Here is a 63,899-nt window from a genome sequence, read left to right on the forward strand (position 1 = left end):
AACAGAAGCTGTGAACTCCTGCCCCTCCAGTCTTCTGGCAGATTTACCAGCAGCTTTGCCAGAAGTGCAATTTTTCAGAAAAATCTTAAAAATAAAAATTTTGCTTAGTTTTAGCTTTAGAACAAGAAGTTACAAGTGCTAGAGGGCAATCACCCTACAGTCCTTGTCTGCCCACAAATTACCACTCAGTATTACCAGATTTCTGCTACCTTGGTCCAGAACTCAACCTTACATCATTTATACCAAACTGCTTAGTGGTTTCAAAGGTTTCCACGTGAAAACTCCATGCCTCTGGTACCTACCACCCATCTGTCTGCTACAAGCTTTTACTACAAAGCAACCAATTATAGTTTAGACCCACCTACCCCCATAGCAATACTCTAGAAAGGTGCTTTAGTCCCTACTCTGCCTTGCAAGCTCTTCATTAAAAAAAAAAACCAAAAAGGAGAAGCAATCTGATCATTTGATTACTAAACATTTTCAACAGCTATAAATTGGTTGGTCTGCTCCAGCCTCCTGCTCCAAGTAGCAACAAATAGAGAAAAGCATTTGGAGGAGAGCAATAATCAGGTTCTGAATATATAGCAGATAGTACCATTACTGCCAAATCACCGTCCCTTATGCAATACAGCATGCCTGGGATCTAACTGTGGAGCTACCGTGAAAAACTGCACCTCTGCATACCTGGTCTGTGGTGGTTCTTCCTCAACACTACAAATGGTCTGCTGCTTTTCTGGAGGACTGAGAGTCTTCCGTCATAAAAACAACTGCTTTGTCAGAGCTCAAGTATGGAAACAGGTTTTCTTGCACAGAAAAGAATACATGGATCAAGTGTAAATTTTAAATACCTTAGCTTCCTGTTTAAAATGGAGCTATACTGTGAATTTGTCCTTGAGGAAAACATTAATAAGATGAGGAACCATCAAAACACTAAGGCTGCTCACCATCTTCAGGAGGCAATATGGCAGTCAGGAAAGCCATTTGTATTCATAAGTGTTTCTGAAAAGCTTCTGGGCAAGATGTTTGCAATGAGGTCCCTCAGCTTCCTAAACAAGATTGGGGTTCCACAAAGAGAGGACTTTTTAACAACAAAAATTTCAAGTTGCCACTCTGATCCTCCAGTTCACAAGCCTACCTAGATCAAGATGCATTACATTGCTATTTTATTGCTCTGGTAGTTGAAAAAAGACTTTGAAATGGGAATAGAGTGATCTGGTCTTAATGTGACTAGGATTTTCTTTAAGTGTTGATCTGGCCCTCTGCCTCTAAGGCCTGTTGGTCCAACAGAAATATATTAATTAATGCAATACAGAGCATGAAACAGAGCAAATTTGTAGTCTTGGTTTGCTGAAATTTGGTGTTACATGTGGGGAAATAAATCTGAAATTTAATCAGCTTTTCAGGTACCTAACTGGCTGGTCTCTTTCTTTCTTTGGGCACATGGTTTACATGGGAGCAGTGGAATCATTTTAATGATTTTTAATGTTTATGAATTTTTTCTGCTCCATCATTTTGGCACTCACTGATTAACAACTGTGAATAAGACCCTGCCATCATTTTTGCAAATGGGGAAACAAAAAGAAATGCTGTAAAACAAATGTTAATATAATAACTTCTTCTAGAATCCAACAGAAATCTGTTAAACAGTGGATCTATTTACTATTTTAGACAAAACTCAGAAGACCTGAAAATGTCTTCATATAGGATAAAATTAAATATCTTCATACATAATGACAGTAACTGACCTCTAGGATGATGTCATATTAAGGCAGGCACGATGATAAATGTGATGCAAGTAAAAAAGGTGCCTTTCATGTTGAAAATATTTCTTGCTCCTTTTGGAGGTTCTGTACTGTAGGAAAAAAAAAATCAAACAAAAACAAATCAACAACATTAGAAATTGTGATTATTATAAACTGTCATCATTATTCAAACATTGTTAATGTTAACTGTTAATATTAATTAAACATTGTTATAAAACGTGAGCTTACTTAAAGTAATTTTCATATTTGGCTCAACTAGGAGATAAACATTGCTTTATAATAGTGTGTAACACCTCATATTTAGTGACCTGTAATTTCTATTCACATGATTCGTTTGATAAAGCCTTGAATTAGACTTGAAAATACAACAACAAAAAATCCAATGTAAAAAAACCCCTATGGTTAAATTACAGTTTTCTACCATACTGGAATCGATGTAGAGAGATTTAATATGCATCACTTTTATGTAATGTTCAGCTTGTAATTTGCAATTAATACATCAGCTGTCATTAATGACTTTAAGTAGCAATTTTTAATTGCAGGCAAGTGTGAATTTTTATATGTGTATGCTGGCAAATTCATAGAGTTCCTCGTTTTGCTTTTCTGTATATATCCAACAGCTTTCTTGCCTCCTGAAGGAAGAAAATCTGTCAAAAAATCAACAAAGCATTTTATTTCTGACAAAGTTATTTGATCTCTAAAATTCTTGAGTGACTTGAGGACCAGCTGTAAGCTAAGACTCTGGAGTTGGGCTGCAGAAGACTTCAAGAATCATTCTTAATGCAGGATTCACTTTTTATATATAAATTACTGGTGCGGGTGACTCATTTACACCACCTTCAGCATCCTGCCTTTCACTTAAGAGTGAGACTAATGCAACTGGTAGGAGTGCACAGAAGCAAGAGCAGGGCCATATGCTTGGTGGGCTGCTCAGCTCTGCACTGAAAGCAGCTGATTACAGTACTGTGTGGGCTAGCTTTTCTGTCCCGTATGTAACACTCACTGGGCAAGAAGTTATAGTGAATAAAACTCTTGAAATAGCAAATTAAATCAGACACAATAGTGCAGCCCGATGTCATCTTTGGAAACAATCTGCGAAACCAATAACCTGGTATATGTAAAATACTGTTTAAGAAGAACAGATGTGACATCCTATGGCCCTGACCCTCCACTATGCCTGCAGCTATGAAGAATCTTTAGAACTTCCGTGATTTGTTTATGCAGAACTTCTTGAACAGCCTGGTAAAAATATATCCCTGCTATGAAATAGAGGGATATAAAAGGAAAGTGCATCTTAACTTTCACTTGGAACTTCTGGCCTCAGGACTTTTAAAGTTGTTTTTGGTAAACAGCATGCCATAACTGCTTGTAGCACCTATGGATTTAAATTCATACAGCACTAATTCCGTGAGTAATTGTGAGACTGCTTATGTGCACTGTGTCTTTGTATGACTGGGATTTAAAAGAGCAAATGTTTCTCTATCTGCTTTCTGCAATATTTGTCCCTTCACCTTTGAATTGACACTGGTTCAAGTCCAGGTTGGACAGGGCTTGGAGCAACCTGGTCTGGTGGAAGGTGTCCCTGCCCATGGCAGAGGGGTTGGAACCAGATGATCTTTAAGGTCCCTTCCAACCCAAACTGTTCTATGATTCTATGAATCCAAATCATTATTTTTTTAAGGGTCATCAAAATTCTCCCACACTTAATGAAATTATTTTGGTTTCTGCATTAACAGAGCATATCTCCTGTTATTACTGAAAAAAGCACCGAGGTGGGAAGGATCAGGGCTCCTGGGAAGTATAGGGTTAAGGTAACCCAGGCTGGTTGCCTTGAATAGGAAATCGCTTGCCCCAACAGTCAATTTGCCTAATTGATTAGAAGCCTGATTGCACCCCTGAAGGGCTCGATGCCTCGAGGGCATGGAACTTCCAGCGCAGCTCCACAGACGGGAGCCTCCGGTGCTGCTGGAGCCTGGCCTGAGGAACCTTTTCCCACTGCCGGGTTCCGAGGGGCGGTCCCGGCCGCCTCGGCTTCCCCCTATCCCATCCCGCAGGCTGGAGAGGCCGGACCCCTGTGTGCGGCCCGGCGGGGGACGCTGAACCCGTTTACTGATTCAGCCTTTCGTGCTCTAGGGAGTGAGAACCACAAGTGCCCGAAGGATGGGAGTCCCGCGGTCTGGGAAGCTTCCCCAGGGCCAGAAGCAGCCGGAGCGGCTTTGCCTGATAGTCTCAGCAAAGTCGCCTGGTGAAGCCCAGTGGCAGGAAGCAGTTTATAGTACAGTAACTCAGCCCCTTGTCTGGGCTTTTTCAGCTTGGCTTCAGTACTATTACCATGATAAAGACCAGCCTCCCCCCCCCTTTTTTTTTTCCTACTTCCCTTTTGCCCCTTTAAGCCCCTACTTGATCTTGACTTACCTGAATTTCATTCCGATACCTTGACACTTTGGCTGTTCTCCCAGACAGATGTAATTACAAGAGTTCAAATAAACCTTTTTTATTGTTGTTGAGGCAGGGGATGAGGGAGTGAGGAGAAAGCAGAGAGATGCTGTGAAGTTTTGCTGGGAGAACTCACCTTCTCCCAAGGCTCTTCAAGTCTTCTCTGCAATTCAGAGGGCCCAGAAAACAGCAGCTGCAGGACATGATCCAACATTCAGGTTTAGCATAAAACAGAAATAGCAGAGTGAGAGATTTCAGACTGCCAACTGTGTTTCAGTGTGCAATACTCCACCTTCTTCCAAGGAGACCTCGGCATTCTTACCTTGAGAAAGAATTTGACAACTGATCAAATTTTTAAAAAAGGAACAAAATCCATGTAAAAGCTCATTGAAAACATTACACAGTGAAACATGATGGTGGCTTGCAGTCTGCTTCAGCACTCATTCGGTGCTGATGAGAAGAAAAATACCTTTTATTTCATCCCTCCCCATCTCCACCAGTTGCTGGAATTCCCAGGCAGTCTCCAAACCAAAACCAACCTCCTCTCCTTACCTTGTGGGACTTAGGGACCCCCATGTTGCTAGGGCTGCAAGGTACCAAAAGAATAATAAACGTATTTCTGGGACCTCTTGTGAAAAGTAATCTCTCTGATCCAGACATTGCAGAACTCGGTTCTACTTTCTTGAGAGCAGAAAGTGAGTTACAACTTCAGTTATGGTTCACCTGGGAGTGGCTTACAGAGATTCTCCTGTATGTCAGCGTAATAAAGGCAGTCAGCTGGTGAGGGCAACACAACCATAACCTGATCTATAATGCAGTATAAAAAGGAGAACTCTGGCAGGGTTTAGGCTTTTACTCTGATGACATTCACAAACCACCTGGAACAAAGACATGTGGGAAAAGTGAGGCTAGCCTCAAGTGAAGAATTATTTTTGTTATCTCCAATTCGATACTTAGTTCTGTCACTAGACATGCTACTGCATTATTAGGAAATGGGTCTGTATTTCTACCAAGAAGACTGATCTTGTTGCTTTTTATTCTATTACTTTCCAACTCCTTTTTTTCTAGACCGTAAGTCCTTGTACATCCACACACTTCACTGTTGCAGCTCCTGATTTAGTATTCTGAGAACCACTATTAGACCTACTACACAAATCTTTAATCCTTTTGACAAGATATATTTATGTTCCTCCTGTATTAATCTTAGACTCCATAATGCATCATGCATTACGACATGCAATGACCTGGATGACAGAGTGGCGGACACACCTATTAAATCTGTGACAACACCAAGTGGGAAGAAGGTACCAGGGAGCTGGGCTTAGAATACAAAGTGATCTTGGCAAATCAGAAGCATGGTCTGAAGAAGCAGCAGGCTGTCCAGCACAGACAATGCAAGACAGTGCACACAGGCAAGAATAATCCACTGCATGAAGATAGGCTGTAAAACATCTGGTTAGAGAGTGAGCTCTGCAGAGCTGAAAGCTGAGGGGCTACCAAAGATTGCAAGCTTAGCAAACCCAAACACTGCAAGAGGAACTACAAGCACAAGTCCAACCTGGAAATCACAAAACATTAATAATTCAATTCTATGCTGCATTACAGCTTCAAGGGGAGTACTACATGCAGTTGTCTATGAGGCACTTCAAGAGGGACACAGAACAACTGAAGAGAACAATGAAGATGAACAGAGGTCTAGAAAATGTAATTACTTAAAATGGTGTTAGCTTAAAAAGAAAAGATTGAAGTCACTATTGTCCGGAATAGTGGAAAAGAAATTTTTTTTTTCCTATTTTTGTAGTTACCTCATAGGGAAAAACACAAATTGGGATGGGCTTAAGTTGCAGGAAGAAGGTTAAGGTTCCAGACTGAGAAATATATTTTAATGGTAAGAACAAGGGGGCTCTGGACCAAGTTTGGCAGGGAGAGCAGGTCCCTGAGAAGCCGTTAGACAAACAGCTCTCAGTGATGAGTGGGTATTATCTGAGGCTGTGTTGGGCAGGGGAGTGGATTAGATTGTATGTTTTCTTTAGAAGAACCTTCCAGTTGTGCAGTTCCAATAACCTAGTAATCCTAAAAAAATTGTAGTTAATATAATTTTCTGAGATCCTCATTCCTTCAAAAAACGTGCTGGTTTTGAAAAAGGTTTCATAAAATAAAACAAAAAACTTACGAGCTAAGCTATCAGTTCTACCATCCTCTACAAAAACCTGGTAAGTATTCATAATATTTTATTATAGTATGATACTGGGAAACAATTATTTTCTTATGCTTAACGATGTACGAAGTGCAACAACCCATAAGTACTAGACAGACCTTTTTAAATAGTCTATAGATATTACTTCTGAAACTTCATTACTTATGAAGTCTATATAGAGTACCTGATCTCAAAAAATAAAATCAACACTCCTACATTGGGGAATGGATCACCTAGAGAGAACCATCTGGCTGCGAGCTCTCTTGTACGCTTTTCTTTTAATTCTTATGTCTGAAAACAGAAAAAGCAAAGACCAAGAAATGACAGGCAGATTCATTAGAGTATATACTAGAGTATTAAAAATAGATTCTGTAAAAATAAATAAAACAATAGCTTAAACTAATTTAAATAAATGTTTCTTTATCTTTGATGTATTAAATTGCATATTTCAACTACAGTTTGGAAACAGGAGTTAAAATATTTTTTTAATTTTCTGTTTAAAAACATTGTGCAAAAAACATCACAAGAAAAGAATGGTTCCAAAATATTTTTTAAAGTGTACAAACCAGCTGTGTATAACACAATACACAGTTTGGTGCACTCTTTTGCCCTTTTTCGAACCATTTAAAACACACTAGCACGCTGCACCAGATTCAACTCCTGTATAAAGAAAAAGCATTTCTACCTGGATTCAGTGGATTTATTCTAATATCCAATGTTACTCACTCCTTCTCCCTTTCTTTCAAACAGAAACCAGACTCAGACTTATTGCAGTTACAAATCACAATGAAATTTTACACCATTGATATTATTCCCTTGGACTTTACTGCGAGATCACTCTGCACTTTACAGCAATAGAGAATTTTGTTGATTTTCTTCCCCTCCCCACAGTCTGAAGGATTTTTTGCATCTCCAATAAATTCCCAAATGAATTTTCCCAGGCATGAGCAATACCCACTGGATGTATTTAGGATTTGACTGTATTATACCTTAATCACCTCCTAGAAATTCTCAGTCTGGTAGATAGCTCAATTCGGTTCTGAAGTATCAGTGTTACATGTATTCTTAAAATTATAAGTTAGGGTATATTTTGCATGTGCTTTCGTAGAAGATTTGTATCACTTCAAAATATGTTTGTTTTCTTTTTTTCTTTCCAATTGCATTCTTCGATTTGGAGAATGCCTTTGCCAAATTTGCAGCAGGAGAAATTGAAAATGTTTTGAGTGTTTAGGTCTCTTAACCATGAAATACCATGAAATATCACTATAATTGCATAGGCAAGAAGATACAAACAATTTGAACCCCCCTTACAAGAAATAACTTGTATTAATATCAACAATTACACACCCCTCTGTGGGCATAGATAGGTTTTCTTACCCTTTAAGGATGTTTAAGTGTAAGTCTTCTCAGCCACAAAAGTACATTTGAGGAAAAACACTCCCATGTATAAGGATCTGACCATAACACACTATTAACATCAACGTACTTACTCATGATTTACAGTCTTGTAAACTAAATTCGTGTAGTTTGGATGACAACTACAGCTTTTATTTTCTCCCTGAACACACTTTAACATGCGTAGAGAGTATAAGGAACATACTAGTCTAAAATGAACTTTAGGCCTCTTGAGGGCACAGGAAAGTTTGGTTCCTGCAGCAACTGCAATTCCTCTACAGGATCCCTCCAATTTGGCTTTCAGCTACAGGAAAGCAAACCAAACACAACCTCCTGGTGCTCGCGTGGATATTGACCAGAAGTTAACACTAGATACATGTATAAAAAAATTCTACCTGTGTACCCTGGAGGTGTGTCCTGGTTGCTATGGGAATGGTAATCATGAATTTCCTGGCCAAAGTGTGATTAAAATCCTCACTTTCAACACTGCATTAATGTTGTTTTTCACACTTGCAAGATACAGATTTTAGCTGTAGTTTAGGCATTCCCGAATGCAATAAGCTCTTTTCCCTGACTTTGTGCTAGGATGTTAAACTTAACAAAAAAAAACCCCCAACAAACCCAAACCAAAAATCCCCAACAAAACTGAACAGTAAAAAATAGTAACAGCTACATACACATAAACCCTTACAGTATAATCGCTAGCATTTCCAACAAACCCCCACCAGTTTCCATTCAAACTGGTGGCTCAATGTACCTGAGACAGCTAATTAAAAAAGGAAGTGGTCAAAGTCATGCCTTTTTTTTTTCTTTTTTTGTAAACTTCAAAGGTGATCCCTCTCCTTCCTCCTCTTTACATTTTACTGTCTGGCTTTCTGCCCATCCTGCAGCTGTTAGCTGAGCCTGTGTTTCATGGCGTCAAACCTGCCTCCTCACGGTCCATAAAGTTACAGCAGGGATCGTGATACGCAGGTGTGGAAAAGCCAGAAGTGCAAGATGGGCCCGTTAATGATTTTTCTGGCACCCCATGCTGAGCTGCTGAAAAAAGAGAGAGCAGCTCGCAGAAGGCAAGGGACTCTTTGTTTGCAAAGGTATTTGAGATGGTATTACTTCTCCCACAACAAAGGTGTTGGGTTTTCACTTTAAGGGCTGTTTACAGAAATGATCCACCTTTTATACAGCTTTTAAAAAATGCTTTGAGGCTTTAATTGGACACAGGATTTGCGTCACACCAGTATGAAAACTCTTACTTTTCATTTAAGCCCCCATTAAATCATTCCATGATCTTACTCAGTGATAAGCAGCCAGCTCCCATTATGTGGACTTAACAGACGAAAACAAAAATTGAATCACTAGGCCTTCATTTATGTCATATATTCTAATCTGGGAACTTCTGCACCAATTTACATTTGGGCAATGAAGGCAGAGGAGACCAACTGCTAAAAAACACCCAAACCAAAACTAAACTAAAAACCAGATCAGGAAAAAAAGACAACAAATTGCTGTTCTTCTTGAAATAACTGGACAATGTAATAACTATTATCTAAAGCATTTAGCTTATAAAAATCAGAGGTCTGCTTCACTTTAAACATTGCTGCTCAAGCTGTGATCTGAACTGTGCCCAAAGAACAACTTTAAACAACTCTAGGTCAATACTTTTAGAAATGGGTGCCTGATGGTAACAGCCTACAGGAACCATTTCCCAGATGCAAGTGTGACACATGATATTCTCTGCCACTCAGAAGCAATGGGTCTTAAATCATCCAAACACCAATGCATAGCCCAGATTTCACAAAATACTTAGTACCCAACTTCAACCAGTGTCCCTATCTCCCAGTAGGAGAGAGCCTGAACAGTTGCATTTGGGCTTTAAACTCTGTCCCCGAGCCTCTAGTTAGGTGTGGAACACTAGCACATCTGCAACCTCTAGGTCTAGATCGCCTAGCAGCCCAATCTTTAGGCATCTGTATTTTAACCCTGGCCCTTCGCATCAGTATTTTAAAGCTAGGCAGTATTTTGATGCTAACAAAGAGCAGACAAGGACTAAGAGCAGCAGTGAATGAGGAACATATTATGAGGGGATGGGAGGTTTAAGAGGAGCTACTGAGGCAGAAGAGTGCTGCTGCGCTGTCATCTCAGCTGTTCATCCATATATCATTTACTTACATGTTTAGCAAAGTAGGGATTTGTCTATGCATATTCTGTAAGAGAGCTACAATTTCTATTGCTACAACTCCTAAAGATACAAAGCTGCTGGGCATTCCCCAAAGCTCTAAGGTTCAAGTTTGGTTCTGGAACTGCATATTCATCTAGACTTGCATATTCATCTAGACATCTATCCATATCATATGATGAATATGCTCCCTCTGGCAAGCAGCGATAGATGAATTTCAGGCTCCTGACCTGCTCACATATTTTTTCCTAATATTCTCTTTCCCCAGACAACCATTTCTGATGCAGTAATTCCTAGAAACTGAAGCCAGCAACCACAAGCCTGAAGAAAAGCAGTGCCAACTGTAAATTAGCTGGAAACAAGGGCATCATGCTTCTGCTACCACTTCAGCATTGTCTTACTAAGTGACATCTGAAGCTTTAAGATAGGAGCATATCTCTTTAAGAAAAGCCTGTGGGAACCAGAATGGACCTCATCATCTGCAACAGTGAAGAATGCAGAGTGGTTTTCTCCATGCCTGCAGTTACAACTTGCTCAGAACTGGCATGGCATGGCTTTGGTGACAAATGGTGCCTTTTCTAAGGACATTAGGGAACGATGTGCATGTGTTTCATGATGTTCCTAGGTCCAGGTCTGACAACAGATTTTCAAGGGATCTTGATACACGTAAGACACTGTTTCTCCTCTTTTCCAGTAACTGCTGTGATAACTGTGACAGTATCTTCAGCATGGAAATATAACACAAACTGCTCAACCCAGGACTCCAAAAGATGGCCTGTATCCAAAAAAAAGCAACCAAAGCTCAAAAACCTAATTCAAGAACAGAACTCTCACAGTATCCACATACAGCAGGGAAATAAAGAGATATAGAGAAGGTAACAACTCTCTCTGTTTTTTCTAGAAATGTATTTCCCAGCTGTCAGAAGGAAGAGTAAGGTGAGTTCATGAATAATTGCTTTTGCTTGTTCCTTTGGCAACCAGACTAATCTTTAGCTATACATCCTGCAGCAGTCTGTAATAACTTCCCCATCTTGTGTCAGCAGATATATTTTAACAGCAAAGTACAAGGAACAAAATCTTCTTTTAAGCTCAACAAATCTCAATAGCCTTTGTGCTTCACCCACAAGCCACCTAAATTACATGAACTGGCCTTTCTCATTATGTTTATGATGCCCCAAAATGTCTTACCAACTGTATGAAAACTACCGTGCCACCAGCTTTTTGAGGAGGAAGCTCTGACCTTACAGCTCTGGAGAGCGATGAGCCAGTCCTCCATGCTCTCACAAGGAAATAAGCTTATTAGAAAGCATGTTAGAAACTGAAAAGCTGAAGGAGAATGGGCATAGTGGGTGAATGTTGCAGAACACTATGGTAAATTGTCTGCTCTGATAGGGAACTCTTCAATAGCCACTTGCATGCTATACAGTCTTTTTGCACCACCACTCCTTTCTCTTGTGGTGATGGCAGCACAACCTTCATATCACAATGAAAGGCTGCACCAAAACAAGCAAGCAAACAATTTTAAGGGTTGTGAGGTACTGAAATACAAAAACAATAGAGACAATAGATTTATCTCAGAGTGATTTTTAGATTCTGCCTTCCTCTAGACTTCCGTAGGATTCGTTACTCTGAGATTCCCAACCTCTTTTTTATGGATGCTGTGCGCAACAGTGGAGTGCCACATACAGCATCATGATTTTGCTGCATTACAAGTCCCCCTTGAAAGGCCTCAAATCACAGTTTAGTAAAGCCAGCTATAAACCTCACAGAGTAAAGCATCTCTCCTCCAGGCATGCTCACCTGTTCTTCATGAGCAATTAAGGACTGTGTCTGGGTTCAGCTGCTGAGCATCCAACTGGGACTGTGCTTTGGGATTTTCTCTCCCAGCCTCAGCTCTGCCCTCCCCAGCACAGCTGGGGCAGTGATAAGTGCAGCTCCCAGCCACGTGCTACACTGAGATGACTTGTATGCCACAAATGACACGTACCACAGCAGGGCTTTACCCTGCTTTACTAAATCCTATAGCGTACTTACAACACATAATGGTTCTCAACGTTGCACACTGGCAAAATAGTTTTTGTAGACCACTGTTGTCATCTCTGCTCTGTATCAGTGGAGTTGTGGGATGTATTTTGGTTTAAATAAGTACCTTTGTGATATCAAACTCCAATTTCTACCAGCTCATTTGTCCAACATTTAGTGTTATGTGCTCCTTAGTTTGAGATCAAAGCCAAGACTGAATGAGGTGCACATGCAGTGCAATTTTCAGTCTCCTGCTTGAACCTGGATGGAGCACCAGGCTAGCAGGGCTAACCTGCTTCTTACAACCCTGCTAGCTTACTCAGAGAATAAGAAGTTTCTAGTGCACCTTGATTTTCCCAGACTTGTTTGCCAGATTTTTCAATTAAAAATATTTGGGGTTTGCAATTTTCCTTGAATTCTGATTGGCCAGCTTACAGCAATGGAAAAAAGTACGAGCTATAGCCAAGTCTATAGAGCTTTTATTTTTAAACTGAAGTACTGTTTTCAAACTGTAACAATTTCAAAACTATCAAAATGCTGAAAGCGTGTGAAATTTAAATCCAGTTGTGAAAACCAGCAGAGTTCAAACATATAAATATTTCCTACTTCTTCATTTCTCCCATTTTCAGTCAATTCTAATCAAAGAAATGCTAAAGAACATTTAAACTGGATAAACCCATGGTAATATAACAAGGGCTAAACCTTGCCTGATCTGGCAAACAAGGGAAAGGTGGGAGGAATTCTGAGGGAACAGCCGGAGTGAGAAGTGAAACTGCAAGACCGTGAGATGGTGATCAAAGGGAACAAGGACTCCCAGGCACAGTGAGAAAAAACATTACTGTCCTGGAGAGATGAATGAAGAAAATCTGTAAAAAAACAGGGTCCTCTTTGTGGGGCATTTCCCCCAGTGCTGTTCAGAAGAGTTGATTTTTAGCTGTTACATTAGTTCAATTCAGATAATTTCATTAGCTTCCTTAAATTTGCCTCATCTCAAATAATGCCCCAAGCTCTGGATTGCATTTCCGCATACACCAGATGTAAATACAAGACCAAATATGACTCCATTTTAGGGACTATCCACCCAACTGGATGTCCAAAGGTTAACAAGCTGACGTTTGAAAAATGTTTCATCTAAGAACCTTGAAAGGCAAACAGTACAGCACCATGTTAGTAAGAAGCAAATCAACCAGCTGAGATTTTCTTTTTATTGCTGTTGTCAACAACAGTCCCTAAAACCAGCTTTCAGACCAGAGGATCATTGTGTTTAAAAGCAATAATTAGTGCTGTTAATTTTTCTCTTAGTTAAAAAAAATCCCAATACAAACCAAACCCACTTTTCTCTATTGCAACAGTAAAGGGGGGGGGGGGAGGTGTTGAGGCATTTTCTACTGTAAGTTGGGAGCAAAAAGATTCTTCAGGTATGGTATAGATAGATATCAAAGTGACAGGAGGGAAGCCATGTAAATTAAAAACAAACAAACAACACACACACACACAAAAAATCCAAACACAACAAACCTCCAACCCCCCAAAAACCCCAAACCAAACCAGCAGAACAGTCTGCTCCTTAATTCTGAAGTCCTGATACTGCCCATTTTTTGCAGCTGCTACACTTCATTGCTGCCCCACAGCACTCATTCATGTAATTTTTTTCTGTTACTGAACAGAGTAGATACACAATTTCTGAGCACATACAATACTTCGAGTGATAGAACAAGATCATTGTGGGGAAGGAGGGAAGCATTAGTAAAGAATTAGAAGGCATTCTGGAAGACTTCTTCACTTCCAGCTAAAGCTGAAATTTAAAAGTGTCTTAAGATCCTATTTTCTTTTCTGCTCCTGAATAAATTAGCCACTTGTTTCTATGAGTAGCATCTATGGTTTGTGTATAGGAGTTTCTATGTAGCAATAATTGTTTTTAATGTTCATGAAGGAGCTGTATCTCTCAAGCTTCTCCAGAGACAGGCAGACAGGAAAAAAATCAGTCAAGGGAAAAAAAAAACTCGTATAGGGCTTCAAGGTCCACTCCAATCAGGGCAGTGGTGTGGTCTATTAGGATGACCGTCATCTGGGCACTTTGGATGAGCTCAGAGAACTTGTGCAATGCTTAGGCAGCAACACACAGGAGCCAATGGAAAAGAAAATAGATGAGGATAGTTGGAAAGCAAGACAATATAAGGTACTGCAATGTAGAAGAAAAGCTTTAAAAGGAGCTTTAAAGATAAGAAAAGATGGGGATCCAGTGAGAGATCCTTCCATGGGAGCAGCACAAACATTGGCAGAGAAATTACTTTAGCTCTTATGCTCTGAAGAATGGAAGTATCTGTCCTGGAGGAGACGGAGGGCTAAACAACATTCTATTATCAAGGTGTAGGCCTGAACAATGTCCTGTGCAACAAAGATATGACATTCGGACAAAGTTCTCCCAGTATCTACCAACTGCAGGGAAAAAAGCAATTTAAAAATGCACTGTTTCACTCTCAGCAGTGAAGGAGGACAGCCATGCTTGTTTAAACCCAGTATATAACATAACATTTAGGACTAGTAATGTAATAATATATTTTTTATTGAGAGCATCAGAATGGGGAATTTCACTGGAAAGGCTGGAGGAGGGGGAACAGTATAGTCACTGCTTGAAATTCCTCCCTATGTGCAAAACACAGGCAACACCTTCACAACTCAAGTGGTATATTAGCCTTGTGTTGTGCAAGGTTGGGCTATTCCTCTGCACGTTACAGACATATGAATAAAGTGCAACGAAAGCCAAAAAAAAAAAAAAAAAAAGCCTTGAATGATGCTTTAAGATTATTTTTTATTATTTAAAAACAATCACATCAGAGATGTACTGAAATCAGAATTAAAAAAAAGGGTGGTTATAACATAACTGCCTCTTCAACAGGAGGGGATTGACAAGTTACAAATATTTTCCTTTTTAGTTCAGATAACTTTTTACAGCTACAAAATCATCTCTCAAGTGCTTTGAAGCCAAGCATAACCAAACCACCCACTGACTTATGAGTAACTGTAGAAATGGCTACCAAGTGCAACTCCGCTAAGGCCACTGGAAAAAAATGCTGACTTGCATGGCCTTTATTACACTCAGCTTAATAATTATAGAGCTAAATTTAGCTGAAGAGACCCAGCCAGGGATGTGATTTTCACACTTACCTTAGGAAATATTTGCTCGGTTTCTCTTTGGGGCTTTGTGTGTTAATGACGAGGAGGCAGATGTTGGCAGTATGCCGATCCCTGCACTCTGGCTGGGCACTGTGGGCAGAAGAAAGAAAACAAAGTCAGAAGGATGCATTTTCTATTCAACTCGTGATGGTGTATTTGCCCCTTGATGTGCCATCCTAACGTGCATCTTCACCTGGGAAAACGTAACATAACAAGCAGGACTGGTTTAGAGATTATATTTTCCTTATTCTAGCCAATCTCAATTTCTTTGAAAGAAACTGAAAAAGACATCTGAACAGGACCACATTCTGGTTTTTTCCACACTTCACTCTTTTTATCCTACATCTGTTCTTTCTATTCGACTGTATTCTGCTCTCATTTACCTTCAGTGGAAGCAGAGTAAATGCTCTAGTGTCAGTGAAATGGGTCCAGTTTTACATAGTTGAAGTAGCCCTTCCATGATGTCTCTCAGCCAAAATGAGTGCAAGTTACTGGCCAAAGGAGATGCTGATCCCTCCTTCTAACACTTGCACAGCTATGTAATAAACTGTATCAGGTAACCAGCTCAAAACTAACCTGAAGAAAAATTAGGGATCGGAGTGAGGAGTTGATTTTCGTCCAGGCTGGCACCAAGATCTGCCTCCCAACACAGGTGGCCTGAATTCCAGTAGGAACACAAGCAGGGAAAAGCTGGGGGTGACACCTTTGCTCTACACAGCACACTCATATCAACCCAAAATTACAGTGAAACTACAGTCCTGATCTAGTTCACAATTAAGGGAGGCAAAGCAATAGAAACAATAAAGAAACACTCAAAATTTAAAAAAAAAAAAAAAAAAGAGTATTTTTTCTTTTTGTTTGAGCTCTCTGAACTGGCTCACTTTGGTGTCAGACAAACACCAGCAGAGACCAAGGACAGGAAGGGGAGGGGAGCAGGACTTGGCAGCAATAGCTGTTGTGTCAGCTTAGCAGTAGCACCAACCCATCACTTAGAGCATCTGTGGTAAGCTGATTGTTAATAACAGCAAAACCTCAAAGCTGTTGAAATGACTTTTTTTTTTCTTTCCTTACCAGCTAGGAAATTACAGTGGTTCTTTCCGAGATCTTTCATAAAAGGTGGGTATACATGAAGATACAAGATCTGGCTCAGAGAGCAAGAATTGAAACATTAGGGCTTGAAAACAGAGATTCAAAGCCTTGGTTAGGCCACCTTACCCCTCTTTCAATAGAAAAAGGGGTGATAGAGAGGACCCCATTAATCCCTGCACAAAGGCTGTTCTGGTGAAACCTCAAACACAGTGATTGTAGTCCAAGTGGTTATTACCTTCCATGAGACCTACAGTAGTGCAATTGCACTGCTTCACTCTTTGTTCCCATAGCTTCCTCCATCTGCTTCAAATCACTGTTGATCAAATGCCTGCTATCTGCAGCTCGTGGGAGCAGTGTACGAGAAGCCCTGCATAGGTGTTCCAGAAATGTCTGGATCTGGCCCTACTGGAAGCAGTGGAAGGTATTTGCACATTTTCACTCCCAGGCATGAGCTAGAGGTGAAAAGGTTCATGACTGAGGCAGCAAAGAAAACCTCAGCCTTGAGGTAGGTTTGATTTGTATCAGCTGATGGCAAGTTTCATCAAAAGTTTGTGTCAATGACTCCAACAATTTACAGACTCTTAGATGAAAAAGCTTATTCCAATGTCTTACTGAATAAAACCATGACGAATGCAGTCAACAGCTGCAACAATGGTGTGGATGCAATGCACTTTCATTTTGTAATGGATCTGATTTAAAATTTCCTGTGAAATTCTGCACTTCACAGCAGGCAGATTCAGAATAGCTAGACAGGCCAAGTTCAACTAGAGAAGATCCTGAGCAACATGATCTAGATCTGAAGTTGAAGCAGAAGGTGGATGAGAAACCTTCAGAAGTCCCTTGCAACCACTATCTTTTCAATGCTTCTAAGCACACACAGCAGTAGATTTGCTCCAGTCACTTTAACAGAGGTACCCTGCTTCACTTGAGTACTTTACCAAGAGCACTTGCAAATAGTAACAGCTGAGGTCATTACCAAAACCAAATGCCTCTCTGGACTACCTGCTTTGGCCAAACATCCAGTCACTCTCCTATCAGTGTGAGAGTTGGGTGAAATATAAGGGACCCTTGAACAGGAGACAGGGTCAATAATCAGATAGGCCCTCTTAGCCTGAAGATATAATGAATAAAGGCAGGATTAGATGAAGAGCTGTCAGGGAGAAAACACCCTTTGAAGTTTGGTTATTGTTCTTCAAACTACAAGATTATTAGTCTTAGCCTGGAGAAGAGTTTTTGTGCCTCTGAGACCATCTCCTCTTTCCAGCTGGTCTAATTAAAGAAACATAGAGGCAATCTTGTCTGTGTCCTGACCATACAGTACAACACAGGACGCGACTTAGAGGGAAAGTAATTGCAAACATCCCAGTTACAGCAGGCAGATTAAGCAGGAGGCCAGCTGAGCAAAGAGAGAAAGCAGCAGACCAGCCTCCTGGACCCAATGCCAGAGGTTAGCTATATATTGTACTTTGCAAACAACAAAAGTCCTTGTAGTTCTCTTCCTGCAGAAACCTTGCCCAGCCTGCAAACAAGAGTTAAAGCAAGGACAAGGAGTTATTTCCAGCAACCTCCACAAGCGTGTGCATCCCATAGTTCTTTGTTGGATGCACACAGCCTTAACTTCAAGACTTTCATTGCTTTGACTGGGTGTGTTCGTTTTGACAAAACAGAAGTTAAGGAAGGGTCAGTCTAAGAGTGAAGACCTTCATTATAACTCCACTCATCTTTGTTAATGTATTAAACATAGGAGCTCTGCTTTAATTTCAGTCCTGCGAAAAAGTACAAAGCAAAATCTTGCCACAGTGCATAACTATCATGCTCTTAAAAAAAAAAATGCTAAGGGCTTGTAAGACAAGTAACAATTGCATTTCCTGCATGCAGGAAACAAGGGAAAAAAGATGTCTGAAGAGGGAAAGGATCAGGCATTCTATCTAGCCTCCTGACGAAGAGGAGTAAGAGTGAGAATTGATTTTTATGCTGCTTGCTGCATGGTCCTGCAAGTCAATGCAGATCCCTACTTCTTGCTTCAGATCTGTTTCGGGAGAGATTTTGCACCCAGCAGGCAAAGTGTGCCAGCACTGGAGTGAGCAGTGTTATCGGGTGTTAGCTGCAGCACTCTGATACATCCTTGAGAACTAGCACATCATTAGGGATACTTTCACAATGGAATGTGTGGGTCTTAGGTCCATATGTCAGACAAAACTGAGGATGCTTTTAAGGAGGAATTAAAAAACCAAAACAAAACCTAACAACAAATAACTTTTAGTAACTGCTCCTTTAAGTGCTCCTTTTGCATTTGATTTCAGCATTATTACTGAGATACTCAAAACCCATTTTGATAAAGTGACTCTATATGCTCTTCTGTTAAAAAAAAAAGAAAAAGAAAAAAAACCTAAAACCAACCAACCAAAAACCCCACCACAAGATGTAGCTATTTGTTTGAAAAGTGGTCTGGAAAATAAATTAACAGGTTACATTTTGCAATGTAATACCGAGTATTACAGATACAAAGTCTGATTCTCTCATCTCTGCACCTTGGGCAGTCATTGCCACCTCCCGGAATTAGCAGCTGTTTACACCTACTTGCACTGATATAAGTGACAACACGAGCAAGGTGATAGAAAACAGGTCTGCAATGTATAGCCTCAGCCAAACACACCTGAAACCCTTTAACAGAACAAATATATCACTCTATGTCTAAGTGTATATTACAATAATAGTAATAAGCTATGTGGAACTACATACAACATAAACAACACATTTTATACACTAGACTTATAAGAGATTTGATAATGACTGATATATCCACAAACAATAAAACACCCCTATTAACATATTGCATTCTAAGTACATTTTAAAATATCTCAGGATTTGTTCTTTTGCACAGCTGAAGCAGGACCTGCTCCCTCAGCAGCTACCTTGATGAAGAAAACAGTGAGTTCACACCGATCAAGGAGCTGGCTTGAGGCATCACAGTTCCTGAAGAGTGCTTCCAATTCGCATAGGCAAGTACCTGTTCCAGTGACAGAGCTTCAAGAGCACACCACTACAACTACAAGACTAAATACCAAACTCCCTGACTACACTGGCATGTGACCTCAGCCATTACTGCTTCTAAACTACATGGCCAAATAACCCCAGATCTTCTAAGAAAGAAGTGACACTGTGGTTTGCTTTTTCACTGTGAGGTTGCTGAAAAGCATGAAGACCTATGGTGTTCTCCATCCTTCCTTACCTGTGCTGCTAAAAATGAACTGACACAGGTCTCCCATTCTCCACAGCGGTCACTCCTCCTGGGGTGGCAAGAAACCACTAATATCATATCCGAGACTCCTCCACTCCTGGAAACATTTGTGGTTAACAGCTCTAGAGTTTTTTCCTTATTATCAAGTTTTACTCCATAGGTAATGAAATACTTAATTTGAAATAAATTCCTAAGGACCTCTCTTACAGAGTAGCTATTCAGATTATCTCCCTGTATTAGTCCTGTGTAAAGAAGCTTATTTCTTCACATTGCCAAGTGTGTGAAAGCAAGCCCACTGTCTGAAGAGTCACCTGTCTATTCACAATACACTAGCAACTTTGCACCAATTGCCGCATGGATTGATTTCCATCCATAATCTACCTGCTTCATAACCAGCAAGCTAATACTGTGGGGCTCCCTTTGAGTATCTTTACTAAGAGAACATTATGCTTTTAGTGAAGAATAAAAGTTAATTTCAAACCAAGGCCAAATCCATGCCCTGCCTCTGATAGAGAGTAGAGGGAAGGGGTGGGGAAGTCTTTGCTGAAACGCCGTTTCACTTTAGGATGAACCACCTGAAATGTTCTAAATAAACAATTATTTCTCATTCCCAATCCACGAACTCCGTTTTTATAGATCTATCCTATACACGATTCTCTTTCCCAGAAATCATGCATTATGCTTGCATGCATCTGCCGCTCCACATCTTCTTAGTTAGTATCAGCTTCATTTGCTGCTAAGTTTAACAGCAACTTTAGAGCGAAGTGAGTATCGGTACATACAACTTCAGATAACAGAATTTCATGTTAATCTCAGCTGCTGTGCCTAGAGTTAAAACAGGAGCAGCTGGTGTTTAGAAGGCTCTGTTTTGGGAGTTATGGGTATAAGTGGAAGGTGGACTGGAAAGAGGAATTTCGTTACACACAGCTGATGGCAATTTCTTGCCTATCAGCAGCTGCTTCTGTGACATTTCTATACCAAAAAGTGAAAGAGGACTTGGGTAGGGATGGCAAGGCTGGTCCTCAGAAAATGCAGTTCCTCAAAAGCTATTCCACATCAAGAGGGGCAGCCTCTCCTCCTGCCCTTGCACCAAGGGGCCAGACCCCACCATCCACAGAGTGCTTCCTTGTCCTATGGCACGTGCATTTCAGTGGTGCCTGAGAGAAAGAAAAAACAAGGGCTTCTGCAGGACAACAGGCACTGGACATACGTAAAGTGGTATTGCTCTGGGAAAGGAAGGCTTCCTGAAGCATGAATTGGAGAAGTTCAGGGACTTGTTTTGCTGTGATTAAAAACAGGTGTGGGAGGGAAGGAGGGGGGGAGCCACAGTCTTTACTTAACATTCAAGTACACTATAGTAGCCACCAGGCAGACACACAACCCCAGGTCCCAGGCCTCCCTTGATATTTAAATTTCTGCCTCATCCCTCTGAAACCTAATATTGCTACCACAATCAGCACCTCTTCCTTGGACCCATCCTGATTTCTGAACACTGCATGCATCTCACTCAGTCTTGTCCCCTCCTCAGCTCTGTAACAGCCTGTGCTGTATTTCCCCCTCCTGGCTTCCACCCTTCGTTGTCACCCTTTTTCTCTTTCAAAACTCACCTTGGCTTTGGCCGCTGGGTTTTGAAGTTATGTCTCTACTGTAAGGTAGAAATATACAATTTATTTTTAACAGGCAAGCTCAAACACCCTTAAGTCTGATTTAGGCTGCAAGGAGCAAGCCCTGGGCACTTCTGATGCTCCTCAGTTCTAACAAAGCTCTTTCTGTGTTACACTGCAACCCAGCACATATATGGATTTCTCACAACCCTCTAATGGCTCCTCATTCTCCTCTGTCTCTTGTCCCCTGTCTGTGAGACCTCTTCAAAGCTCTATTGTGGGCCTCATCTTCTGTATCTTATCCTCAGGGAGCCTCCTCTCTTCACACTGATATAACTATTACCTCTAGGTAAATGGCTCACAAATCTACATCTGAATACCAAACTGATCTCCATCAGTTTAGCCCTACATATTTAATAACACTTTTGATCTGCTGCCCTGGAAGGATGACTATCTGTATAATACTAAACTTTGCAGTTATTACTGAACAGCTTGTATTTTTCCTTTTATGTTATTTCCTTTTCTCCATGCTGGTAGCAGCAACATCCTTCCTATTTCTAAAACTTTAATTCTTGATATGTCTACTTATCAATGCTAGAATATTTTCTGCTTTTCAGGTCCTCCTCCACAATAAAACAAATCCAGACAACACGATTGCCCACGTTGCTCATCTTGATCTACTATATTTCCTTTTTCAATTCTTCACTGCTCCTGTCTTTCTGGACCTGCGATAAACTGAATGATGTATATGCATCACACTCTCAGGACCCGGTACACTTAGCTATAGTAAGGTAACCAGTCCACAGCAACCTTAGTTACATTAAAAATAAAGTGCAGCAGCAATAGCAAAAATAGTTGTTCCCTAGCCTCTGTGACTTCCCTTCCTGTTGAATTTCCAATTCCTGCACATTATCCCCAAATTCTATGCCAAGAGCTGGGTAAAAACTCTCTCTTGCTGGGTCCTCGCAGTGCCCTTGCTGAACATGCACTCACAGTGACATTTAAAAAAGGCAGCTTGAACTGGCATTGAAATCTCTCCTTCACACTTGTGCCTGACTCAGACTCCTGTTCCAAATACTAGTTTTCACAAACCTTTTCAGAGCCTTGAGATGAAACTGGCCAGCATGTTCAAAAGTAAGGGCAGAATTACAAACCAAACCCATTTCCTTAGACTAAGAGTCAGAGTGAAGAAATAAAATTTTTAAGTGTCCAAAAATCATGTAGATGAGGCCGTCAGTGATATGGTTTAGTGCTGACCTTGGCAGTCCTGGTGTAATCGTTGGACTTGACGATCTTAAAGGTTGTTTCCAACCTAGTTGATTCTATGATCATTTACTTACATGTCTACACAATTTACTTCATTTAGTTCCTCCTGTTTATTGCCAGTTAAAATAATTCCAGTGAGAGGTAAATTACCTCCAGTGAGCAATAATTATTACCTTTAAACTGTCATCTTTATATTTCAGCTCTAACTATCCTTCAAGAGGCACGAAATGAAGGGAGGAATGAAAGAAATGCTACTGATCCAGGATACTCGGCCACTTCAGAAAGCCAAGGCAGACCTACCTGTTCTCAGCGTTTTCACTACTTTCTTCACACACCGGACTGCAAACCATTTCTTAGGGTCTGCTGATGCTTTGCTGACACCAGTAAATCAAGCATGCCAAGGGAAGCTTTCTAACACAGAAGCTAAGTGGCATGGAGCATCTGGTGCTTATGCCTATGCCAGGAAACTCTCTTAGCCTTCAAGCCAACGTGGGTGCATGCGAGCTGCTGATTGGCAGCCCTTCCTGGACCACTCTCCACGGCAGAGTTGTCTGGCACATTCCAGTCTCCATGAATGTATAGCTTAATGTAGGTGTGTTTACCTAAATGAAGATTACGGACTGCAGTTCTATGCCTGAGATGGATTTCGTTAAAACTCCAGCTTTCAACAGTTCAATACATGTAATTCTGCTCAGACATAAAACACTATACCAAGAATAAGGAACATCTGAAAATGGGATCTGTTTTCTTGTTTTTTCAGCTAAATACCATTCACTTCCAGAATTTAATATGCATAGTGGCATCATCCAAGAAAAAGAACAAAACCAAAACAACATCTCCTTGTGTACATTTTAATTCTTTAATAGCTACAATCTGGGGAAAATGTGCAAGACTTACAGTTTATTTGTAAAATGTTTTGCCTACTGATTCTGGAGGTTTTTCATACTGATAGGTAGTTGGTTTAGATGATCCCTGCAGGTCCCTTTCAGATGAACTATTCTATTCTATTTTGTCTTCCATTTTAACACTCAAGTATTAAAATATTAAAACTAACTTTTGAAAAGAAATGACATCATGCATGAAAAACTCTGGATCTGGTCTTCCTCTATTCTAAGGTTGGTCCCTGCTGCAAGCCAATAAGAATTCTCGTTTCTCATGGTAACAAGAAGTTGACCTCGCTCTAATCTAAAGTCAGAGCTGGGGAACAAGAACTGCGGAGGAAAATTATTTTAATTTTTTTTTAACTTCATGAGGCTGAGGATATATCACCTGCAGTGATACACATATACAAGTGCACAGTTGAATTAAATGAAAACTGAAAGAAGACTTGCCTGTGTTTGTATGGCGGGAGCAGGGGATTTAAGGAAAGTGCAATAGCACTAACATTTACAAAGGTTTGCACTGTGAACATAAGCACCTATGCATGCAAGCAAATCTTAATACAGGGGTTGAATATACATCTCTAACCCTGGTGGGCAGGAATACAAACCAGGAAACGCTCCAGGTGATGTCTATGTAAAACCCACATCAATTGCCTGTATCAGTTACAAAACGAAGATACGTTTAAGTTAGTGCCAGTTTGTGAGAAGACACGGCCTTTGATTGTAAGCCATTTGCATTTCATGGGGAAAACCAAAAACTTTCTGGGTCCAATTCCCCACAGACTGGCACCCAGGTGGCTACCTCCATGCATTGCACAGGTATACTGCTATCAGCATAGAATTGCTCAGTATTACAATTACTTGCAACTCCTTGTGTGACTAGAAATATATTCCTGAACCACAAAATACTACGGGGAAAGAAAGCAAGCACCCAGAAGCCAACAGGCATATGTGCCATTTTCCCCTCTTGCTTTCTTTCCCCACCCCACCCTTGTGAACACTGTTAGGCTGCCCCAAGCTGAGCACGCCAAAACAGGCCCGCTTACTTCAGCCACCCCTCTAAATTCATGGCCTGAACCTTTTATTTTCCATAGTGTTTAATTGTTCTAAAAACTTCTTGTCTGCACTTCATTTTCTGTTCTTACCATCCTGCCAATAGTGTGAAAAGTCTGGGGGTTTTCAAGTAATTTTCAAGTGTCCTTTTCCCCTTTCCATGCATAAAAGGCTGCCCCTTCATTTCTCTGCTTTATTTTTCTCCCACCTATTTGTGAGCAATCACTTCTGCTTCAGTCAAGCATATAGAAACAAGCACTGAGCCAAGGCATATTTGCCTTGGGTCAGGCAAACAGGGCCCGTGTGGCCCACCCTTATCCTGGGGCAGGATGAAAGGCCAACCAGGCCCCCTCACGGTTTGGTGACATCTGAGCTAATCCTCCCTTCGTTCAGGAACAATTACAGAAAGTCACTCGCAAGTGTCTACAAATAAACCTCTTTCCAAAAGCTAAGAGAGGTTGCTTTTTCACCTCCAGCACTCACCACCCATTTTCTGCTGTCACTTACACTGGTGGGACCCCAGGGTGCTTTCAACAGAGGGAAATCATTTAGGACTTTCTCTGGGTGCGCGACTTGGCTTCCTTGCAGCTAATCCAGACTAGACAGTAGTTCATGTGTTTTTGGGGGACTCTTTTTCCTTAACCAAAGAATGAGACAAATTATGATTGTGTGTTTTCACTTTTTCTCTGTTTATAGGTGTAAAAATCACTCTTCTTTCATGCTGCCTTTTGCCAGACCTGCACACGGCATAACTGTTAATCTAAATCTTCCTAAAGGCCGCAGCTGGTGGCTAAATCCTATGGAAAAGTAATTTTAAGAATAGACAAAACTGCAGTTTATAGATAGAACATCTACTCAGGCAGTAAAGATGGAAATGACCGTGGCCTCAAAGCTACTTTTGATGACAATGGACTAAATCTGGTTTAGTCATATATTGCTGTCCAAGTAAGTCTTCCTGTCAGCCTACACTAAAGCATGGAGCAGGCCCTAGTCCCACTCTTCTGCATAATTGTCCACTCATCAGAGCTGTTCACTGCAAGCTACTCCTGGGTTCAGCTTGGAGACTATAGCTGTCACACGTAAAAAGAGAAAGCAAAGTGACATTTGCTCACCCAAGCCCTTTTCCAGCCTACAGCCAAAAGATACCATTTGGTATCATCCAGCATACAGTGGGTCAAAGGGAAGAAGTCCGTATTTGAGATGAAGCAAAGCTCTCACAAGCCCTGTGCTCCAATGATAAAACCTACCCAGAGCTCAAGTGACTCTTCATTTATTTATTAAAGTTTGTTTAGATAAAATTTGTGTATTATTATCAAGGTCATTTTCTGGCCCTCATGGGACAAAGCCTGCCAATAACCAACTATTTTCCCATCTTGTAGTGAGTTACAGTGCTATCCAGCAGAAGCAGAGATGATACTAGGGGAGACGACAGGTGTTCGGAAGACATAAATGGGTCACTGCACTTTCCTTCATCTGTGGACACCCACTTTTCAACAACTGAGGCAATACTTTGCTCTGAAGTGTCCTGTTAGCACTGTGGTGGTGGCCATGCAGGCAGCCAGGGTGGCAGTGGGATGGCTGGGGGATCCTCCACACCATGCAATGCTGGAGAGGAGAACCTGTCGTAGGATACTACAGCCAGGATGGGGTGTAAGCAGCATCTTCAATTTAATAAAGAAGACCTGCACAACTTCAGGTCTATTGAGGTTTCTTTTGCTTGTGGATCTCACGCAGCACATTTTTCTCTAGTCTAACTGAGAGGAGAGAAGCTGGGTCTTCAGCTGGACAAGAGGATGAAGCCCTCTTTTGATCAAAAGTATTCATCATACCAAATGAGCCAGCTCTTCCACTCACATTAGAGGCATTAGCCTTTTAGCTTAAATCCCTTAACCATCACCTGCATCCTTGCCACGGGAAGAATGTACTGCCTTGGCAATGACAGCAGCTGCAAAAGACCCAGCTGAAGTTGTGCAAGCAAATAGCTGGGCATTGGCAGGCCCATTCCTCATCACTGGGATAAGGACATCGGACCAGTGTCAGGGCACTGCAGCTCTGCCACCACTCTGAGACGGGACCATAACTTTGTAGCTTCTCTCTTAAGCAGCCAACATTGTATGGTTGAGTGGTAGGGAGGAGAAGAGTCCTCTATACAAACACTATTACAATTGCTGATGTTGTAACTATCACATAGATAACAGCAATAAATACACTAGAAGTCTGGAGATAGGGAAAAGTTGTTCTGATGATCAGTTACTACAGTGTTTTGTTTCAGCTATTCTGAGAAAAAAAGCTGTATCGCATCAGAACATCAAATGGAGTATCAGTTAAGATGATCTGCTTTATGTTAAGGGAAACCTGAAAAATATATTAGAATTAAACCAAAAATTGGTTAAAGTTCCCTCTTAAAGCATGCCCTAGCTTTCTCCCCCATATTTTTTTTCCTCTTTCAATTTGAAATAAAATTTACTTCAGTTTCATGTTTCACCACTGGAATCAGAAAAAAAGGGAGGGGAAATATAAAAGGAGAAATAAGATCAAAATCTCATTTTCTCCTACTGCAAAATCGCCTGAGCAGACCAGATATATCACTCCTCACTTTTCTCATTTACACAACTACTTCTTTAACTTGTACTAACATTGCCAGAATTCACCAATAGTGACTCCTTCCAAGTTGTTCAAAGGTTAGAAGTCATGTAATACACTTTTTGTATTTACAAATAAAACTTTAAGCCATATTGTCTAATATACAGGATAAATTCCTAATTTTCTGTTCTATAATTCCCACACCAAAAGCATGCAACTTCTCTGGTCTTTCAAAGTATTTAATTGTCTAAGTTATTATTTGGTAAACAGGCTCTACATTTGTAAAACATGTCAAATAGGAAGTTCTAGTATGGAACTGTGTACCTAATTTAGACAGCAAACATAGCAATTTATATAGCAAATTATATGCCCCTAACAGGTAAATTGAGGCACAAAATGACCACAGGTACATCTATGTGCAATTAAAAAAAAAAAAAAAAAAAAAAAAATTAAGATTAGAATATTAGAATATTTAATTTGGCGGGAAGAGATTGAAGCTTACCACATTTTTCATTCCTGTAGAAAGAGGATGTTATTTCTGTTCCTTGCAATATAAATGAGCTCAGTGTGCCCAACATGTGAAATACCTCCTGGACAGAACTGACTTTATTAAATTAAAAGATAGATGGATGGAACCATTGAGTTCATAATCATACGACTGCTTTTGACTTCTCTCCAGAGCATGCAGTACTTAGGAAAAGAATGCAAACTGCAAATTAAAACCTCAGTTATCTTCAGCAACCTGACAGTCTGGCCCAAGAAATATTGCTAAGTCTGGCAGATTGGGAGAGCAATGTGTGCATTGCACAGAGGTGTGAGGAACGTGGCCCACCCCAGCTCATCTCACAGGGCACAGCTGGTGAACTGTACACAAAGAGGGGAAGCAAGTGGGTTTGAGGGGAGGAGGTGAGAAGCAGCCTGAAGTAAAAATGGGAGGTATTTTTGCTTTCCTTCATATCCTGCTGCCGTTTCAGCCAAGAAGTTTTCATTGCCAGCTTATTTGAAAAAGAAGGGTTTTACCAAAAGACTTTTCAGACAGCTGAATCAATCTCTCCAATGAATGAAAATGAACTGAGAGTGTTATTGAGCCTCTTCAAGCATTCTTCATCACTATACTTTAAGCATGCCCTTTTTGCGTTTTCAGTCTACAGCACCTTCACATAGGACACCTGGCAATAAGATGGAAGGGAAGGTGTTCCACCAAGAAGATAGGAACAAAACCCAATAAAGCTTCTTTGAAGCATTTTCACCCTCATTATCTCAATGTCACTCCTCTTCCACTTGCATACCCTCAGACTCCCTCGCTGCCTCCATGCCACTCAGTTTTTGTGAGGAGCATGGAAACCTTGCATACCTTCACCAAGGCTCTATTCTATAGTTCTCTCTTATTTCTCCCTAACAGCAGCAGCAGGTCCCTGAATCTGACACCTAACTTTCCTAGTCCAAAAACACTCTCCTCTAACTTGCCCCAGTCCTTTACCACCATACGGCGCAGTGCAATTCCTGTGGTATGCAAGTGGACATGAGTTCACTCTCAAATTTACAGTAAAACAAGGGGATCATCCCAAGCCCTCCAAGAACAGACAAGGGTGTTAGTTCTCATTCTTCACAACTGGGAAGTTACAAAGAACTGAGAAGACCATGAGCATGTTCTTAAAGCTAGGCCCACATTTTAAACCTTTCTAGACAGCCCTATGACTTTAGAATACTGCGGGGAAGGCAGGGAGCAATTCCATCACCATGGGACACAACTGCTCCAGCAAAACCACAGTGAAGACACAGCTTAACAGGCAAAAACGCTGCTCTACTGGAAGAACTTACTTTTTCCAAGAAACATCTGTCAGCAAAAGAATTATTTTGCCTGTATAAGCATTTGAAGCACAAAGGCAGGTCCTTGACAAGGACTGAGGCAGTAGGTCTTCCACCAGAGCAGACCAGCTCACAGTAGCTGCCTCCACTATTCTCCCGTACCAAGCATAGCTTAGACAGAGGGAGAAATTATTTTGGATGACATAATTCCAGTTTGAGTAGCACTGTTTGAAAGCACAAGTGTTTTTGTTTAACTATAATATAAATTGCTTACTTTCTTCAACTGCCCACGTCTTTGGCTTAGAGAAATCACGGCTGGCTGCTCCGTACTGGTTCTTACAAAGGCACCGGAAGGCAAACACTTGGAAGCAATCACTGTAAAGTCAAAGCAAAACTATAATCAAAATTTTAATGCTGGCTTGTGAAAAGAATAAAAATATTTCAATTCTAAACAGCTTTCCAACACTTGGATACTCAGTTTCTAGACTCGGATTTGCCTCTATTATTTTTTTAAATTTCTTAATATCATAGTACTCATAGATTTGTGTAAGACAAGATATTTTATGCTATAAGCAGAGTGTAAGTGCAGAGTAACCTATTCTCGAGATCTACTGATGGAGATTGAAACACCTCTATAGAAATCAAGGGATCAGTTTTAATCAACTAATACTCTTATCCCTTAATTCATAGATCTGACAGCCTTGATTCAACAGGCAAGTTTAGATTACTGGAACAGCTGTAGTGAACCAACAACATATTTGCAGGATTGTGATGAAAATTAGGGTACAAAACAACACAAGTGTGTAAAATAAATAGGGAAAGGTTAACAGAGAAGCAAGGTAATAAAGACTGAGAACACAACCTGCATATTTCAATTACTTTTAAGAGGATCAAAATGAGCAAGTAATAAATTATCCCAACCAAAAGTCAAGGTATTTCTCCTCCTAATCCAAAGTTTAGTGTACTTGAGTAATCAGTTTAATGCTGTAGTACCGTCAATCATGAAAACCACTTATTCAAAACACATAGGTCAAACTAATCAGACTTTCTACATACTCTGACATAGAGGCTTCTTTTTTATTAGAATAATTAAAAGATTACTTGGGATTTTCATGTTTTATATTTCTATTTGAATGTACTTCAGTTTCCCTTTTCCAAGAGCCTGGGATTTTTTTGTTTTTTTTAAGAAGCAATAAAAAATGTGATAAACAGAATTACTTTAAAGGGATAATGCCATATTGCTGAGCTTGATTCTCAGGTGACACAAATGAGCACAGCTGCATTGACTTTAGTGAGTTACACACTCCTACAGCACTTAAAGGTCTGTTGCTGCCACTTTTTGCAAACAGTTTTGGTTTGGAGCTTTCCTCCCAACTAAACTGCTTAAATATTCAGATATGATCAAGTGTGTAAGCAATCCTACTTCTTTATTGTATATCCTCAGGTTTTTCTCTGAGCTGTGAACTATGATAGCCCTGTGGAATCAGCACCCAAAAGTCTTGACAATCCTGTTGCTTCTTTAAGGCATCACACTTGATTAGTTTATTCTGTAGTTTTCTCCTCTGAAAGAGAATTTAGAAATACTAGATTATTTAATACTCAATAACAAAACCAAAATAAATGAAAATATAGCCAATACCTAGCTAAATGTCAGAAGATGCATTAGAGGCATATGAAGAAATGAGAACCCTAAAATATACTACGCTTCCCCTTGAAGATGGGGCAAATCTGTTTACTCTGCCCTCCACTGTTTTTTGATCACCATCTTCCTACTCAGGGGAAGGCATCTTAGATGCCTCTTTTTTCTTACAGATCACGATCTTTCAAGAATTACAGAAAAGGGGTCCCATGTTAGTTAGATATGCTTTTCCTGAGATCAGCCTGAAAAGTGGAAATCTGCCTGGCTGCTGGTGAAGAACAATTTTAGACCCACCTTCTTTCCCTCTCTCTAGTACCTAGGTAAGCACAGATAAATATTTAGAACTCAGTTCTAAATTTAAATCCCAATCTTCTATACTAGGTGAAGTTACCTTCAGCTCTTAGTAGCTTCTAAACTCATTGCCTGATAAAGAGAACTCCAGATGGTATTATCCAGAGTGGTAACACAAAACAGCATGAGAGAATACTCCGGACAGTGCATCTGCAAGGTGTATGAGTCGAATGCATATGGAAGTGATATGTACATGAAACAGAGCTGAAATGACAGTCAATGGTAATTGAGGAATTAGATTTATGTCCCCAGACAAAACGCTCCATACTTCATTAAAACCTTCTCCCACATTATCTGGTTTGCCTCAGGGCATCTCAAGCACCGGCTGAAACCTAACTCATTACTGCTATAGAAGTGACACACAAACATAGCCTAATCACTAACAAACTTACTGAGTTCTTTGCAATTATATTACATTTCTGTATATCAAGCTGTATATTCCTGCGAATAGAGGGCAATTATCTGAAAGTTCTTCTTCAAAGGTATGCAGTGTAAGAATTAGTTGCCAAATTGAGATACGGCTATTTTTTGTCAGAAGTCTAAGTTGCTCTCTAGGATTACTAAAACTAAATCTCCCTTGGCACCACTCAAAAACTCCAACCCTACAACGCAGTGTAGGAGAAGCAGATGATTAAGATTATGGGATTAGGATGCCTTCACTAGTTCTAAATCTTTCTTGATCAGTAATGTGTGTACACATTTATTCACTACAAACTATTCGGTGGCCTAGTTCAAAATAGCGGTTTCACTCCTTTTTCACAGCAGGGAGGTGTTCACTAACACCTAACAGGCTGTCTTGTTGGAGAAACCAAGGACAGAGCAAGCAAAGGGTCTGAAACATTGACCTGGATGGTTTATTTTAGTCCTTTTGGATTAGAACAGAAAAATACACCACTAAATCAGATGGTGGTTGAGTCACAGATGGGAACTTTTTTGTAGGGAAGTTCTGAGCATGAAAGGTTTCATTCTTCGTCATCTTTCACAGACAACTCACAGGTATTCTACAAAAATTTAGATTTATGGAAGAAATTGACATTTTAGGAAAACAGATGCTTAAAAATAGACTGGCATTGCCTGAGGTATTTTTTAAATGTCAAACCATGCAAAGCCTTGCAGTAGACAAAGCCCCAGACATATATATTGCATGATTTTTCTCATTTATATAATCAATATATATTGTAATAAATCAGATAATTCAAAGACAAATTCAAAAACAATACCCAAAGCAAATGAAACTATTGCAGCATACCAGATAATTACAGGACTGCGGAATAGACTTGAAGTACTTAGCGTTGTGAGACAATTTGCAGTGCCAGCACTTGATGTCCAGGGATGTCCACTTAAAAGCAAAATAAAGTTTTGGTCAGTATTTTTTTTCCCTTCCAGTAGCTGGGAAACAAAGCACAGAACAAATGACAAGTAAACATTCAGCCACAGGAAGCCATTAACAACAGTGGGCACCAATTAGGACCCAGCAGGTATCCTTTACACCGCCTGGTGCTCTAGCTCCTCCTCAAATACTTTGGCATAACACTCACAAACTCAGGCTTAGGAAACAACAGGCTGTTTCATTTACTCAGCAATTTGTAGCCACATATTCCTGCTGATAGGCCCATAAACCTGTTTGTAGTTGTCTTCTGTTTCCCTTCAAGTTTGTGTCATTAGAAACTACAATTACTGTCTGTCCAAAGAGAATACTTTTCAGGAAAGAAAATAAAATTGGGATACTGTGATCCCTTTCCTCTTTGTCTCGCTCTCCTTTTCAACTTCTGTTTTGGAGGAGAATGCACAACACAATGGCTGAGGTCAGAAAAACAGGCTCACGGAGAAAATACTTGTGAATTCTCAGATTTTGCAACAAGGGCATTACTTTCACAAAGCACAACCTTTTTGGAGAACAAAGTGAAAAGTGAAAAATGAAGCTAAGGCCTTAAATAATTAATAAAGAATGACACAAAAAATATATTCTGCTTCAGCCAAAAATAGTGCACTAAACATATGCAATTTTGAAATCCTTACGTCAAGATATTTTGTATCTGCTATCCAAAGAACCTCAATAAATAACCCAAGCCTTTTAAAGTCACACACAGATAGTGCCTCACATCTTCCCTTAGGAAGCATAGAGTTCTGTTGAAATGGGACACAACATGAGATTCTTACTTTTGCATCTTGAGATAGTAATTATTAAAATAGTAAAATTAAAATAGTAAATAGTAAAATTAAATATCAAAAATAGTAAAATTAAAAAAAACAGGTTGGAATCTCCCAAACCAAGGTTTTGGCAGTTTGCCACTGTTTCACCAAAATGAGAAAGTACATTCACAGCATTATACCACTGCAAAAACCAAAGGAAAGTCAGAATCCAGCATAAAGAAGTGAGAATTCTTTCTAGTGTGTGTCATGATACAACACAATGTGGGTGGAACAATCCACTTGGCTCCACTAAATTAACCTTGTTTTATCAGCTGCCCAAAGCTGAGGTGCTCTCATGTGCCATTTCTGCTTCTGTCATCACTGCTAGATGAAAGTTAACCAAAACATCATCAGCTGCAGATTGGTCATTTCTTGATACTTTTGGCATTACAAGAAAATAAGGAAGGCAGACCATGACCGTGCTTATTCAGAGCACTCCATGTCTCTCTTTAATTTTCCTTCATCTTTAATAATTTCTTTTTTTTTTTTTTTTCCATTCTTCCCATTACAAAAACCTCAAAGCAAACATTAGCAGATTAGTGAGTTAGTTTCCAAAAGCACTTTATGTTAATCCCTGCTGGCATTTGGCAAAGGTGTGCCCAGGTACCCATCCCCTAGCTCCCCATGCTGCCTCCACCAACAGTTCTTACCGAAGCTCCCAACTTCTGCTCCCACGGCAGCCTGCCAGAACTATTCACATGCAGCCTTTGCATGCAACAACACTCACAACCTGCACTGAAAATCATCCATGACACAGGGATCAACTACAACAGAGTTCCCAGGATGTCTATTTGATAGAGTTTCAAAGAATAACCACCTATATACCTTAAGCCTCCTGACACGCATCTTGGTACTGCCTTACAGGTGTACCTGTACATCTGCACAGATGTGTCCTTCTGGCTCCCAGATATTGGCAGCCTAGAATTCAGAAAGATAATTCAGAAAAAAACCCACAGTCCCTATGTGTACCCACTACTCACCTGGCTGGTGCTTACAACATGGGAAGTAGCTAGCAATCTATACACAAATCACCAACTAATAAGAAAGGTGTTATTATTTGTACAGCTATGTGCATATAAATAAGCAATCCCTTCAGCCCTAAGTAAACATCTTTGAAAACGATGACTTATACATGAGATCAAAAGAGGTAGTCTCCCTGGTCTATAGATGGCTATAGCCATCTACAAATCAGGTGGCTCATTGAAGCCAGTCATGTAGGCTCCTTCTGTAGTCAAGCAAGAGAGATAAGTGCCTCCAGATTGCCATTATCCCATTCTAGGATAGGTGAGTAAAACAGGTGAGATGAATCACCCTGGCATTGCTATAGGCCATGGGGGAAGGGGACATTTTACATCACTAGTTTAGGAGACATAATTAACTTTTAGCAGCTAATGCTAAGAGAAATCCCATGCTACAAGATTAGGGAGGATCATGTAAACTCACACACTTGTGAAAAATTCACGTTTTGTTTGGGCTCACAAAGAAATTACAACTTTAAATTCCCCAAGGAAAAAAAAAAAAAAAAAAAAAAATCTTAGAGTCTCCACCATCCAAGCTGTAGACCACTGAATCTGTAATAGTCAGAGGGTTTGGGAGGTTTTGTGTTTTCCTAAAGAAATAAGGTTCTTAGTATTCTGCTTTCCCAAGCAAATGAGTTTCACATTCTGAATGTTCAGAAATTATTTGTTGCAAACCTATTAGCTGATTTCATTTAAATGTGACAGATATATAAAAATCTTAAATATTTTGTGGGAGCATGTTACCAAGTAAAGGACAGATCTGTCAGTGCTGGCTGAAGGGGAAAGGTGGGAACTCAGCATCACCCCAGAGATGAAGCCGTAAAAGCCATCCTGGGGCACAAACCCAGAGGAGGATCTTCTCTATCTGACTGCTCCCGTTCATCCAACACCTCAGTGTCAATTAGAGACAATAGTTTTTCACATCTGTTGTTCTTCAGCAGTGCAAGGTTTCTATTTAGATTTAGCATAATATTCATGCAAAGAGTAAGAACAGCTTTTGTTATTAGTAACTGTCAATGGCACCTCTTGCACTACTAAACCAGATAGCAGTTTCATTTTTTCCATGCTAGCTAAGTATATACTAGCATTTACTTATAAGTGTAGGTAAGTCCATACAAACGAAAACCTTAGAATGAAAAAATGCTCAGACCAACCGGACACAACTTACAAGTTGCTTTAAACCACCAATATTTACTTCAAATAGGGAACAATATTTAATAATTTGATGAGATTGACACCTGGCATACTTGCAAGTCTAGCCACCAAAGGAATTGAAAAATTCAGGCTTGTGCTGGTAACATACATAATCTTCAGCCACGAAGTGCCCATTTTCTCCCTGCACGGGAAACACAATATGCTACTGCACAAGCCCTGAATGAACTAAACTCAAACAACAGGTTGAGAAAGAAGCAGGCAGTGCATTTACTGTTTTTCTCCGTTAATTTCCTGCTGTCTTCCCCTTTAAGATCTTCCTTTCTCATATCAGTTATTCACAAAATGGGGAGAAAGCATAAAAATGTGATTAAGTGAGCACCTGGTTGAAAGTGGGTATTAAATTCTAGAAGCCAGAGCCTGGTCTTACAATGTGAGTAAAATGTGGATATGAGATTTGCCTTTCACTGCATTGTTGTGGCTGGTTGAAAAGATTCACAGATACTTACCAGCACTATATGGATATTTAGGTATTAGTAAGTCACAGCTGAACTACCGGCCTGCGTGCAGTATTTCACATTTTGTGTTCTTTTAAATATAGCTATAACCCTATCATGCTAATAATATTATTGAAATCTAAAATGGTTGAAGAGAGCTTTAGTTCCCTTGTTAGTTTACAACCATTTCACCTGCCTTATCCCGGAGTCTGGTGCTGCATTCCAGCACTACAAGTACTGGGAAGGATAGAGAGATGTGAAAGAACTGTAAAACAAAAGCACCAGGAGACACCACTGAGATCAACAGGTCACACACTACAGTTTTACAGCCCCAGTTTCCAATGACACTAGCTCACAGACTGTCAAAGCCTGGGCATTTGCAGGCAACAAGCTCTGCAAAACAGCATCTATACTGTATACGCCTACTTGCTTCCTCTACATATCACATATATACATTCCTATGCAAAGCAGCTATGAGATTTAGGTTCAGAAAGGTGGTGAACTTCAAGCATTAAAGCACATATTTAAAAGCCTTGATTCACTGCAGACATACTCTGGGGGGGCAAGCAGGTGTTTCTTGTAATGCCTACTACATCCAACAGAGAAATAGATATTGGCAGGTCCTCTTCTAGAGCAGAACCTTGCACTCAGTTTCCCGGGCAGTCAGTTTTTCCCTTTCCTCCTCAATATTCTCCAAATTAGTTTCTTCTGAAGAAAGCACCTGAGGAAGACCTCAAAAATTACTATCCTTTGCTTCTACAGACTTTCATTTTTTAACACTGCAGGACTGACACAGCCAGGCCTATAATTTATAGGTTATTTTATTTGCTCAAAATAAATAGCTGTCAAGATTAAAATAGAGTGGTTATTTGCTCATATATCAATGCATTACATTGGTACATGAGCATTGATACAGACGCATTACATCTTTACCCGAGCTAAAGATATTAAGTCCTAATACAGTTTTACAGACTCCATCAGTACAAATGACTCAATGGGACCAAGAGTTTCACACCTTCTAAGTTGCAGAGCAGACACTATAAAAGCAATGAAAGGAGCACATTCTGGGTGCACATCTCCAGCCACGTTTACATTAGTACAATACAGTGGAAGCTGAATCCGCAGAATGAAAGTCAGTGCTGAGGACCCAACATCCATTCTGGGATTTTTAATTCTGGGCTACCTCTAATCTGGATCTATGGCCTGAAACACCCACTAGCAGCTGGTACGCATGAGGTGAACCACCTCCTCCATCCATCCGTCTGACCTGCACTCCAGTGATGTAAGCTACCAAGTGCCAAGGGGGAACGAATGGAGGTTCACTTCAAAGTGTGTTGCAGGTCTGAACTAATTAGCTCTAAAGATTTTTACCACATAAATATTAGTAATTTAATGTATCTCAAGTATTTGCAGTTTAAAATGGTAAGGATGAAGCTGATTTAAAGTTTGTCAGCAATCGTGGTCACTTATTTAAATACACTTATTTTCACTGCTGTTTTCCTGCTCTATACCCAAACCATTCCAGGGCCCCTCAAGCCCATGCAGACATAACAGCCAATGAACACGAGTGCAATTAGGCATGTGCAGACCTTTACAACAAGAAAGCTGCGCTGGCCTATTCATTTCTACAAATGTGATCTCCTCCACAGACAGATTTTGGGCAGGAAGAAAAAAAGTAGTGGTTTGGAGTTTTTTTTCTAATTTTATTTTATTTCCATATTAATCTTACTGGTGTTATACCTATGTATGCAACTCATTGCAGAAAATATTCACTTTAAACAAGGTCAAGATACTGCAAGAGAAGAAAACTCAAGCTGGTGTTTCTTTTTAGACTTCAAGGTCCCCATGATAGAACAGACAAGCCTACAAAAGTTCAACTATTTTGTGTGTGGAGGTAGAAGCAGCCTGTATTTTCCAATCACCTATTAACATATAGTGGGAAACAGTGATATGGAAGCCCTGAGCAATAATGTGTGAGGAGCTCCTGTAAAAGGGAGTATTAGCATGCTTTTACAAATCTGAAGGATAACTTAGTAATTGGATACAGTGACTTTTCCACACAGGCTTCCAGATCCATTGGCACACGAGTGGGGGAAGAGCTTGCCTGGAGGCTGCTCCTGCTGGCTCTGTAGCAGAGTTACCAGCAGGCATCAGGCTGCAGGCAATTCAGGGGACACTTTCACTGGCAAGTCAGGAAAATGAAGAGTGAATATGTTTCTTAAAAAAGTATTTTGAAGACTGACATATAAAAATATATTTTTGGCTTTTTGGACAACATAAAGCTATTGGAAACTGTTTCGGAAATGTTAAATTAGATTTAAAGGACATAAATAGCTGGTCTTATTTTGAAAGCACACACTTCAGCCTCCATTGCCAAATGAAGTTTTTCTCAACCCTCAAGCTTTAATAGAATTCCTTAGGTTTTTTTAAACAATTCCTAAAAGTGCCTGAGGCACACTTGAAACTTTGCTAGGCACCAGACAAAACAATGTATGCAAAGATCTATCCTATCCCTCCCCACTGGCAACTCTCACCTTGCTTTAAACCAATGCCACCCAAATATGATTCCCATTCTGGCAACAGTTCTACCTTGTGCTTTGCATCCTTCGCCTGTGCACAGAGTGCCACAATTCTTGACAACTCATCCAAATGATTCTGGAGCCCAGGCCGGGCTCTCAAGCATAATTTTTCCAACCAGCTTGGACCAAGTACAGTTAGGAAATGCACTTTTCCACAGCAAGTTGACACTGGACTCTCATAACATAGTAGGTTAAAAAATAATAATAGCCAAGTGGTAGTCTTGTTGGTAAGGGAAAGTATTATGAGACATGTATAAGATGACAAAAACCTACTTACCACATTTCCAAAATGCAGTGTGAATATAAAGCAGTAACTACTGTACTTGGGAAGTGGTTTTCCTTTTCTGCCTGACAAAATAAGAGGGTGTTTCACTATCTGCCTGGAAAAGGGACAGTGCTTAACTAGCATCAGACTGCAGTCTGCAGGACTACAACTAGAACAGTCTCTGTCTGAGCACCAGGCTGTGCTGGTTTAGAAAACACTTACACACTGAATTTTAAACTCATACAAACCTCTTAGTTCAATACTGACATATTAATTCAGCCTAAATCAACTGCTTACTAACATAAGCTAAACAGAAGTAATGTTAAACTGCAACGAGTGTTTCATACAGGGTGTTTCCACTGTATTATCTAAAGCAGTATTAAATCAACTTGAGTTTTAGAGGCAATTCTATTGTATACATACAGCACTAACCTATTCAGAAACAAGTATGCTACTGTTATTCATACAAATAAAACAAAACTCATAACAGTGCAGCTTTTACAGTCCTTTCTTTATAAAGATTTGATAAAATACAAGTGAACATACTCTCCATTCAACATTTCCCTAACCTTTACCTATAAAGAAAAAAAACCCCAGGTGGTTCAATACTTTTTGAATTAATATTTTACACAAGTCAAAATTAAGATTCATATGTCATGATTAAAGCAATTCCCTCTCAACGGTGACAGTGTCACTCCAAAAATAATTCAATGCAGTTTTCCCTTGTTAAGTATGGAGAAAAGTGTTTCCTTTAGAAGAGGAAATTATCTTAAGGAAGTTGTTTTAAGCTAAATAAAAGTTCAGGATGAAGCCAGCAAAAGGTGTGAAGGATTTCTCTTTGATTTCCCAGCTTGTGTATTTGGGCTCAGACACAGACTACATTTTATGCACATATTAATAGGATGCTAATAAGCCTACAACTCTAACAGGGACCTGTAGAGACAACCCGATATGTGGCACCAGGTATATTAGGTGTCTTAAGCAGAAGATTCACACAGAGGGAGGGAATCAGACTATGTGTTTTTAATTACAATTTCAGACAAAAACATCTTGCAAAGTTAGACTGGTATTTTTGTTGGAGCGTTTGCCAGTTAAAGTAACCTTCAAAAGATCAAGGTAGGAGCCAACCCTTTTCAGTAACTAGAAGCAGCTTTTGGTCTTCACCAGTAATCTTTTATGCAAAATAAGGCCACTCAGTTGCAAACCTGCTAAAATTACTAGATCAAAAACCCAATTCTGGTATCAAAATCACAGAGCACAGAAATTGGCAGCATGTATTTAAATGGCTTGCTGCATCTCATGGAAAACATTGAAAGAGATTCTATCTAGTTGTAAACTTCAGAGATATTTCAAAGTTAAATCCATTTTTTTTTTCTTAAATGGCACCTGCAAAATTTATAAAAGCAATACAAAGAGAAATGAAAAGTAGTAGGTAAGACTGATCTCAACCATGTATATATCCTAGTTCATAGTTACTGTTAAAAAAGTAATCTAGACATTACATCTAGCAGCATTTTAGGAATTAATTTAACCACACATTCAAAAGAGTCTTCCATACAACTTATCCACTCAAAAAGCTTTGTTTTTCACCATTTCAACTTTCTTTTTCATATTTCTTGGAAAACCAAAATAGATGAGAACAATTTTGCTTTCATCATCAGCCACTAAAAAAGTCTTTTGCTTAACAATGGAATAAAAAAAAAAAAAACCCACAACAACAAACAACAAACAACAAAAGAACTCCAACCAAAACTAAACAAGGGATTTCTGTTTGAATTTGAAATAAAAATCCTGGAAAATAGCAATTGTTCTTACCCTGTTGACACAGAAACACATCTCTTGTATTAATTGTTGTTTCATGCAATTTAAAAAAACCTCATAACAAGGATTTTTTTGTTGTTGTTTTAAAAAAATCTGCATAAATTAAGCATTTAACAACTTCCCCGCCACCACCACCCCCCCAATATATATTCATATTTCCAGCCTGGTCAATTGGCCAGCATGTATGCGACCAGCCACTAGTCAAACTGTGTCAAATACCTTCTCCTATCCTGGGGAAGGTTCTCAGCTTTAAATTTGTGTCAGCTCAAAGCTGTACTGGCAATATTTGCTCCACTTGATTTCAGCAACCAACAAAATAATTGACAGTTGCCCATCATCAGTTACTCTTATTTGTTAGCTTGAAGAAAGTCTGGCAGCCTTTCTACTTTTAATGCAAAACCCAATAAATTTGTATAGTTCTGAAATGACAATGCAGTTTATTAATTTGAATGTTGGCTGTTACGGGATTCCCCTCCCCTTCCCCACCATTTCTACACTGTGAGTTTCATCTCTTCACTTGACCTTCTTGAGAGAATAAAAAGAGCAGAAGGAAAGTGCGACCCAAAGATGCCTCATGAATGCATTACAAGTGATTCAAAATGCCCTTTTGTCCATTCAAGTAACTTCAAATGACTCTTATAAAAGTAATCAAGCATATTCTGAAATGAGACACCCTACACTGCTCCAAAGGGGCCGTTTCTCACAGCACAATGGTTTCCACGAAGTTATTATTTTTCAAATCTCATCTGCTCACAGGACCACCGTGCTGGATAGAAGCTTCTCTTGCTGATAGTCCAGCTTTGAGAAGACAACTATGAAGGTCCGGAGCTTCAGGCATTGGATTCTCTTGCAGAGGAAGGAGGACAACTCTAGATGACCAAGAAAACAGGCACAAATCTTCAGAAAATGGGCAAGCCATAAACCAGAGCTCAATTAACGATACATGTAGCATGTAGATATATATACATGCTGGTGTAACATTCAAAATAGAAATGCACTACCGGTTGCAATCTGTATTGCAGGCAGTGAGATGTGAAGAGCATGTGTGCCTGCAGCACTTGGGCAGGTGGCTTCCATCACTTTGGGTGTCATTCAGGGAATGTTCCAAAACCATCTTGTCTTTCTGGTTCAAGCACTATCTTTTGAAACCAGTACAGTCTTTATTACCCTCTGCCTAACAGCATCCTTAACCTCATGATGCCAACCTACATGAGCAAAGTCAAGCCAGTTTCTCCCAATAGCTTGCTAACCATTTGTGTCAACCTTGATGGGCTCAGTTCAAATTCTGACATACAGCAGCTGTTAAAGAGGACATGGGAGGTTGCTAACTGCCCTGAGACAAAACCACACATTTTTCACCAGACAAACTTTAGCATCCCAGAAGAAAAACCTCAAAGGATCTGGGAGCAGTACTGGCAACTGTATTGTTCTTCCCAGGAAGAAAGCAAATAAACAAAGAAAAAAGAAGAATCAAAAAAAAAAAAAAAAGAGAGAAAAGAAAAAGAAACAACAGCTTAGCATATTTGATCTGGGGCTATTTAGGTTCACAATAACAAGATTGCTTTCACTTGCATCATGAAAGTGCATTTTGCTCTCATCAGACTAGTGGATAAGTGAAAACCACAAATGTCATTCTTCCTGTGAAAACAGTCCATATTTTAGAAGATAGATATATCATCAGGGTATATAAAGATTTGTATGCAATGTCTAGATTTCAAAACCTGAAGAATAGGAGAGGAAACGCTCCTCGCTATTTGCAAATTAAAGTACCTTCTGCTTGGAGACCTTCTTCTTTCTGTGATTTTTTGTTCAATTGTATTTTTCAAAGTTTCAATCTAACTTTCAAACAGAAAACTAAATCACAACTTTTCAATCTATTCATTCGTCTTACAGTGTCCCATAGGTGTTAAACCATGCTTTACTGACCACTGTAAGATTTGCCTGTGAGAGCTGATGCACTTTATCTATCTCACCCTACTGACTGTCATTGTTTCGATTTTTTTAAACACACACCCCCCCCCCCCCCCCATCAGGACTAGGCTTGTCTGAAGACATGAACAGCAACAGACATCCTGTGATATTGGGGGAAAAGCCAGAGCATGAGACAATGCCAAAGATGAGAGAAGCTGATGGTCTTCAAGGACTTGAAATGAAAGACACAAAATTATTAGAACAGGAAACTGAAAATGTGTGTTCACAGCTTCAATACAAATAACCTAATTTTCTAGGTTTATATTTCTGATATTATGTATTTTATATCTATAAAATATATTGCATCATTAAGAATGTGCTAAGACCAAAAACAACAGGGAAGAAATTAGCAGTCTTAATTAGGAATGTGACACCTAAAGAGCTCTATTTTATGCAGCATTTGAAATACATGCTTAACTTGAGGTCTGTAGGTACCAAAGACTGCCCAGAGCAGGGATACTGTCCTCTCCTGAACTGTGGCCAGAATGATTGCTCAGTTCTACAACAGATGTGTAGACAAATACTTCTACTTTTAGCAGCAAATACTTTGTTGACCTCTCTGCTATTTTACAGAGTAAGCGTCACATCTGTTTGGTTTACTTAATTTCTCCCCCTTCCCCTTCTTAAATATGTTATCCCAGAGGTGCTACCACAATCACTAATGGGCTCAGTCTTGGCCAGTGGTGGGTCTGTCTTGGAACTGGCTGGCATGGGGGAAGCCACCCCCGCTGCCCCCCTGCTACCAAAACCTTGCCATACAAACCCAATAAAGTTGAATAATTATAATAGATGTTACAACAACTCACCTAAAATTTGAAAACAAAAGAAACGCTTAGTTTTGAAACAGGTATGTATGATGCATGTAGACTTAAAAATAAAGTTCAGTTGATGCCTATGAAAAGATTATAAATGTTTGGAAGAACCTTGTCTTCCAATTAATGTAATCTACCGAGTCAATTGTTTTCCCTTTTTATTTGCCATAATAAGGTAGATATTTTGAACTTACGTTTTATTTTCCTAATAAACTAATGTAAGAATATTACGAACTTGGGAATTTATATTTAAAAATGTTGATATTTAGAATGTTGGCATTTACTTCCTTCCTGAATGTGCTTTAAATCATGTTCTACCATTTGTAATTACACTCAAAGCAACAAAGGACAGGAGGCAGGGTGGGAGAGAATATTACTTCTGATCTTTTGGGAACCATGTAGTCACATGTTTAAAACATTCCTAATCAATGAAACACAACATGAAAGAGACGCTGAAGGCTCATACATTTTCCACCATGGTACATGTTGCATACAGTGCTGCAAAGTATTCTTTGAATATCACAGGGGGGAAAAAAAAACCACAAACCACCCACCCACAAAAAACCCCTCACAACCAAAAACACCCCCCTAAAAAAAAAACAAACAAACAAAACCAGAAAAACAAAAAAATTAATCCTGAAGCCCACAGGCTCTACCCAACCAAAATAAGCACAAGATGGTCCTAAGTGGCCTGTAACATTGAGAGAAATACCCACTTACGCTCTGCTTTAGTTTTTAGAAGCAAGCTTCCAAATTCTTTGATGTGGAGTTTGACTAGACTGGCAGTACAGAAAAATACTTCAGGCACCATGGGTGGGCTTTGCTGGAGCAGGAACAGTGAGACAGGATGGCTTTGCTAAAGTGTTAATCAAAGAAGAGCCTGTGGCAGCTGTGAGCAACAGATGAGGCACCTGCACAAAACCATGTTAACAAGGATAGAAGGACAGTAAATGGCAAGGTTCTGAAAAGAAAGTGGCAGGTGAAAAAGGAAGATACTTATTGAACACTGGTATCCAGCATCTGTGGTAGGAATAGAATATGGAAATGGAGCTCAGGACATATATGCCATCTTATACAGCACTGTTTTGACTAAGGTCTAAAAGCAGAATCAGAAACCACATTAGCTTTTTATTGGCAAAAGGGCACCTTTGAGATGTGCCAATAAACTTCTGCAGGTACATCTGCTGCCTCTGCCAGTTCACCAGTGCATAAAGGCTACACTTTACTAAGATTCAAGCTGGTGGAGCCTTTGCCAGTGAAGCCAACTCAGGGTCATTCTCTAGGACACAATATCATCACCCTGGGATCCCTGGACAGGAGAGCCACCAGCCTGAGGGTTCCACCACCACCAAGCACAAAAAAACATCACCATCAAGGTCCACATTGCGTGGTTACAAAGGGAGAACTCTGATAGCTGGTCATTCTGCTGCAACTTGCCAAGAACCATACACACAAATATAATGCTCCAGATAGACAAGCAATAGCAAAACACCACTTCTCAGCACAGAAAGTGACCCTTAGCTTCTCTACTAGGGTAGTTCATCTCTTACCTCTTTCTCTGCCGTACTCAGATGCCTATGAACCCCCCAAGACTCAATACAACATGATGCAGACATAATAACCCTCAATACAAAGTAGGAGCACCTGCCACAATGAGATTACAAAGTGCTGTGTTGGAAGCACAGCTGTGCTGTCAAAACACGAGCCCCACACTGTGTGGGCTGTTACTCCAACAAACCAGGCTGCATCAGTCCTCAAGAACAACCCAACGAAGGCTCAAGAGTTTACCTTGATGTAAAACATAAACACTGTGCCATGATATGATCCATTAATAGAAGGTAAGCCATGGTTCTACCTTCATGTTTCTATCCCTTCCTCCCTAATGGACTTGCAAGGATTTATCAGGAATTGGCCAATTTTTTTTTTCATCTGTGTTTCAATGTCTTGCTTACATAGTTTGTGTTCAGGGAAAACTGTACTAGTTCTCTAAAAAACCAAAAAAGATTAAAGTGACAGTGCACAGCACTATTAGCTCATTATTCACCTATGGAGTCAAACTGTATTTTCAGTTAAAGACAAAAATAAGGAAGCAAGAATAAGAACATAATAATATATTGCAGACTTTTAGTTATGTTATACTCTGTAAATAAACATTCTATGATTCTATATCATTCTATGATTCTAAACATGTTTTAGCAAATGCTTATAGCAACTGCTTACATTATTACATCCCATACCCACAGAAGAGTAAGTTTTGAAAGGGGAAAATGTAAGACAGAGAATGAAAAGTCCTGATGGAAGAAGCTTAAAAAAATCAACCCAAACAAACAAACACAAAACAAACCCCTGACATTTGGGTTAGGTTTTCTTGTTGAATTTTTTAACAATAAAGTTGAAAACACCCAGAACTCCCAAATCCCTCCCACCAAACCAAATCTAACAGTAACAAATGCAGTAAACCTCAAAATCAAACACTTGGCTTGGCACAGGAGTGCTGAGTTTGGATACTACAGTATCCATTGGCTTTGCTTGAGGCTGCTCAGGGAAGCTGCTGCTCACACTGCACAAACCTTTTTGTTGCAGGTTTCCTTAAACATGGTGACCAAGGCTTTAAAAAAAGGGGGGGGGGGGGGGTGCATAATGGCTTCAGACACCTAGTTAAGCGGCCTGTTTCCCAAAAGTGCTGATGACCCAGGAGCTCCTATTCACTTCAAAGAGTAGGATTTGGGGATGTTTGTTGCTTTAAGATTTATGGTCTCCCTACATCCTAACTGAGAGATTCAAGAAATTACAACTAGTAGCTCATCTCCATTAAAATTAGAAGGCATGCTAGACTGATTTGTGGCATCTATTCCAGGGGCTAACACGTTCATGTCTTCACAGACCCTGCTGGAGAAATAAGTAGTGTAAAGAAATAAGGATTTCCCAGGGAAAGCTTTGCTAAGGGGCAATAGGACACCTCACCACAAAATCCATGAGCTGACAGAAACAGCAGCACATGAGAGATAGGAGAGGACGAGAGCTGTTTCTGCCCGTAGGCTAGTACCAAATGAACAAAATGTTATTCAGCTCACTGCTCTGACTGTATTCCTGTCAGGCAGCCAGCTTAACACGATTTTGTAAAAACAGAATCACAAGCTGGGCAATAACAGTCCAAGACAGCATGTGGAAATTCCTAGCTAAACAGAATAATACTATCAGGAGCAAAAACCTTGATGCATACTGCGTGGGAGAGAATTCTTATCATGTAACAAAGCTGTTCTACAACCAAGCTGACAGACCAAACCTGTAAAGCCTATACAAAACCCCTAACATTTAGATACTGATGTCCACTGGGATTTTGGGGACTGGCAAACCCACAAAATAAATGTGTTATTTCACTCAAGGCAGGATTGTTCCCCAGTGCTTCCTGAAAACATGATGTGCTTCACCCATGAAAATTTTGGAGGGCTTTCTCCTCTCCTGAGGGAAAAAAGTAGCAACTGCAAAGGAGTAAGAGTCCATAAAATGATGCCAGTGTTAGCAACCTGAGTGACAGACAGGAAGGAGATTTCCACAATTGGCATTTGGTGAATTGCAAGCTATAAAAAGTGTTTGGAGATTACTGGGTTGTCTGGGGTTTCTAGCCACAGCAGTTTATTCTGTCTGTTACTAAAAGATCTTAGTTTATTTAAATGATTTATTTCAGAATTTCTGCATATACCAAATTAAAGCAAGCAAAGGGAACAAATCACACTTCTTACTCTTTGTAAGTTACATTTTCCGTGACTGCATAACTAGAAAAGGTTTTCTCATGTATCTTTGCATCTAGCAAAAATACTGGAAAAAATACTTACTATTGTAGTTACTGTTACAAACAGCCTGCCTTCCATTTTGCCTGATTTATTTTGCTTTTATTGTGCTTAGTATACGGTCATTTTTTCCTACTTTAAAATCTGTTTAGTCTTTATTATTATGCATAAATTGCTGAAACGTGTGTCTCTGTGCTGGAGTCACACCTTAATAATTCAGGCCCTCAGTGCCAGTTTGTCCGTTTTAGCTGAACTGGAGATAGAAAATCCTTTCCTGCACCAAAAAAAAAGCTTTCAGAGGAAAACATAAGTAAACCCAAATTTCTTCTCATAATTCAAAGAATTTCATACATCCATTGCAATGGAGGTAAAGAAGAGGTTTGCCCTTTCTCTTCACTCAGCACTAAGTCATACTGTAAGAACAGATGGATGAATTTTTAAGGCTTAACATTTAAGCATTAAAAGAAAGGGTAAAAAAAATAAAAATCTTCCTTCTTTTTTGATCTTCTGGAGCTGTTAAGCAGTACAAAGTGACACAGCTCCACCACCACCCTGCTAGGCAATCCTTCTGCAAGGCAATGGCCAGTTGTGCAAGTGAGACAAAGATTGTCGTAAGTTCAAGCGTCACCGCTCCCTTCTGTCAAAGCAAGCACCATGTTTGACCACACCAGCTCTGCTTAACTAATCATGACTCTACAAAGGCATATTTTTGACATCTGCTTTCAAAGTGTCTGTCTTAATAGGTTTTCTCAGTCTTCTTGGCTATTTTGTTACGTGTAGCAAACTGGCTTTCCAACAGAGTTGTGTGTCTGGGAAAAAAAAAAAAAATATTGATTTCCAGTAATAGAAAACATGTAGTTTCTCCCATGAACACACTAGTCTTATTAAAAGTAATAAATACTGGCTGTACCCTTCCTGCTCTGTTACCCTTCCTGCTCTGTTACCCACTCTGCCCAACATACTCACATGCTCTTGCCCCTCAACTTCACACATTTTTCGTTTTCTTTTTTTTTTCTGTTCCAGATTTGGTTTGACCGTAAAATCAAACATTTGGATCTGAATTCTCTGCTTTTGAACTTCACTCTTCAGCAAGCCCCAGTAGAGTACACGTAGCATTTCTCTGCATGTAGAGATCCTTATATATTTTAAGGTGGCAGAGAGCTGGCAGGGGGTGGAAAGTCTCTCTCAACTAAATTGTACTTGGCAGATTTTTTGTTAAATACATGTATTTTTCATCTTTTATCAACATATATATGTATATATCCTGTGTAGATGGAAAATAAAAGGAAAAGCTGATGGAGCTTGAATGGTTTAGCAAGTTGAAACTGCTTAAATTACAAAAGCCCTTTGAAAAGTCATTTCACACACTTGTTTTACTGTGTCTTTAAAAGGGAAGAGACAGACTGGTCTTTGGTATATACGTAAGAAATTTATCTGCATTATATTGTTAAAAGAAACCAGTAAATGCAACAAAGACGACAAGGCATAACTTTCCTTGTAGCGCTATGTGGCTCTTAGGAGCAGAAACATTCTAACACTTCCATATGATACAAGTACTGGTTGGCTAAATTGGAAATTGAGATGTTCTGGGCACAAAGCAAGTGAACACTAGCAAAAACGTGTCATACACAATACTTTGCAAAGCAGCATATAGAAGAGTTACAGACCAGTAGTAATTGCTTGCAGGTGATGTCTGTAGGGGTGGTGGATTTTCCCTGGGAAAAGGGGAAGGCACCAGCAGGTTTAGCCCACGAACTCTTTTCCTTCCCCAATTTATGCAAGCCTCTTTTCTCTAAATGCAGCTTGAAAGAACGCGGGCAGGAGGCTTTTCTTTTTTAGGTGCTATCTTGTACGCGCTCTTACCTGCACACTTCCGAACTCGAGACTACAAATACCAGGAGTGAGTGTTTCCCAGCTGTACAGAACTGGCAGCTCCTGCAGCTCCCCAGCAGATGGCAACGCTGACCCGGCTCTCGTTGGGGACACCCGCTGCCCGCCTGCCTCGGAGCCCATTGTGCTTCACGCAGGGGTCGTTTCAGCAACCTTTTCAGCTTGTTTCTATATGCTGCCGGAGTCTCTGTGAGTTTGCATTCTTAACTGCCTTAATGCCCAGAGAAGAGATTTGAGCTATCTAATATGCTAAATCATAGAATCACAGAATGGTTTGAGTTGGAAGGGTCCTTAAAGATGATCCAATTCCAACCCCTCTGCCACAGGCAGGGACACCTTCCACTTGACCAGGTTGCTCAAATCCCCATCCAGCCTGGCCTTGAACACTTCCAGGGATGGGGCAACCACAGCTTCTCTGGGCAACCTGTGCCAGTGTCTCCCCACCCTCTCAGTAAAGAACTTCCTAATATCTAATATAAATCTCCCCTTTGTCAGTTTAAAGCCATTCCCCCTTGTCCCGTCACTACATGCCCTTGTAAAAAGTACCTCTCCAGATTTCTTGTAGGCCCCCTACAAGAATAGCAATGTATGCTCAGAAATACAGTAAAGGAGGAAAAGAAAAGCCATAGGACTTAGCTTTCTGAAAGAAAAGTACATTCACACTTTCAACAGAATAAAAGGTGTCTTTCCAACTCTGTACAATTATAATCTCTGGCACTACAGAATTATACCTGTCATATTACTGCATGCCACCATCATGCAAATGCCATGGTGGTACTTGAGCTAAAGGTAAATCTCAGTTATCAGTGAGGCATGAGCTGAGACACAGGGGAGTCAGCTACTGACTTCCCACTGCACTCTGTTGGAGAAAACACGAGGTGAGCATTAACCATAAGAAAATACTGAAAGTATCCCACAACACTGACTACAAAAAGGTTTAAAAAAAGTCTTCTGACATCACATATGGCAGATAAATACTGATGAATGCCATCTAGGTTAATCATGGTCAGCTATTATTTGATGCACAGGTGAATATACTGATAATGACCAAAGAACTCCTTACCAGCCTTCCTTTGCAGACTGTCACTACTAGCTGTTGATAACAATGAGCAGTGCAACACAGGAACAGCAAAATACCACACCTAAAAATCTCATTTCTCCCAGTATGTAGGTACAACAGGAGGAGGGTTTTTTTGAAGACTTTCTTCAGCATTTGACTATATAATCCAATTTTTCTGTTGCCCACACAGATACAAAGAATAAAAATAAACAAATGAATTAAAGATACTGGTAGAATAACCACAACTGGTATCAGAATCTGTTCTCTTAGCAGCTAAAACAAAGTGCTTCACCAATACAGAGCTCTCTTGGCACCTGGGGACTGAAGATGGATTCCAGCTCCTGGGTAACTGAGCCATTTCATTGCTACTTGATCAAAAATTCTGAAATCCAGTAGTGTCACTTATCAGATAATCTGCTATAATGGCATTACCTGATCCACCAGGGCTTGTTTCATCTACCTTTGTCACGAAATGCTGATCTGTTGTTTCTCCTCTTCGCCATCTCTGATAGTCCCTTTCTGCTTGTGGTTGTTCTGTACAAACATAAACCAGTGACAAAAAAAAGACGGGCTGCGCAATTATGGCAACAGATACCTGCTGAGTTGCTTGTCTTTGCCAATATATAAATCAGATCCTGCTAAAACACCTGTAATTCATGCATCTTTTGACATGCATGTTTTGCATATAAGTTTTAATTCACAGATACTTTTCATTCTGCTACTCTCAAGCAATAACACAGTCTAATGAACTACTTCAAAATATAAAGACCAAGTGTGAACACTGTTTCTGAGGCTTTGAGTAACTGATTCAACATGCCTGCCTGGGTTGTTATTCCTAAGTATAAAAATCAAGGCTAACTTCAGACAATAAGCAGAATGAAGGTAGAATATAGCCAGCAGTAACACACTTTTCCACACTACACATACTTCAAAACCAAGACCCTGCTTCTGGTTCTCAGACCGGAGTTGAACTGGAGTTGAAGTTGTGCATACTTATTGGCAATTTAACATACTACTCAGCAGACACTTTTCTGCTGTCCAGAACAGAATTGGACAGCCCAAATCCTACAGGCTGCACCAGCAAAGCGTGAAGGTGTCTTTCTACATAGCCTACAAATCCTGCAGAAATGCAAGGCTTCTTGTGCCATGTGTCATGCAATTAGTATAGCAGGGACATCCACACCAGGTAGGCAGATATGGACATCAGCAACCGCTGGAGGTCCAGAGGAATAGCCTGTGCCAGTACAACAGCTTTAGTGGCTCACAGGTAGGCAAGGCTTGCCTGAAGTCTTGATACAAATAAGAAATAAACTATGTCAGTTGATTGTTGCACATTTTCTGTTGCACATTTTGAAAACAGAAATTTTATTGGGATATTTAAAAAATTATTCATTAATGTCCCACTAAAACTAGACTACACCAGAAGAGCTGTGCTACCTGACTAAACAAGATATCTGTCAGACTCTCTCTAAGCTTTAGAAAATAGCAAGCATTCCAGGCAAGCACAATGTGCAGATTTAGGATAAGCCCCTGATGTGTTTTCATTTTTGAGATCTGGGTTGGAATGGGTTGTTTACCAGCAGGAGAGAAAACATGTCAACTCTTTGTCCTGCACTGACCTGCAATCTCAGCTCTGGATTGAGGAACTAACTAATATACTCATGCAAGATACAAGAAAATCTGATGTTATTTAGTGAATTCTATCTGCAGTGTGTTAGGTTTTTTTCGTTTATTCTAAACTATCAGCTGCTCAGCATCAAACTCCAGCTAAGACTGATGCTTTCCAGGGCTCACCAAACTTCTAATGTTATTCCAAGAAACAGGCCCTTCAGAAAATATCCTCTCGTTCCAGATCATACAAGCTACAGTTTTTGTGGCAATGCTTCTGAGGTGATATAAGCTCCCACACCAGTGGTCAAGAGGCAACACAAACCAGTTAAAAACCGGTACATTAACTTGCCCCTAGCAAGTGCTATTTGAGATGAAGCCTGAACACTTCTTGTTTGCAGAATACTGGCATCTGCAAATCATCTCACAGAAATAGTTGGCATTACTGAAAACATCCTGCATAACTTTGCTTCTCTTTCACACGTAGTACAATTCGTTGCTATGAAATCTCAAGAATGCCAGTGACTGATTTTGAAAATCAGTGAATATCTAATGTGTATCTAATAAGCAGCAGTAGACGGGACAACAAGCAAAAAGACAGTAAAATAAAAATGACTGACCTATAAAAAGAAACTTTGTTTTGTTCATAAAGAAAAAAAAACAAAACCCAAAACCAAACCAAAAGCAAGAAGAACCATTACTTCCTCCTCCCGCTTACTTGCAAAATCCATCTCACTGGCTAAACACCAAAGCACTGCTCTATAGACACAGTGCTCGCAGTGGGAAGAATCCCACTTGCATTGTAAGTAATCCTTTGCTACCAAGGACACGAGCAAACATGCATAATGCTGGCGGTTCCCACCACACAGAAAGGCCTGAAGGCACCCACTGTGTTGAGAAGAGTGGAAGGCAGCCCTGGCACCTACCTTGCAGCCCTCACCCTCCAAGTATGAGGCAGCAACAGTGCCTGGAGCAAAGAAACACACCAACAATACTTATGGCACTGACAGCTTTTTGTAAGTGAGAAGGCTTAAGAGAGAAATTTAAAATCAGTAGCAATAATTCCATGCATGCCTGTTCTCATCCCATTTTTAAATCCAACATTTGGAATTTAAATCAGGAGAATAAGTGCTGATTACACTGTGGATTCACATGAAGGTACTCCCACACTGAGTTAACAGTGAACACCACAGGGATCTCCTGCCTCAGAGAGGATGAGGCTGGCAGATGGTGCAGGTGCTCGTGTTCTCCAGAGGCAAGATGATGCTACCACATGGGCAATTATGATTTAAAATCATAAAATGAATTAGGTTGGAAAAGACCTTTAATATCATCAAGTCCAACCGTTCCCCCAGGACTGCCCAGTCCACCACTAAACCATATCACTGAGGGCTTCATCTACGCGGTTTTTGAACACTTCCAGGGATGGCTATTCCAGCACTTCTCTAGGCAGCCTGTTCCAATGCCTGATCACCCTCTTAGTGAAGAAATTTTTCCTAATATCCAATCTATACTTCCCCTGGTGCAGCTTGAGGCCCTTACCTCTTGTCCTATCGCTTGTTACTTGGGAGAAGAGACCCACCCCCACCTCACTACAACCTCCTTTCAGGTAGTTGTAGAGAGAAAAATGGAACCGTGACACGGGCTGAGACATTTTGTTGCTGTGCGATGTCCCAGTGCTTCTGCCTCCTCTTCCTCATGTCAACCCTATTTTTCTCTTTCCCTCACCTCCATCGTGCAGCAGCTCCTTGGTGACATCCCATTTGTCTCTTCCCACACAGAGGTTCCCAGCAGCACCATTCTGAGACAATTAAGTAAGTTTCCTGGAGCGAGCTCACATCTTTAGTCTACAGTGGACACTGACATAGAGAACAGGTATATAGATTAGCTCAGATGAAAAGTGACTGTTGTGAGTCTGTGGCTATTTACCTATTCCCTACCAACACAGTTCTGAAGTTTATTTTGGATCCAACATCAAAGGAACTTGAAGATGGTGCACGGAAAGTGCAGAAAGCTAAACAAAAAAGCAATTAAACCACCATGAGAAAACCTTCTGGAACAAGACAGCCTAAGAATCCTTTTAAGCTCATGCAGCTTTCCACCTGCAATGCTTAAGATTTTTTATACCTTTTTGTATGCCTTTTACCTTCAGTTTTCACACCTCCTGCAGCAGCAGCCAAGGGTAACTCAGCCTCGAGAAAAGTGAGAAACAAATCAATAGGTGGTTGTTGGAGCAAGAGGAAGTAACATGAGCAATACAAGGTGGCATCATACAAAGGTGAGTTACACTGTGCAGCATCCTGGCATACACACCAGGAAAAGCAGAAGTAGTATTCAGCAGATGAATAATCAAATACATACATTGTCGTACCTGTCCTTCCTTTACGTGATCCCAATTTTGCCCCAAGTAAACACAACTGCTGAGAAGTCACCGTAAATGTACTGTTAAATCCAAGTACAAATCTGTCTATGTGTGTGCTAACATTCTTAACTGGTTAGTCACATGTTGCTGGCTGTACACATTATGTTGAACCCACACAAACCAACACTGCCTTGTGTCAACATTGCTTTGTTCTTCTGATAGGTGATGCATTGTCTACCTATTCTAAAGAATCTAAACAAAGCCCCATAGAAAGTATACGATATAGTCCTAACCTCAGTACTTCATCATTTTCCCCGCACACAAAAAGATTTTTGTTGTGCAAAACCACCTGAATCACAACACATATAAATTAAGGGCCTGAATCCACGGCAGTCAAAAGAGGCATACAATTGCAGTGAGGCAACATTTGGCATTGCCCCATCTCGGTTTTAGGCATTCAGCTTACAGACTGGCATTCAGGAGTCCCAGTCAGACTCCAAAACCCACATCAATAGTGCTTGACACAGTCTGGATCTCCTGAGTGGTGATGTGCCCTCTCACTGGTGCACTGACATGTTCTATACCCTGGCTGCAGAGTGAAAAAATTTAAAAATAAAAATTCTAAAGTAACAAAGAAGTATCCAAGAAGAATATTTCTCAAGTCTAAACTCAGCTGTTTCACTAAAAATTACTGTAGCGAATTAACTATTCATTTACTCATCTATCGGAGCCTGGATTCCCTCATAAGAAGCAGCATTTCACTGTCACCTCTTCGATGGTGAAAAGTATCCTACGAAATGGCAAACTTTGATTAACAGGCTAGTGGTATTCACTGCACTCACCTTGTCTGCATGAAGGAGTTCACACACAAAATCCCTCACCTTTCAGGAGGGCAGATCAACAACTGGCTGCTGACTGCATGGAGGTAGAGTATTTTACATCTCTTCTGAGCCTGCTAGACAAGGGAAAATGGACACACATGAAGCAGTAACACTTCCCTGAGACAGGGACATGAACAAAGTAGAGGGGAATCCTGGTCTTCATTTGCTTCTAAAGCTATGTGCTTTTTGGTTTTTTAATTACAGTAATCTCACAAGAAACAGTAACCCATAAACTGATTTTCTCTTTTCTAAATCCTAGTTTTCTACCTCCACACAAGCATGCAGTTTCCCACACACGCAAAACTGCCCCTGAAAAATCCAAGAGCTGTTTTTGAAATTGGAGCTCCACAAGCTAGATAGGACAGTTTCACAGAAAAAAGTATTTACTACTCTCAGACAAGCAATAAAAATACCCTTCAGGCAACTTTTCAAACTGTGAAAAGAGACCAAGTTACATGATCTTAATTTGTTCCCTTCTCACACACAGGCTCCTTGGCAGCTGCAACACAAGAAAGCCCCCATTAGTATGCTCAGAAGGTGAAAGCTCAGGTTTGCCAGCCTTTTACCAGGCAACATGGTCAACATCAACCAGAACATGTCAGCGTGCGGCCCAATGGGCTGCATAATTAAGCAGGTTCTGGCATTTTCCAGTCGCTGGCACAGGCAGCTATTGTAAAACCCATCACAGGAAGGCATAACGAACTCCTAGAAACACAGCTGGGCTGCATGAGGAAGAGCCAAACCTAAGCAGTAAGTAATGCTGAGAACACTTATAAAAAGCCTGTATACACACATAAATAAAGAGGCATGGATTCATTGATTCATACCTAACTTTAGTGCACTTGACCCCACAACCACAGTGTGCATGTGTCTGTGACTTCCTAGGGCACACTTTTCAAAGAGGAAAAAGTGACTGCCAACCTTCCTCTGGTCTCCACAAGGAAATGGCCCCATGAATGTCACCTTACACAGTGGGACTGTCCGGGTGCCAATGCGGAGCTGAGCAGAGGAAGCAGCTCTGCCTGTAAGGCCAGTTTGTCACCTGCCACCTTTACTTTGGGATATCACAGGGGTTTGCCAGCACTCTCGATTCAGTCTCTGCTTCTGCTGGCTCCAACAGTGACAGTCTCCAGCTATCACACCTCCTCGCTGAGTCTTCCCATCCCTTCAGCCTGGCTCTGACCAGAATCAGTATCATTTCCCCAGGCATCTGAAGACAGATCACTTTCCCCAGATCTGTTGCCTCCAGCTCTTGTCCTCGTGTTTTAACCCCAACCGGAGGCATGAGAGGTTGGCAGAGAGCACTGGTGGTGTAGGGAAAGATGTTCCTGCAATCACTTCCTACCTCCTCATCTCAGGAGGCAGCTGTGGCTGCTTACAAAGTTATGCTCCATGCTTTAAGCCCTTATTTTAAACACACTTCTGGCTGAAAAAGCCTTCAGAAAAGAAAAAAGCCAAGAAACAACAAACGCACAAAACCTCCCAAAAAACCCAAACAAAACCCCAAAACCAATACAAAACCAAAAAGCCTTCAAATCAGTAAGGCCTTTGCAGGTGTTCGCAGAATAACAGATTTCCTTTTTTAATCCATCACTTGATCAAATACTGAAAACTTTTTTTTTGTATAAAAAAAGCTGTTGTTTGACACAGAAATGCAACAAGTTAAATGTCAAACTCTTGCTCCAAAGCATAGAGAAGATGCAGTAGTAACAGTAAGTTACACCAGTAATAGCGCACTGAAATGGATGCACGTTTTTATCCTTCTCAAATTTTACTCTTGAGAGCAATCAATTTCTTTTTTCACTAAAATTTCAAAGATATATAGATGTTTACCTGATGCACACACCTGCAACAGAATTTCAGTCTGTATGGAGGTGGTTTGATGGTTAAAATACTGCACCAGGATCTAGGAGACATCATGCAGTCCTAAATACACAAAATGCTTTACTTACTTATACTTTAATCCAGATTATAGCATAGCCAGTCAACGCTGCAGTACAAATATTTGGCAATAGCCAGAGCCAAGTGCCTTGCCAGGGAGGTATTATATTAGGCAGAAGAAAAGAGAGAGCTGTTCATCTCATGTAAATTTAATGTCAAAATATATTGTCTGTGACTGCACTTCACAAGTCAGCATGGCTTTGTGTGGAAGATAAAACGCTCTGATTTACAGCATTATAAATGTTTGCTAAATGCCTTAATTGCCCTCTCTTCTTTCAAAGTGGCACTTTATTATTAGCTTACAGAGTGTGCTACGTAAGGTGGATCATTTTTTTCCTAATTCCTTATTGACACCTTTAAAATCTGTATTTTACTAATATTCCTTTGAATAAGAGTGTCTGTTTTACCTCAGCATTCAGTGATGAACAGCCGCATTCAGCTCCTTGTTACTATGGCAATATTACGTAGGAGGTACAGAAACAGACAGATGCTTTTATCTTCTCCCTTTGTACTTAGAATATACTCTCTTACACCACCCCCCCCCTTTATTATTGAACAAAACAGCCACAAAGGGGGATGGTGAAATGTTCAGAGAACCAAAACAAAGGTTGTTTCATTAACTTTGCTGTTATATTAACTGAGGATCAATTGCAAGGCTATGAATGAGATATAAACACCAAAGACCTTAAGAAATGATCTCATAGACAAAGTATTTTCTTTCTTTTCACCAAAAAAAAAAAAAAAGGGAAAAAAAAAGCCAAAACCCCAAAGCATTCCTGACCCACTCTGCTCACTTCTCAAGCAAAACTGAACCCCTTTGCTGCTCAGCAGTACTCAGGCAGTGGTGAGAGCAAGGACCACTCACACAAATTTGCTGTTTCCCCTGGAAACAACTGAAACAGTCAATGTAGGCACACTTGTGAATGTCGGGTGGGATGAAATCCCACTCTTTAAGTGACCCCATCCAAGAGGCAATGGAAATAGGCTGCTGCGTGGCTGCTAACAACACCTCCTCTGTATTCATCTGCTTCTGAGTAGCAACGGTATAACACCTCCCTCCCCCTGCAAAAAAAAAAAAAATTGGGATGCAGAGTAAACTCTTCATGGTAGTCAATGCAATATAAATAAAGTATTCAATCCTGCTGGGTGCAATCAAGATTTACAGCAAAACATCTCATTTGCATCTCCTGACTCAGCCACTTGCAGAAGCTCTCCCTGGTTGTACCAGTCAAAGCAAACCAGATGAGCGAAGAACTCCAGCCCAGGCGCCCAAGCTCCCAGGCCACGATGGCTGGCGTAGGGAGCAGGCATGTTATGCAGCTCAGCCAGCTGAGCTCTGAGGGGGAAGCTCTGCCACACACAGCTGGGGATCAGCCAGCGGTAGCACATCTGCCTGCAGCTAGGCTTGCTGTGCTCCTCCCGTTCTGCTTACAACCTGTATTCACCCACCAGAGGCTAGCGGTATAGTTATTGCCTTCAAATTTCTTTTCAGATTCGTCATTCTGAACTAAAGAAAAAGAACAGAAAAGCACAAGATTTTTTTGCCAAAAAAAAATCAACTCTTCAAACTCCAGAAATGTATGGTTTAGGATTTCTAACCTGAAATTTCTTCAGTTGCTCATTCAGACGAGAGCACCGTTTGGCAGATGACTTTTTGTAGTCCATGGTTCTACTTACGCTTCTGCACTGCCCTAGACAACCCATTTTTGTTTCTCCTTTTCCCCAAATAGTCCATAGTTTTGACAGCTACACATTCTCAACATATGTTCCTGTGGCTTTCAGCACTTTTTAAATAACTTGCCAGTGGAGGTAGAGATTCCTGATTACCAGATTTAAGCCAATGGGCCATTGGCTCATTCTTTCAGAAATTTCATTAAACCCTTTGAAGTAACCAAGTGATCCACAAATTGCAGGATTTTTAACTCCTGCTGGTTTACAAATCAGAGGTTGCTTTGCCATACTCCTGGAAATAAATAAATGCAGAGAAAAAAAGAGAGAAGCTAATTAATCTTAACTTCAGAGCAAGGCATTTTCCAAGGGCAGCAGAGAGAAGCACTATAGAGACATACATTTTATAAGAACTCCAGAAAAGGGAAACAAAAGAAGACACCGTTCTACAGTAAAGTGTCAGTATGACCCATAACAAGGTTAGCAACAGGGATGTGAATGCCATACTATGCATGATAAGCTTTCCCAAACATGCTATGAACCAAAAACCAGTCCAAAAGGTATTGTAAGCATTGACATGAATTCAGTATTTGCTGTTTCACAGTTATTCCCCCCTGAAATATTGCCAGTTTTAAATTAAAGATATCATGGTGATCACTAACAGCATCTGGGTCAGACTATTTCCCATTTTGACAGAAGCTTATTGTAAGCTCAGTGGGAAAAATTAAGAAGCCATGAGATTGAAAGAGATGGATTAATGTTTTCCTTCTATTTGTAATTTAAAGGAATCACTTGCTGCTGGCATCTCATGCATTATCCTCCAGATACATCTGCCAAGCCAAATTATTTCACCCTAAGATGACCTGCATAAGGTTCACATACATTTCCTCGAAGTTAAAAGCAGCTCAGTGACTACTTATGAATTGAAAAAAAAAAAATACAATCATTCTCCATAGAATAAATGGTTGAATACAGTGACCAGTACAAAATATCTGCATAACATTAGCACGAGGGCATCCTTTTTAGTGATGCCTGTGCCTATCTGTAGAAGAGATTTCAGTCACTGCAAACCGATGTGGAGAAGGCACATACATGTGTGGGATAGCCCACTTGGTTAGAGCCATGAAATTCACCCTCAAGACCTGTTCTGCACTTCACACAGTGGCAAAAAAAGAATAAATCCTAACAACACATAGCCCCACACAACAGCCTCCCAGAAACACTTATTCAAATATTTGCTCTTTTCTCTTTGCTTTGAGATGTTGTGCTTTGGGGGTGAGGGGCGGGAGGGAAGTGGAGGTGGATTTAACTCATTGTCAGAAGAGAAGTTATAATAGTGGTTGCCAGCGGAAGGATAAAAAAAGGGTGTGGGGGACATGGACATGATTGTATCATATAAGCATCTATGAAAAAGTCTTGATCTCAGTTAAGACCTTCAGATACTAGAAAGTAAATAAATTAAAACATTTTCAAAGAACATAACCATAGTTATTGTCAAGATATACAGGGAGAAAAAATAAATAAAGAAAAAAATCAGTGAAGCCACAGCTTCCTAATGAGCACTGTTACCTGTTTCCCACAGAGAACCCAGCCACTACCCAGCATGGGAGGACACGCTCCCCATGGCTGTCCCGGTCATGGGTGTCCTGAGGGGAAGAGGGAAGGTGATCGAGCAGCACAACCACGGGATAGGGCAAGAACAGCCTGGCCAAGGGTCCTACCTCAGGCACACCTTGAATGGTTTCATGGCCGGCAGCCCCAGATGGTCTCAGTCCCACACTTGTGGACACACATGCTTCTCCCTTGTGGGGGCCCAGACACTCCGTCTGCCACGGAGCTCCCCTCATGTTCCCCTATGTCTCACGGCTTCTCCCCGGTAATTACCACCCAGTGCTTCCCGCACCAAGCACCTCTTCCTGAGAGCTTTGCTTCTATTTTCCCCCACGACTGCTCTGGTTGTAAATAGTCTCTGTTAGTTTTTAATTTAAAGCATTAAGAGTCCCATCACTCAGTGTTGTTCCCTCTTAGGTTTTGCCATATGGACAATGCCCTGGCAAAGAAAATGCTGCAAATCATTTCCCACACCCTCGCTACGTGACTTACCTGGTCAGGCGTTGGCAATACACTGACAGGTGAGACTCATGGAGCCAAGTGAATGCTAAAAAAAGAATAAGAGTACCAGAAGTCCCTACACTTTGCTCTCTTCTGGCTAATTGTTACAAAGCTAATAGCTTCCATGCTAACTTATGTTTATGCTTAATTAGGAACTTTTTTCATTCAAAGCTCAGCTTTCACCAGCACTCAGAAGTGAGATGACAGGAAAGATGATGGAACTATTACATTCCTTTGGTCAGAGTGCTGAAAGCTGAGCATCAGCTGTCCTTCACTCAACAGTTCATTTCACCACAATGTAAAATGAATTTGAGGAGAGTGGAAATGGTTCTTAAACATTTTATTACGCCTAGCACTTCCACACAAGATGTGAGCCCTCACTGGAAGAATGACCTAAGGTCATTATCTCATGACACCTTACTGCAAAACACAGACTGGATGCTTTTGATATCTTCAATGTCATAAGAACAAATCAACCAAGAAAACTTTAAGCTATTCCAGAACTCTCAAGACTTCGTCATACATTGCAAAGAAGAGAAACAATTTGGCTTAAAATGATGTCCTTCTAAAAAAACCTTCAACAGCTCTTTCAGTAAAATTAAAAGGGGCTAAAAGCCCTGATGTCATTGTCTGTGCACTCATCTCACTGCTGTCATCAGGGAACTGCTTCTCCCCATGGAGGAAGCCCCTCACCCACACCACGTCCATTTGCTGGCTTGCTCCTGCAGCCTGGTAGAGTTGCAGGCTGCAACCATCAGTTGGGCAGCCCTGCTAAAGTCGTTCTTTCGGTTAGTGCCACAATGCGTGTCCCATGTTATCAGAAACTGCAAGAGTATCTACGAGTAACAAACTCCCAGCGCTGTTTCAAGAGGCTGTTGCTCCAGGTTTCCCTCCCTGGGAAGGGTAAAGGAAAATTCCTGTCATTCTCAGAGGCCAGGTACTGAGCTGCAGTAACTTTGGTGCTGGCCTGAGCTGAGTGGGAAGTGTCAGTCATGAGCCTCGCTCCATGCTCACCTGTAGCAGAGATGTCAGCTGGGAGTTCGCACATCACTGTAACTGGTCATTGCAAAGCAGTGATTTCTCTTTCACGAAGTATCAGAGCCAAACCTTCTCAAAAACTCTTCCTCTCTTTACAAAACACCACTTTTCTGAAGGGAGAAAAATGAATGTGCCTTTAAGTACCTCAGAAAACCACCTACAAACCCAACAAAACACTCCGCAGCTGGAAGGAGAGCTGCTGCTCAGGACAAACATCACACTGCTGCTCTCTTGGGAAAGCTGACGATGGGTGCTGCTGCTGCCCAGATGCATGTGGGATTCATTCAGTATGGCTGGGGAGGCAGGTGGGGCTTGTGGGCAGCAGCTCATGGGGAGTGCTCCTTGTCTAGGCTTTGCAAGCATTTCAGTGAGGAAGACCACAAAAGAACACAAAAGCCAGGCAACAACATTGCTCTCCCCTCAACTTTGAGCAGAAAGATAGTACTAATTGAGTCAGTGGGGTGGGAAAGCTGAGATTTGGTCTAGAACCCCAAAGCAAACTCAGCGATGCACTAAGCTGGGCTGTTCAGTTAGAAAATTGTGGGCTTCACCTGTGTCTGGCTCCTCCAGGCTTGCTCAGAAAAAGCAGTATTGTCAACACCACCTATAAGCTACCTAAAAAAGAAGAGAGAGACACCCAGAATGTGTTGGGTTTATTTTTCATCTTTTTCTATCATAAATCACCCTGATGTGTTTGGAGGAAGAAGGGAAGCTATCTACCCTGAAGCAAGTATTGATTATTTTAAGCATCCATGGCACCAGCTGTTTGTAATTCTCTTTCAGCAGCTAAAAGGGTCATGAGTGGGAGGCTTAGGCTGAGGCACTTTGAACATGGCTAATATTCTGTAAAAAGCAAATGTAGTGACTTCCAGGCTGCTTGTCGGTTCTTATGGCAAAGGCAAATCGATGCCACCTGAGAAGTATTAGATGTATTAGAACACATCGAATCTGTTCACTGGTACAGAACAGTTCTTACTTACATCAATACTTACAGTGCAGCAGGGTGCGTAGGAAGCTCTGCAAACCGGGAATTGGGGAGAGCTCCCCTCCCCTTGCCTTGGTTGAGCACAGGACAGAAGAGCTGCTGTTTCACAGCATCCCGCTTGCACTTTCCAGTCGTGCCAACAGCCCTCTGTCCTGAACCCACATCTCAGGCAAAGGAAGGCTCAGGCTGACTGGAGACCAGTGAGATGGGGGTGCTGTGGTGAGAAGTCTCGGTTCTTGGCACTTCAGAAAGCTCTTGCTTTTTCAGCAAGAAAAAGAACTGTGACTAGTTTGTGATATGATGGTTATTGGCATATAAAATGGATCTTGGATAGCAGTAGCGATGCTGCACAGAGACAAATGCAATGACCTGTTTGAAGGTTTTCACTGCTGTCTGAATCACCACAAGCATTTTTGTCTTTTGAAGCCTGCTGCTGGGCTCAAACATCTATTTATGCCACATATTAATGAAGTGAATAAACATTTTATTATGTTTAACTTACAATTTTTGGATACTAGAATCCAACAGGTTTTTTTTTAACTGAAAAAAAAAAAAAAGCCCCACCAAAAAAAAAAAAGGAAAACAACAAAAAGGCAAGCTACATGCAAGATTAACAGAAGCTACTGTTAGTATGCAGGAAGCAACTTCCTCTATTTTACTATCCCTTGTAAGATTTACGGGCATTTCAGATGAAAGTACTCAGAACACTCGGGTCATTATTTATCGTTAGAAGAGAACAGAAAGGTAGCAAGTACTAAAAACAATAAATCTTGATGTTAATGTTCAGTGAAGGAAGTACTGTTCCAGGCAGCATTAGTTACACGACTCCAAAGAGCCCAGTGGCTCTAAACATCCAGCCCAAAATCAGGACTGCATATGCTCATCCCACGATGAGCCCATCTTAGGCCCACTTCCAATTACCACACATAGAATCATAGAATAGTTAGGGTTGGAAAGGACCTTAAGATCATCTAGTTCCAACCCCCCTGCCATGAGCAGGGACACCTCGCACTAAACCATGGCACCCAAGACTCCATCCAACCTGGCCTTGAACACCACCAGGGATGAAGCATCCACAACTTTCTTGGGCAACGCATTCCAGTGCTTCACCACCCTCACAGTAAAGAACTTCTTCCTTATATCTAACCTGAACTTCCCCTGTTTAAGTTTGAACCTGTTACCCCTTGTCCTACCACTACAGTCCCTAAGGAAGAGTCCCTCCCCAGCATCCTTATAGGCCCCCTTCAGATACTGGAAGGCTGCTACGAGGTCTCCACACAGCCTTCTCTTCTCCAGGCTGAACAGCCCCAACTTTCTCAGCCTGTCTTCATATGGGAGGTGCTCCAGCCCCCTTATTATCCTTGTGGCCCTCCTCTGGACTTGCTCCAACAGCTCCATGTCTTTCTTGTGTTGAGGACACCAGAACCGTACATGATGACTTTCCTAACACAAAAGATCTTAGTTGCATGATCCCTGGGCAGCTTTGCTCAAATCAAATCTTTAGGGGGAAAAGGTATCTATCCAGGCAGTTTTCAAGTTTTCAAATTCTAGTGGACTTTGAGCAGGTTCCTCCTT

General features: G+C 40.6%; 1 long non-coding RNA gene across 2 annotated transcripts; it reads right to left on the reverse strand.

The window, feature by feature from the left end:
• Positions 1-1,753: 1,753 nt before the first annotated feature.
• Positions 1,754-32,035, reverse strand: LOC115613977. 2 transcript variants are annotated; one of them, XR_003993588.1, is made up of 6 exons: positions 31,929-32,035; positions 30,113-30,251; positions 28,964-29,064; positions 15,155-15,253; positions 4,336-4,392; positions 1,754-1,852 (listed from the first exon to the last, which is right to left on the reverse strand). It is a non-coding gene; the product is annotated as an uncharacterized LOC115613977 (long non-coding RNA). The 2 variants fall into 2 exon arrangements; XR_003993589.1 differs by lacking the exon at positions 30,113-30,251.
• Between the last annotated feature and the right edge of the window lie 31,864 nt (positions 32,036-63,899).

The sequence above is a fragment of the Strigops habroptila genome, chromosome 10 (genome assembly GCF_004027225.2).
Source record: "Strigops habroptila isolate Jane chromosome 10, bStrHab1.2.pri, whole genome shotgun sequence".
Lineage (NCBI taxonomy): Eukaryota > Metazoa > Chordata > Aves > Psittaciformes > Psittacidae > Strigops > Strigops habroptila.